The 72089-nt window shown below is 29.6% G+C and overlaps 7 protein-coding genes across 14 annotated transcripts in view; 6 read left to right on the forward strand and 1 right to left on the reverse strand.

Moving 5' to 3' along the window:
- Positions 1-3386: 3386 nt before the first annotated feature.
- LOC108916986 (transforming acidic coiled-coil-containing protein 2-like) lies at positions 3387-15324 on the forward strand. Of its 2 annotated transcripts, XM_018723379.2 has the most exons (9): positions 3387-3445; positions 3703-3776; positions 9248-9362; positions 10086-10170; positions 10226-12233; positions 12368-12705; positions 12758-12886; positions 12955-13104; positions 14691-15324. In XM_018723379.2, the coding sequence occupies exons 2-9, from the start codon at positions 3729-3731 to the stop codon at positions 14869-14871; spliced, it is 3054 nt and encodes a 1017-aa protein (XP_018578895.1). In that variant the 5' UTR covers positions 3387-3445; positions 3703-3728; the 3' UTR covers positions 14872-15324. The 2 variants fall into 2 exon arrangements, with proteins under 2 accessions (XP_018578895.1, XP_018578896.1); XM_018723380.1 differs by lacking the exons at positions 3387-3445; positions 3703-3776 and adding an exon at positions 5777-6031.
- A 2119-nt stretch (positions 15325-17443) lies between these two features.
- LOC108916892 (DE-cadherin) lies at positions 17444-40641 on the forward strand. The gene is made up of 12 exons (XM_018723211.1): positions 17444-18075; positions 32115-32266; positions 32323-32598; positions 32657-32848; positions 32901-33112; positions 33167-33476; positions 33739-35337; positions 35469-35666; positions 35720-36161; positions 37103-37248; positions 37304-37652; positions 37710-40641. The coding sequence occupies exons 1-12, from the start codon at positions 17994-17996 to the stop codon at positions 38180-38182; spliced, it is 4431 nt and encodes a 1476-aa protein (XP_018578727.1). The 5' UTR covers positions 17444-17993; the 3' UTR covers positions 38183-40641.
- Positions 40642-47488: 6847 nt separating this feature from the next.
- On the forward strand, positions 47489-48202 carry LOC108916895 (hypertrehalosaemic prohormone). Its single transcript, XM_018723213.1, has 2 exons — positions 47489-47721; positions 48080-48202. The coding sequence occupies exons 1-2, from the start codon at positions 47548-47550 to the stop codon at positions 48122-48124; spliced, it is 219 nt and encodes a 72-aa protein (XP_018578729.1). The 5' UTR covers positions 47489-47547; the 3' UTR covers positions 48125-48202.
- A 1460-nt stretch (positions 48203-49662) lies between these two features.
- On the forward strand, positions 49663-56799 carry LOC108916893 (SWI/SNF complex subunit SMARCC2). The gene is made up of 6 exons (XM_018723212.1): positions 49663-49858; positions 50075-50194; positions 50267-50380; positions 53319-53851; positions 53910-54398; positions 54457-56799. The coding sequence occupies exons 1-6, from the start codon at positions 49742-49744 to the stop codon at positions 55949-55951; spliced, it is 2868 nt and encodes a 955-aa protein (XP_018578728.1). The 5' UTR covers positions 49663-49741; the 3' UTR covers positions 55952-56799.
- A 1911-nt stretch (positions 56800-58710) lies between these two features.
- On the forward strand, positions 58711-60593 carry LOC108916730. The gene is made up of 5 exons (XM_018723026.1): positions 58711-58804; positions 58857-59064; positions 59186-59373; positions 60246-60296; positions 60350-60593. The coding sequence occupies exons 2-5, from the start codon at positions 58878-58880 to the stop codon at positions 60431-60433; spliced, it is 510 nt and encodes a 169-aa protein (XP_018578542.1). The 5' UTR covers positions 58711-58804; positions 58857-58877; the 3' UTR covers positions 60434-60593.
- Positions 60594-60772: 179 nt separating this feature from the next.
- Positions 60773-63037, reverse strand: LOC108916486 (adapter molecule Crk). Its single transcript, XM_018722756.1, has 6 exons — positions 62615-63037; positions 62440-62562; positions 62179-62383; positions 61989-62117; positions 61665-61769; positions 60773-61169 (listed from the first exon to the last, which is right to left on the reverse strand). The coding sequence occupies exons 1-6, from the start codon at positions 62650-62652 to the stop codon at positions 60966-60968; spliced, it is 804 nt and encodes a 267-aa protein (XP_018578272.1). The 5' UTR covers positions 62653-63037; the 3' UTR covers positions 60773-60965.
- Positions 63038-64534: 1497 nt separating this feature from the next.
- The window catches only part of LOC108917030 (tyrosine-protein phosphatase non-receptor type 13-like), an 11187-nt gene continuing 3632 nt past the window's right edge, over positions 64535-72089 (forward strand). The window contains exons 1-4 of one of the 7 annotated variants that reach the window (XM_018723451.1): positions 64535-64685; positions 70253-70400; positions 70503-71670; positions 71748-72089. The exon at positions 71748-72089 is cut by the window's right edge and continues 578 nt beyond it. In XM_018723451.1, the coding sequence (XP_018578967.1) occupies positions 64680-64685; positions 70253-70400; positions 70503-71670; positions 71748-72089 (1664 nt within the window). In that variant the 5' untranslated portion in view covers positions 64535-64679. Of the gene's footprint in view, positions 64686-66989; positions 67065-67606; positions 67695-69158; positions 69226-69993; positions 70077-70252; positions 70401-70502; positions 71671-71747 lie in introns of those variants that run through there. The other 6 variants (XM_018723454.1, XM_018723455.1, XM_018723457.1 and 3 more) reach the window with 6 other exon arrangements.

Below are 72089 nucleotides of genomic sequence, written 5' to 3' on the forward strand. Positions count from 1 at the left end.
GACCAACAATTTGTAATAAACGGTTATATACAAATATAGAACATTTATAATTACTTATTTAACAATATATATAAAATTATTGGTAATGCAATGATGTGTAATGACTGTAATGGTTAATACCCACTTTCCTTGTATGTAGAATACAAGAATTATATGTCAATGTCTTTAAAATAGAAAAATATGATATCTATTCTTAACTGAACAATTGTATCAACGTAAAGACTTATTACTTGATATGAGTATGGAGTAGGTATATTGGAATATTTTTAATTTATTTAAATAATCTTATAATTTAATCTCCACACTGACATTTACAATATGACCTTAAAATCGCTGAAGATATAAGCTAACGGTTTTTTCCGGTATAATTGTGGATGGTGTTTTGGAGTACCAGCTATAAGCAGGTTCTTTTTTCAATTTTATACGGACCACTTTCTTTATAACTTGCTAAATTCAGACCTAACTCTTGCACTTTTTAAATATCAATTTAAAACTTCGTCGTTTTACCAGAATATTTTAAAATTGCAGTTTAAGACATTTTTCTAGAATACTGTAACTTCAATTTTTTGCATCATATTTAATTGGTTTAAATGAATAGTGGAAACATATCTTCAAAATTTTACAAATTAACAGAAAGGAAAATCATACATATTTTCAGTTTTACCCGTATTTTATTATGTGTAAATAAATCTCTATTTTAATATTACCTCAAAATTTTTATTCTATGCGAAATCTTAGTAGGTACCAAAAATACAACCTCAAAACATTTTAAAATTGCGTATAATTATTTATTTCTGTTTTTTTTATTACTTTTTGTTTTTAATGTACCTAACCCGAATAATAAGAATACATACATATTTACTACCATATCAACCATGTAAATCCGTTTTGTAGAATATCTGACTAAACAAAGTACACCAACATGAGACATATATCAATAATGCAACGACATAGCACTTGTTAAAATCACGCACCAAACTAAAGTTTCACATGAAAATTTTTTTTACGAACCTATTTTAAATTTCTTCCGTTATGTATAGACAAATTATACACATTTATACGCTTATTAAAGCGTGAATAAACATTTTACTTCGTCGCACGAGTCTACTGTATGGTTTACAAATAATAAGATGGTTTAAAAAAATGATCACTCTGCTCCAGTTTTGTCTGTCAGTCAAAAGGAAAAAATAAGAAAGCTGTATTAAAAAATTGATTATTGTTGATTATTTAAAGTTTGACTTTACTTATAATTAAAAGTCCAATTTAAGAGATCAATTGGCCAAAACATGTTACATTTATTGTAACTAGATAAATAAAAAAGTTGAAAATATATTCCTATGTATATTAAGTACCGTAAAATTTTTATTCTAATTTAGTTAAAAGTCAACAAATTTAACTATATGTTATTATATAAGTTTTATGTTTTAATTAAATAAAAATAGTAGTAAGTATAGTAGTTTATTATTTGATAAATATATATTATTATTACAGTAATTAAACAATTATTATTAATGCTTGAGTATGTACTAAACACATATATATTTTAATAAGCAATATAAGTTAAAAATATCGTATACCTTTCCATGTTGTCGAAATAAATTCACACATTCATGTTCACATGTAGGTATACAGTCGTCACTTTTTAGCACGAGTGCTCGCGGAAGACTAAGAGTAAAATAAATTGCAGAGAAAGATGTACACGAAGAACCAGTATAAGAGCTAGGCAATACTTAATAAAAGAAGTTAGTCTTAAAGGAACAGAGCCTCGAGATATTTATCGGCCAACTTTTGCCATTTGTGATAAAAGTGGCAAACCAATTTTGTTTATTTTTTTTAGCTTTCCTTCTTTATGAATTGAAAACTCGTGTGCCACTTGAAAATGTGAATTTTATAATTCCACAGTTACAATTAGAAATTATATTTTTTCGTATAGAAAATTGTGAATATTTGTTTTAAAATTTAAAATTATTAATGCTGTCGAATTAATTGCCATGAAGTATTTATATTTTCTTTATAATAGACAACAAAAACGTGCCGGTACACAACAGAAATAGAAAAACATCTATAAACTAAAACTATTTATATAGGTAGATATTACAAAAAAATGCTATTGTAGAGACTACCAAAAATATTGAATTAAAATAATCAGTTTTGGACATATATATTATTTTTTAGAAAAATCAATAAATTCATATATGCTTTTATAAAACTCTTTTGGTATAATGTGGCTCTAAAGAGGCGCAAATATCTCATTTTGCATGTGATCTTTGTTAGGAAGTAAATATTTGAAAATTATATAAATTTGCGACACCATATTAATTTATGTTGTGTCGTAAAAAGCGTTGTACATATAATGCCATTATAAACCATAAATTAAAATATTCATGTTTATTTTATCACTTAACTTTTACCTATAGGAAAATTTAATGCAGTGCAGTAAGTGCTTAGTAAAACGCGCATAATTTAGCAAAATTGCAAAATATTCGAAGGTATCAAATCATCTCGGATAGGTAAGATAAAATTTGTATCTATATTCTACTAGTATTTTCCATTATTATAATACCTGTCACATTTTTAATAAATATCTAAAATATCTTCTGCTTTAATTAGCTATAGTCTATATTGCTCTATTGTATTTACAAACTTTATATTTTCATACATCTAATTTTTAGTAATAGTAACTCTATAGAAATCTTAGTAATTCACAATAATAAAAAGGAAAACACAAGTTTCTAGTGAAGGTTTCTAGACCCTCAAAGAAATATCATGATGACAAAATTTCGAAAGAATTTTTTCAAAACTTATTTTTCATAAAATTACGCCATTAAGTTTGCAAAATAAAACTTTAGTTTCAAGTAAAAATTTGATTAAATAATTAGAAAGAAAATTATCAATTGATTATGCAAAAAATATTTAATACAAATATGTGCAGAGATCTCTTTAATTTTTTAATTTGAAAATTCCGTTTGGACTTTTTTTACCATGAAAGTTCACTATGTAAGTATAGAAATTAGTTATCTCTCTTATCTATGATAGAAATCATCCCCTAAAAACGGTGTGGGTCTATGCTTCATGCTTCATTATTAAAATATGACCACTATAAAAGCTATAAATTCTGTAAAATAATCCATTTAACCTTTAATGTTGCCATCACGTTATCAGCTGGCATAACTACGGAGTATTTTAAATATGCCGCGACAAAATTACTACTTGGTAATAAACTTTCTTTAGTAAGTAACTAAATATTAAGTTGGAAACCTGCGAAGCTTGTTAGAATCTGACCCCCAGTCCCACTGTCCAAGTAAGCTAGGCGCAGTCGCAAAGTAGTTTTCAGTGTTTTCCGTTTGTTTTCAAATGTTTGATGTAACGTATATTTATCAAAAAGGTTATCCAAAAATTAAAAAGTGTTTAAATTGTAATTTGGACATATAATATTTACTTCAAGGTATGTTTTCAGTCTGTGGCATTGTATTTAATTCATGGTTTAATGTGTGTGTAATTTAGTAGATATGCACAAAAAGCAATGGTCGAAGTTTAGAATGTTGTTTTGTTTTTCATGTTTTCGTTTTTTCTTTAGTTAGGTATTTTATTATATATTAAAACATTATTAAGGTCAATAAGTCACTCTTTATATATTGTTTAGTTTCTGTTTAGAAACAATTACATTGTTTAAATTTTATTATTCTTTTATTTTTTATACAGGTGTTTACTGCTGTTACAAGTTAAAAATGGAGAGAAGAGATCCACTTAGAGAAGTTGCCAATACAAGCATCAATGTAAGTAGATTGTCATTATAAATATGGATATACAATTACATACAAATTACATCCTAACGCTATTCAAGTACTGTACCTACTACTGCAAATACTTTTAACAACTGCAATAATATTTCTTGTTATACATTAATCAATAGTAATGTCAAGTGCTTGTGTCTGGACTGTAAATGTATGGTGAATGAATGAAATAATAATTTTTATATACTTACTTATATCGTGTAAATTTTAGAACCCGTAAACTATTATATGTGACTGAAGTTTAACATATTTTCTTTTATGATATCCTTATTAGTATCTAGATAATCAATCACTGTTAATAGAATTTTTCTAGCGATGAAACTTAGTAACTGTTTACTTAACATTTTGGTCACCTGAATTCAAAACTAGATAAGTCCAAATAAATAGAAACGGATAATGAAAAAAAAAAAAGAAAAACTGCTGGTAGGCATCTATATTCAATAAACCAAGCAATTAACTTTGATGTAGGTCATCATTGATATTAATCGAGAGAAAAACCACTGCTGGTCCAAAATTTGTGCAGTAAAATAATAATTTATTATTAATTAAAAAATAGTAGAAAGCGAGGGGTGGCAGCTTCGAATGCAGTCACACATAATTATTTTTATACTTAAATATTATTGAACTACATATTCAAATAGTAATCAGTATAACTCAAATATTACTCAAACTTGTACACCAAATTACTCCTGCAGTTTTCCCTCGATATTAATAATTAACTCACTTTGAATCGGGGACATACTGAAATTTCTAAAATGTGCACAGAAACAATAACCAACAAATACACATTATAAGATTTATATTTACTTTAATAAAGTTAATTCTAATTAGTTCTAAAAATTTTCTTGAAACTCATCACATGAAGCCATATCTGATAACTGGGTAAGCTATAGAAATAACTATACAAAACTAGTAATATTCTTTGCAATTAGGATTTTAATTGTTACATTTTTTTTTATTTATTTTAGTTGGGTATTTGTACCATATATTGAGAGATATTTTGATTACGCCATAACAAATTTATAAAATTAACCCCTTAACCTAATCTAACGTCATTCAACTAAATAATTTAAAAATCAGGTTTGAGATAATTTCAATTAAGTATTCGATTAAAATTACAGTCATTGATTTTTATCAAATCATGATTTTTTAAATAAAAAATCATGATTTTCAAAGAAAATATTGTCAGAAACTAGATGATATAATTTAAAAATCAAATAGTAAATTCTTCATTTAATAGACATAAACTTTCAAAATAATCCATATTGTCCAATTCATAAAAATTATAAATAAATATTGACTGCTATATTGTTTTAGGTTATTTCATTACATTACAAGTTTAAAGCATTTTTTTCTTCACAGTTTCAAAATGTTTTAATATATATTTTCTTGTTCAATTTCTGATATCAGATATGAAACTGGTGATATGACGTATCTTTGTGGCTGGGGGTTTATTTACTTCTTTTTGTTGTTGAGAAATAAAACAATAATATTTATAATTTAAATATTGTCATATGTAATTTATAAAAGAAACGCCAGTTTAGTCTCGTTTTCACCTTTTATTGTTTCTAATTTTCGAATGTATCAAGTGACGATTTAATTTGATTCCATTATCAAAAATATGTGAATTATGCTTTTTTTTAATATTCAGGCGTTAATAAAAAACGACTAGATATTTGATCTTTTCAATAAAAAGTCAATTAAAACACTTCGTCCTATTAATTGCTGCTAAATGTTTGTAGTTTTTTACACTGAAAATATATATTTTTAAATTGTTTATAACTGAAAGGGTTAAATGACCCCTTGCAGGAATGCAGACAAAATTATATGGATTAGTTAAAATGTGCCTCGAACGGTTTTTAAAAAAAGATTGGCGGGGTAACTGAAACTCTCATTGAGTCCCTCGGTATTAATTTACGCCTTTAAGTTTTTATGTATATAAATAGATCAGTGTAGTTTTAAAATACAGTCAATAAGTTCGTTTCACCATGTTATGGTTGTAATTGGTGTTAATTTAAATACCCTGTGAGGATTTTTTGTACATAAAATTAATTTAATATCATATTAAATGAATGTGCGATTTTTAATATAATTACGCGCATTGTGTCAATTCAATGTTAAGATATATTTAGTTTGTTGTTTTGCCATATGCACGCCAAGAAAATTTTATATTATTTCAGTTTTTGTTGCTGACTAGAATGAATTTTGTTACTAGTGTGTTAAAAAAATATATTCAGGTGAGACGCTTTGTAGATTATTTTAGTAATAAATTTTCATATTTTAAAGGCTTAGAATCATTTCTCCGTTACCGATTTACTACACTATCGAATATCGAACTAATCATTCTATCTTACAAATTGTTGAATTTCTTAGTCAAATGTATGTCCTCAAATTGGACAAAAACAATGTTTAATAAGTCAGTTGGGAGGTTAATTTTTATGTAATTTAAAACTCATTGGATAGGTACATTATAAAATACTATCAAGTCTTATGTTGAAGAAGTAAATTTATTTAATTAAATTTATATTTTATTTGCTCGTTTGGATACCTATTTTCGTTTGTTTGGATCAGACACAAGTTTCTGAGTTCATAGATTAAATGTAATACTAGAAGTAAATAATTATATATTTTATAAATAAAAAATATCGAAAAATATCAAAACAAGAAAATATACAGTAACTTTGCCTTGCTAAATATAGTTTGTATTTACGTCTGTATTTAACTGTGGATGATAAGGTAATATGTAATTTTTCAATACTGGGAATATGATATCTATTGATTGTTGATAAAGTGTATAAAGTTTGAATATTTTTGTTTCACTTATTAGCAGGGCATACACACAGTTATACCTCCAAATTTAGAACTATCACGGTTAAAACTGTAATTAACTGTATATTCTTATGCCAGTCTGTAAATTTACAAATGCAGAAAACAGATAAATCGTAATCAACACGAGTCGTGTATTTCTGGTAAATAAAACACGGCTGTTATTTAGCAACTAATCTATATTTTCAGAGGCCAATTTCATGTCCATTTAAAATCAGTATAATAATTATTCAGGATTTTATAGCGATATATTCCTTGAGCAGAGGCGGCGATAAGAGTTTTGGGGTCACCCGCAAAATTCTTGCATTTTTATTACAGGGTGATCCAGAATTATGTGCAAAATATGTGAGGGTCAAATTATTTAAACGATTTTAATAGGGGTCATTCATATAAATTTTTTTTATTTAAGCCTCCCTAAAGGAGTTACGACCCCAAAAGGGGGTGAAAATGTAAAGTTTCATTTAATTTTTTCGAAACGGTTTGAAATTAAGAACAGAAAATTGACACGATATTTAGGCGGATAAAGCTTCTTCTAGACAAGTATTGTCCTCGTCCTATTATAAGACGTTGAAATGAACTACCCCTTGAACATTTTCCATTATATTGTTTTGGAGTAAATTCTTTCAATTCAAAAAAAAAATTTTTTTGAACGACTATTACATTTATAATTTTTTTGTCTCTGAATTTTTTGATAAGTATTACAGGTTTTGAGTAAAAAAATTATGTTCAGGATCATACGCGCATATAGTCTTTTCAATCTGATTTGATTTTGCACATCTAGTAGTTTCCCATAATTTTCTGCTTGATGACAAAAAATTTAAAGAGACAAGAACAATCCTAAATTTAAAAAGCGTTAAAAAAGTTTTTTTATCGGAAGAATCTACTTAAAAAAGAATATAATAAAAAATGTGCAGAAGGTAGTTCATTTCAACGTCTTATAACAGGACGAGTACTATAAAAAATACTCGTCTAGAAGCTTTTTCAGCCTAAATATCATGACAAATTTCTAAATTTCAAACTGTTTGGAAATAAATAAATAAAACTACATATTTCACCCCCTTTTAAGGGATCGGAAGTCCTGAAGGGGGCCTTAAATTAAAAAATTTTGTATGAAGGACCCTTATTAAAAGTGTTTAAAATAATTGGCTCTCAAATTTTTTGCACGTAATTCTGGATCACCCTGTACATATATGTAGGTTTTATACATATTCAAATTTAGCCAAATTTATAATTATTGCAAAAATATATTCGTAATACAAACTTCAACCTACAAACGAAATATTATGTTTTGCTTTAATTCTAAATTTATTTACACTCCAACCAGTACAATCACAAATAAAGTATAAAATATCTCCTTATCTCGTAAGAGAACAGGTCGTAAACTGTAAAAAAATTATTTTATTGGCATTGACCTGAACATCACTCATATTTTTTCGTGAATGAATAGAAATTAGAAATCCCTTATTTATGGTTGACATCTGACACACCTGTGGCGTCCTGCGTCTTTCTCATAAAGTAAGGTACCTATTGTAAACTAATAAATAAGACATTACAGGATCCATTGTGCCTACATGCATTGCGCTTTGCGAATACCTGCAGAATGAACAGAACCATTTTTTAAATTAAAAATAATGTATAAACAAAATATTTATCTTCCAGTTCTTGTTCTAGCTACAATATAATTTTTAACCCATTTTGATTTCTTATTGGAAACGACTATGGCCATGTTATTAACATAAATTGCAGCCATGCATAAATCACGTCTTTTTTTATGTTATGTTACTCTAAAATTGCACAAAATTTTGAAGGGTTCGAGAATGCTTACGAGTAAAAAACCATGGACAATATTTGAAGGAAAACATTTCAAACACTTTAAAACAAATTGATACTGTCACAAAACCTTTATTTCTAAGTATTTTGTAGTCTATTTTTTCCACCCTGTAATTGGTTTTGCTGGACGGTTATATCTTGTATCTAATTAAATAAATCAGGAAAAAAATAAATGAAGAACATTAGTAACAAATCGCTTAGCAAAGAAGCATGTCGCACTGAATTCAAATATGTTTAATTTATAAACAATTTTAGTTCTGAATTCAGAATAACACGCTTACTCTCTTAGTAATTTGTTGCTAATGTTTTAAATCTGTGATCACTTTAATTTGTTTTAAAGTATTTGAAATGTTGTTTTATAGCTAAAGAGGCGAGAAATAACTTATTTTTGATTGTATTTTGCAGTTCTACGCTTGGTATGCCTTGTCTATTTCCCTTTTTATGTTAGAAGTAGTTAAAAAGGCGCAACCCCTGTAAAACTGCCACACAATTATTTTTTCCTGTTCTCAAAAACATAATCCAATTTTGATTTATCGTAATCAAGAATCCACAATTTCAATTTTTACCATCAGCCTGCATAATTAATATCATCTTTGAATAATATATTTTTATTTTTGCAAATTGGTGGGCCTTTTTGTTTCTTAAATTCTCCTCCTATGTATGTCCGTATGTCTTGGAATTAAAGAGAGAAATTAATTAACAGCTTACTTAAATTAAATATGTACTTGATAAATATACTTGGTATAGTTCATGTAGTCGATTGTGATTGTAGTATACATAATAGTGATTATTTGTAGAATGAACCGCAAGAAGCGGTGGACGATGCTCCTAAACAGCGGGACCCTGTTGAAGGTAGTTCCTCTGATGACAAGGAAAATGGTTTTGCCTTAAACTCTGATACCGATAAACCAGGTAAAACCTAGATCAAATTCTTATTAAACTAGAAAATGTTCACGATTCTCCAAAGAAATATTATTTTTAAAGTAAAAATGGGTGTTACGGCTTCGCCAAAACCAATCTTATGTAAATAAAGCTACATCGTATTCATTGCTATTCTGAGGTTAGTGGACAATGAACGTATACGTATATACTTGCTACTCGCATGTACTTTTTCATGAATTCTTGATGACTAATTTATTGGTGACATTATTTGTGGGGTTGTCTACCGCCTACAGTTTAGTTTGCGCGGAGACAGTAGACATAGGAAATTCAACCTTATTTGTTTCAAGTTTAAGTCACAAGTCAAGTTGTGCAATAACAAGGTTACTTTATATCGAATTATGTATTTTTGAATTTAAAAATTCATCCTAACACTGGAAAACACTTTTCTAATGTTTGTAATATTTTTCTGTATAGTGATATATATTTTTTAATATTATTTTATTTGAGTACATCCAAGGAGATAGTATTTATAGTGATGACGCCTTTTTATTACTAACCTTGGTCTCACTGATATGTTGTGCAATGACGTTTTCACATTTTGGTGCAGTCTTGACGCCCAGTACACATGTTATTAGTAATGTAATTAATAATATAATAATACTATCTAGTTGTATATTACATTCCTTTAAAACTGTAGTTCAATAAAACTTTAATACCATCCAAGAAATGTATTAAAACAATAATTCCATTTAGATATAGGATGTGGTACTAATAAGCCAAAAGAAAGTAATTCAAGACGATCTATTTTAAAATCTTTTGATCCTCTATACAAAGAAAGGTAAGAAATATTAAACTTTTTTTTTAATAGAGTTAATAATATTTGATGTTTTTAGCCCTGAAAAATTTCAGACTGCGTCTACTAGTGAATCCTATGAGAGACCTCGTCGACAACTTATTATTAAGGAGTCAGATGAATCTGAAAGCGAACAAACTTCTTATTCGGCTGAAGTAAGTGATGATGAAACCAAATTTGTAGATGCTTGCACTGCCACTGATGCAGCTTGTAGTGAGTTCCATGTTCCTGAAATCGAAAATTTTCAGCAAGAGGAGTCTTTGTTAAAGTTTTATACACCAGAAAAGGTTTATGTTGCTCTAAAAGGCAGTGATAGTGAATCCGGGTCTACCTCTGATGTAGCTGAAAATCAGCCAGTATTAATAAATGTTGAAACATCTACCTCATCTAGTGACCAGTCCCATATTCAGAAGGAAACAATATGTTCAACTGTGCTTATTCCAACTGTAACAGAAAGCAAAATTGTTAGTGCAATTAATAGGAAAATAAGTAGTGATTCTGATATCATTCCAACACGATCCAAATTCACCATAAGTGAATCTGAACTTGAAAATTGTAACATCCTTAGAGAGACATTTTCTCCTGAAAATAGAGTAGAAACTTTCAGAGGTAGGCAAGAAAATGCTGCAGATGCTATTGAAGCTAATTCGTTAACTTCTGTTAGTGAAATAAGGAATATTTCTCCTGAGAGATCTGTTGTAACTTTAGAAAGTAGGATTAGAAATGATGAATCAACTTTAGCAGAGGAACCACAAAGCTTAGAAAATAGAACTTTAGGAGTTAGCGAAGTTATAGAAAAGGAAGGATCATCTGACAACAGTAAGGAATCAGAAATTACAGTGATTGACAACAAATCTATCTTGGAAGTTAATGTAGGAGAAAAAGACCATATTTTTTCTGATATTTCCGAAGCAAACACAGATTGTACCATCCCTGAAACTAAATTGCAGTCATCTGCAGAGGAATTCTCTGTATTAGAAGGTGCAGTAGAGGACTTTGACGAATATATAAAAGAGGGATCTAGTAAAATAAACAGACATCAGAAATATCAACTACCATTACAACCTGAATGTGAATCCAAATTAGAAGACAAGTTAACGGTGAATCAAGAATCTTTTAGGGAGGAACTCTCCAAAGAAACTTTTCAAAACTTCGAGAAGACTTTAGGATCTAATACTGATTTTGCATCTGGGCAGGACTCTAAGATCCCACAGGAACATGTAGTATCAGACTGTGGAGCAGATGCCGAGTCCAACCAACAACTTGAAATATCTCAAAAGAACTTGGATTCTAGTTGTGAAACAGAATTTGAAAGGTACCGTATCTCAGAACATCCTCAGAAACAGTTAACATCAGATAGTGAAGGTAAATCTGAATTTAGGAAGGAGACAGAGAAACCTCAGAAACATTTAGATTTAGATATTGAATTAAAATCTAAGAAGTTAGAAACATCTGAAGTTAATGAAGGAAACTTGGAATATACTGAATTAGATGTAACTTACAAAAAAGTTGAAGAAACAACTGCTGAAGTTGAGCGTAAACCTGAATCCTCTGAAGAAAAATTATCCGAGAAGAAAACTGAAGAATTGGATAATAACACATCTGAAACCCAAAAACCCTCTGACGTACATTTTGAAGCTGTAGCAGAATCTGATGATACCATATCTATTCATCATGATGAAGAACATCATTTAGATTCTGGACTTGATAGTATTGAAGAGTCTTATACTAAAAGCCCGAAAAGTCACGTAGGCGATTTTGAAGGTAGTGCCAAAGGAGAGGAGGAAAAGATTTCTCCCGATAAAAAAGACAGCTGTTCACCAGATGAAAAATTAAGTCATACCCATGACAAACTTAAAATAATACCTGTAGATGAAACAACTTCTGATGAAAATACTAAAATTGATGCAATTGACAGTACTCAAGACGAGCAGCCTCGGTTGCTAGATAAACAAGCAAAACCTAGAATAGAAGACGAGCCTAAATTGGCTGAACTTACTGAACCTGGACCAGACAGAACAATTATAAGTTTGACTGACCAGAAATCTGTAAGTTTTTACTGTAGTTTTTATTGTTGTTTTAAATCAATAGTATGATACTATTAGTCTTAGCTCACCCTTGCATTAGTAGTGTGAAAATCTTTTACTTTTGTGTTTTGTGAAATAAAAGAATCTGTTTTCAGAAAATGGCTGACCTCAGTGAAAAATTAAATCAACAACAGCAGGAAAATTCTGACTTGAAGCTGCAATTGAATGCAATTCAGCAAGCGAAAGCATCATTAGAACTTGAAATACGACAAAAAGAAGAGGTTATTATCAAGACACAAGCAGAAGCATTGAAAAACGAACAAACATATAAACAAGAAATTAAACAACTTAGGGAAAAACTAAAAGAAAATTCCAAGTTAATTGAAAAAGATGGAAGCAAAGAATTAGAGGATCAGTTGAAGGAGGCTAAGGCCAGAGAAGCAAAGGCTGTTGCTGAACTCAACCAAAGAACAAAAGACGACCTTAATTACCAGTAGGTATATTTCTTTAATAAAAAATCAATCTCATTTATTGATGATTTACAGAAAAATTATGGAGGAATATGAAAATACAATAGCTACCCGTTTTGCTGATTATCAGAAATTGAAGGAGGAGCATGAAACAGCCACACGCCATTTAGCAAACATTGAACTGGCATTTTCTGATGTACATCAGTAAGTAAAACAGTCCTCAAAAAACTAGTATGGAATGATATAGATACATATGTACATTTTTTATTTAGGAAATACGAGAGGACTAAAGCTTTGCTAGAAGGATTTAAGTCAAATGAAGAGACTTTGAATGGTGCTTTGCAGGTTTCTGAAAGGACTCTCAAGCAACATGAGGAAAGATATGAATCTTTGAAAGCACATGCAAAGGGACAAATAGAAAAGTAAGTAGAATATAAAAGTTATTTTTGTAAATGCATGGGGAGAGCCAGAAATGGATGTTTTCTTATGCAATGCTGATTTTTAATTTACCAAGATTAAAAAAAAAACTGTGCTGCGAATGAGTGATAGTGCTTGAGAGTGCCGAAGTACGGTAAAGGTTATTGCATGATAAATTTAATCGTTGTGTGGCTAAAACTAACTGTATAATCAATATAAATTCATATTTCCACTGTTTGTCGAGAGTACCAAATTGTATATTAATCATAAATATATTAAAGGGTTACACCACTGTAACGGCCTAAAAAGCGTGTTTTTGACAATTTTTTTTTAATAGAAGGAAAGGTAATAGAAAAACACTGTTTAAGTATGTTATTAGGCATGTATTTAAGTGTGCAGTAAAAATATTTTCATTAAAAAATATTTCAAAATGGTGGCACTGGAGCCGTTGTTCTGAAACATGTTGCCGTCGAGGCATTCCGCGGCACGCACTAGAACTAGTGCAAATTATAGCTAGAGAAACACGCATGGGATTGTAAAAATATTGTTTTTTTGTAAAATTGTCAAGTGTTTGAAAACGTTAAATTTTTGACGAAAAAAGGGCAGTTATTTGTTTATAACAATTGTTTAAATTAATTTATCAAAAAATCCGTAGGGTTTCTCTTCAAAATATTGTTTTAAATGTGTGGTTAAAATTTTAAAAGAAAATATTGAAAATTGTTGGAGTTACAGTGCATGTCATTTTGAAAAAGTGTGTTTCGAGAAAAACGCGTTTAAAGTTTTAAAATTAGTTTTAGACATGAAAAAATAAAAAATTAGACTCTTTTAAAGTTTGCTTGAATTGTACACGCATACTCCCTAACGACATCTATGAGTGTATTAGAGAAGTTGTAAATCAATAGGTAAGAAGGTATGTGGTATGAGACGCCCGACACGCTCCAGGAAAAGCGCAAAATAAAAAAAAAAAAAATTTTTTCATGTATAAAATATTTTGACTCGTATTCTTAGAAAGTTCAAACTACCTTTTAAGCAAAAAAAAGACGATTTTTTGAAAATTCTACAGTGGTAAAACTGAGAAGAATTGTGTTTATGAAAACCCCTGAAATCGTAGCAACTGTATTGATTTTGCATTTGTGAAAAAAGTTGCTTTAATGTTAAATGCAAAATTTGTTATTTAATGTTTATATTTGTTTTATTTATTTAAATGAATAATAATGTAATTTTTTTTTTAAGTATACGGTAGAATATAATACGGCACTTCATTACACCGGCACGTCCAGTAATTCGTAGTTATTTTTTTCGCGTTTGTCTACTACTCTTGAATAACGCAGTTTATAAGTTGAAAGATTGTTTTACAGAAAAGTAAAAACATTACAATATACATATATATGCACACACAAATGTAATATGTATGTATATATGTACCAATCTCTTTGTTAAACAATTAAAAGGAATGTGTTTTAATTTAATACTGTTTACATTACACATATTCTATTAATTCGAATTTTCAGGTACTCTGGCACTCTTAGGTTTTTAATCGTGCCGGATTAACGAGATTTTGCTGTATATACATTTATTTCTTTACTTCTAGATCTAACAAGGAAATTCTTATGCTGAGGGACAAATATGAAATGGATATTAACAAGCTCAAGGCTATTATTAAACGTTTAGAAATTAAGTGCAGTTCTTTAGAAGTTTCACTACAACAGAAAACTGAGGAATGTGCTGCCTTGTCGGCTCTCTGTGATGAGGTTACGGGAAAGAAAGTGTAATATAATGAGCCTTTAATTTTTTGTTTGGTAGCATTTTAAAAATGTGATTTGTTTTTTACTTGTTCTCTTCATATTTATTTATTTTTTTCAATAGTATTAGTGTTACATTTTTATATTTTAATACTTAATTTAAAACTGCTAATCATATGTCCATCCTTACATAGTTGTAAAGTATAGTAAAGTTATTTATATTTTTGGTAACGAGTTATGATTAGAGAATAAACGTATGTAAGGGAAAATAAATATACTATTGATCTATACTTTTATTTTTCTCAGCGAGTTTATGTAATGGTATAAAATGTGATCAATAGCTTGCTTAATATTTATTAGATGTACCTAGTACCTTTATTTATAGCAGTTGCAATGATATTTATATAGACTTGTAACAATAATATGTAAATATAACTTGCACTACTATATAATTCATAATTTAAATAAACTATGTAACTTACATTTTTTTATTTAAATATCACATTTCCAGATCTTAGATAACCCATTCTTCTAAAGTTTCAGCTTCTCTTCTCGTATACATTTGTGAAAAATATAAAGTAATCTAATATTCATTATGTTTGGGTTGTTTTCCAAGTTTTAATATTTTTTAAAATTGTAATTTTAACACCCTGTAGCAAAAATGGGGTGCCTAAATTAAAAATGGCATACGTAATGTCGAATTATTTTCACACAACGAATCTATAATTTGTGGATTGCTTTATTAATTTGTGACCGCCTGTATTTGCAAAAATTTTTTTTCATCAACTGATAGGTAACAAAGATGTTTTTTATTCTTCACAAAATTTTGATTTCTTTTGAAAGTTATGAATTGTGAAAATTGGAATTTAGGTATCAAATTAAAATTTAAATAGATATCAGCATCAAGAGAAATTAATTTTGCTAAAAAATAAAAAAAACATCGAATCTTTCAGTTGGTTATGAAAAAATATATATTTTGTAAATATATGTAAGTATAATTCTTTGAGATATTAAGATCAGCTACTTCTGTTTTTATTTATTATTTTGTATATTTCGTTCGAAATTTCTTCGTCAAAATTTCTCTACATGGACACCATGGGCGTAGGTACGATTTTTGTTTGGGATGGGCCTTGAGGGGCCAGCTGGTCAGACGGCCATTCAGACCAAAAAGATATTGTATCTTTTCTTTTTCTGGAATTTATTAAATATATAAATATGAAACTACTCTTAGCAAGGTTGTCAGTAATAGAGCAGTGTTTAATTATTAAGCTGTGGTGTATAGTCCACAACTTCACAAGGCGGAGTAACTTCGCAAGCACAGGTAAGAAGAAGAAGAAGAAATGTAGATCCATTGATAGATTTTGTAATCGTATTCAGTTTTCAGATTTAATTAAAACAAAAAAAAAACGAACAAATTAAAGCTTTTCAATTTTTTATTTATCCCATATATAAAAAACTTTTATCTAGTTAGAAATAAATCGTGCGATAAAGTCGAACTAAATAATTTTAATCATCTAAATCCATATTCAAGATTACTTAAAATGTGCATATTGAGAACAAAATGTGTATTGTATTTTATTTTTCTCAGGTTAGTTGTATTGTAATTCAAAGGTTCACAAGACAAAAAGTAGGACACCAATTGACTGGTATCGTGATTGAACGAACAAAGGTGGTAGAAGGAGACAAAGATTCTGTTAAGTTGACTGGAAAGTTATTGCATTGGAAAGTATTCGATATCATCAATAAGAACAGTTATTAGTATATCTCTCCTACACAGATTAATACCAACCAATATGATATTTATATTGACTTGATGCAATGCCTGTTTATTAATTATTATAAGATACAGTGACGTTGGTAGTAGGGTTGTAAGCAAAACGTGGTATGGAAACAATAATAATTGTACATATACAATACAAATATTTCTGATACCAAAGTACTATCTGCGACAAAAATAATATTAAACATAATTAAAAGCATAATTGGTTATTTACATTTCATAGAAAAATAGGTATAATAGAATGAAAAAGACGTATGGAAAATTGTGAAGGTTATGTTATAATTTAAAAAATATTGCTTCGCCACTGTTTTGACGGAATGCATGTAGAATTAGTCATCATGGTATCAATTCTGAAGCATATTTTAAATATCTTTTTTTTCCCCATACTTATATAGTTTTACTAGGTAGTAAAGTACTGATTTTTAAGACAACTTATACTAGTTAGATTGCGATAGGTTCTATAAATACTATTGTAATTTTAAAGATATACGTAAGAGATACGTAAATTATGAAATGAAAAATTGTTAAGATTTCACAAAATAATAAACTAACTGAATATGACTTGAAAAGTTTTATTAATTTATATCGAAGTAGGCAATCGTCGTATCTACGTAAAATATATATTGTTATGCTACAGGTACCGTGAATCAAAACCTACTGACGAAGTTTGAAGTTATATTAAATGTAAAGGTATTATAATGGAAGAAGGAGGAAGAACAAAATCAGTTCGTCATTTCTGAGATTTTATGAAATGAGTCATTCATTGATTCATAAATTTGTATTGCCGCCACTCTAAACAGTTACCTGTACGTTGCGCAGTGCCACTCCTTTGCCGTGTTGGTTAGGCGATTTTTAACGGTCTGAAATAGTTTAAACTGTGGACGGGATATTTTATTGGAAAATAAACTGTTATTGGGCAGTTTTAACTATTTTATTCAATAAAATACACTAGTATTTTGTGTAAAGGCAGCATAATTATTGTTTGAAAGATTTACGAAAAGTTCAATTGGTTGAAAATAAAGTTGGCAACTGTACTAAGCATCATCGAGGAAAATTGTGAGTCATTATACTCTCGGACTGTGCGTATGGCGTGAGTTCTTTGTGCCTTCGGTGTTTGTTAGGTGTAGTTTAAGTTATATTTAATGTAAATTAAAGTGTCTTGTACGTAAATACTAACTGAATCAAAATCAACTGTGATATGTTAAATTTGCACAGCCACGTGTATCAACGAAAACGACAATATCTTTAAAATCCAGGTTAAAGATGTAAACATTGATACAACGAAAACATTTATTGTAATGTTGCTGCAGCCTGCATTTCAAACGTTATTTTTTTGTAAATTGGGCGGTGTAATATAAAAGTGATAAGTAAAATGGAACGTTGGAGCTATATCTTATATTTATGTATGTGTTTTACATTAATACAGACTCAAGTTACTCCTATGTATAATAGAGGTAAGTGGCTACTAATTCTACAGGTAAAATACAGTTACTCTACTTATGCCTAGTATCTGTACCTATCACGTGTTATGGTGTTGTGCCCTATTGTTTCTAATCTGTTGCTTCCACTTGTTGCGTACCTGTAATGATTTTTGTCACAAAGCAGTTTTAGCAAGAAGGAAATAAGTTTCTTTTCTGTTTAAGTAATGTTGATTACTCACGTTCCTGGAATGATATTTGCGAAACTAGCTTACTCATCCCTGTTAAATGAGACAGTATGTATTTTCTTTAATAAACTAGCTAACTAACGCCCAATTTAATACAGAAATTATTACCATTAAATTCCAAGGACTTTTGCTATTTTTTAAACTACAAGACGTGTTTCAGTACATTGTTGTAGGCATGTCCTATATGAAAGTAACTGATACAATTTGATAAAGGTTTTACTTGCATTACAATGGCTGTATTGTTATTACCGATGTAATTTACTTCTAATTAGATGAATCATCCCAGGCATATAATTTTGTACATTCCCTATGTAATTTAGTTGAGGGTGTCATTTCGTCCTGAGATTAATATAAAAACCCACTTTATATAGCACATTCTATTCCCGTTTTTATACCCTCCAGTGCTAATGTTAGGTTTAACCTGAGGTTATACGTATTACTTATTCAGAATGTTTGGAAACATGAAAATCAACTTTATCAGTTAGGTAGATTTCAAAAGAAATGAAAAATGATTTCCTATCAACGGTTCCTTAAAAAAAATATTTCTTAAATTTCTAATTAAATAGTGCATATAAAATTCGTATGTTTTTCAAATAAATTTATGATCATTTGTTTGGGTAATTGTCCTTTTAATTTTTTGATGCATTCATATATCCTTAATTAATAGACTAAAATGTGAGGATGAAAACAAAGGATGAATTATCAAAGGAGTTGCTATTTAGGTCTCAAGAACCTAATTGTTTGTTAATTAAAATAGTTGTGCTGTAAGCACACCATTGTCTGTAGAAATTAGAAATCCTGGTTTATGCGTATAAAAAAATGTTAGGACGCAAATCCATGATTATTGATTACATTGAGGATTACATTGTAGGAACATCCCTTCAAAGATATACTTTGATTACTTCGTCCACCTTTATGCAACAAAAAATTACTTAGCTTAGATAGTGATTAATTTTTAAGCAAACGCATTTTTTTTTTTTAATACCTTATAGGCGCAACCTGAAATAAAGTTTAGAAGAGAGCCGAAACTTAATAAATGAAAACAAAAGAGGAAGCAGAATCATAAAAGTAGTTAAATGAATGGAATTTTTATATTGAAATGGGAATATATTTTCCTATTTTTAATGATGGATTGAAAACCTGCTTGAATTAATGTTTAACGAAATGTTTGCTGTTTAAGGTGTACATGCCATGTTTCCTAGTTTATCATTAAGTAAATAAGCTCTTATCAGTGAACCCTTTGTGATTGATAAATATGAATGTGCTAAAAATGAAAGTTATTGGAAAAACCTGTTTATTATTAACGAATTATTCTTGGTAGTTGATTCATTTTTGTGTTCATGAATATGCAATATCTGCGATACCCAGTACCATATTAACATTTTTTATTAATGTTCGTGCTCTCATTCATGTAAACAATTTCGTGTAATCGTTTTGCTTTAGAAATTACAAGTATGTACTGAAGTTTTTCAGATTTTCCCACTCATTGAAACGTTAACCCCTACTTACTACTTACTGCTATGTTGTGGATGAGGTTATAGATTGTTTATACTAATTATTCATTTTTAAATTTTTCGTATTTTTTTTTAGTTTCATGATATAAATATAACTTACATACCTATAATAAGAGTATTAAAATAAGGGCTGTTTTTTTTCAACTGTCAGTGAATGTTTATTTGTCAATTAAGTGAGTTTCTTATGCATATGTTCTTTATGAGACAGATATAGATTTAACTGACAAATAAATTTATCAGCAGGCCAAAAAACCGGCCTAAGTTTACTTTGACTTTCGTAAGAATTGGTTTGACAACTAAGATATTTCTAAGAATTTCTAGTCATAGCTAGGTTCTACAAAGTATTCCCACAAAAGTTTCCCAACTGTTTCCGACGTTGAGGTTATAGTGCATGCGTCCTCTTACATGTGACTGAAATAATTGTTTTAATACTCAAATATCAATCAAGCTTGTACACTAAATTACAGCGGTTTCTTCCTCTTATATACCTATATTTGTACATATTTAATAATCTTGGAAATGTGATTTAGGTGGATATTTATCTTAACACACTTTGGTTTTTACACATCGCTCATATGACAATTATCTATTTCTTTAAGATGTTATTGTTTCAAGTGGAAAGCGATTTTTTGTACAGAATTAATCTTAAAGACAAACTTAAAAAACGTCATTTAAGACATTACAATTTCCTGTTGGCTGGGTAGCTAATATATTCATATATGTATTATGTTTGTTTATACCCCTATGAGATCTGATTTAGTGATTTAGTGATTTGTTGAATTCCGTAATTATAGGGGCGTTCCTCACTTGAAAGATATTTTTATGTATGATTTAATGAAACTTCTGTATCATAGAAGCAACGAAAATCAATAAATGGTGAATAAATATAGATTGTTTGTGTAATTTGAGATAGGAAACAGTAGATGATAATAAATATTTCGAACTAAGTACTGTAATCGACACGTAGAATTACATTGTATGAGTCATCCGATTGTGTCATAGAACATCAAAATTTATAAATATGGTTCACCTATTTGTGATAAAGGTACCTATTAGAAAGAAGGCATGTTTCAAAGAAATGGAGCTTTATCGTAATTACACCGTTTTTCTAAGAATCGTTTATGTTATACAGACTTCAACTGAGAAGCATAGTCATAGTATGAATTAATTCCTGGTTTTAGGGCTATGGCCATGTCGACGGTAAGGTCACGCTAGAAATGTTGCCTCAGTACTCGAGTAAAATTTGCCCCAAATTTTTTATATGTTGCTATTTTCAAATTTAAACAGTAAAATTTGATAGATCCGAGTTTTCTATTAAAAATGGTAATGTTGTTTTATACGAAAAAGTAATCCGTTTTCGAGAAAAATCGGTTTAAATATGTTATAACACTTTCCAAAGTGTGCTTTTTTAAACCCATTCATTAATTAATTTTTCTTGGAAATGGAGCATTTTATAGAAAGAAATAGAGTACCTTTTTTGTTGAGGAAATGAGGGTCTATTATATGTTGGCATCTGAATTTGAAAATTTCGGCAAGCAAGAAAATTGGGGCAAATTTCAGCCGACGACACCCCCCCAATAGAGACGCCACTGATTAAATTTTTTGAAAAATTTCATGATCTATTTCGACTTAATGAGGGTTCATGGTGTCAAAATTCATAATTTTTCTTCAACCCATTTCGGAAATATTAAAAAAAAAAAAATCTTCTGTGGGCCCATTTAGTGGTAAATTATTGGACACTAATTATGAGACACCCTGTATAATAACAATGACAGTAATTAAAAAAAATAAATAAAACAGATTTTTCAAGATAATTAAAAAGGGGTAAGAGTAAGAAAAAAAAGTTATAAAAGTTGCATAGCATAAAATTTTACATAAAAATGATTTATTGACTATTCTTATACTATTAAAATTAACAGAGTTAGGGAGGCTAGAAGTTAAGCGATGATATGAGAAATTTAAAAAATCATAAGCAGAAAAATGAATGAATTTCAAGTTTTTTTTTCAATCTACTCTAGAAAAAATAAACTTTCTTTTCAAAAAAATTGATATTTTTTATAATGGTACTGATAGTTACTTATTTGTGAGTTACTAACAACTAATGACCACTAAATAAGTCCATCGCTTATTAGGTCTGTATGAATTAACTAAAATTTTGTGTAATTTTATGTGTACTAAAAGATTTTCACGCCCTTTATTCAAAATCTTTTAATTTTATGATGATTTTGCAAGAATAGCTTTTCGTTTAAAATCGACCTGTTTAATGTAACAAAATTACCATACATATTTTTATAAAAAAACATGTATTTAGTTGATTGTTTGTTTATATTTATGTTAAGTACCTATATAGGTAATCAGTATCTTTCCAATCAATAAATCATAAAGATGTGCCTGGGACTGAAGCATTTTTCGTAACAAATTATTTTAGATAGTATATTCAGTATTCACAATGCATGGAATTTTTCCCGGAATTTTTCTCGGAATTTTTATTCCTTCTTTCATGCCACACTGTACATACATTTTTATGCAAGTCGTCCGTATAGTTTTTAAATTATTTAAATATTCTGATCGTGTTATCAATCACATGTTGAAGGTGTAACTGTCTTCACAACCGATATAAACTACTCGATAATATGCTGTCGTAATATCGAGCTTAAAGCTTAAGGGATATTTACAATACGTATATTCACTTTAAGCCTGCTTAAAGTGATGCGGTCCTCGTCAAAGATTCTTCAAATATACATGGTTTTTTTACAAATGTGAAGAGAGTGAAAATGTATATTACTGATGTAGTCGTTACAGCAGATGCTGCGTACATTTTGCAACTGTTCCGTTTACATGGCTTTGGAGATTATTTGGCAAGTGAAGAGATGCTTTCGAATGTATCGATTTGCACCATCTACATCAGGGGTCGGCAAGTAATTTTAGGTGGGGTCCGGATACTTTTAAAAATTTTTAACGAGGTCCAGAAAAAAATTTATATTTCTTTCAAATTTTCATTTGAAATCAAATTTAATCTGCTTACTAACCATTAAGAACTCAAAACACTCACACAATTGTATAATACTAGAAAAAATGATAAGGTTGTCACTCAAACGTAAAAAAACATTTTTAAAATAATTTATTTGAGTAATTTATACTTTCAAAAAATTTTTGGCGGTCCAGTATTTTACCTTCCGCGGTCCGCCAGTTGCCGACCCTTGATCTACATGATATGACATTAGTTTACGTTTGATAAATACTTGACAACTGACTGCATCATTCGGAGCCTATTATTTTCCGTTACGGAAAACGTAATACACGTATAAAGTAACATTTATCTAATAAATAATAATAATAATAATAATAATAATAATAATAATAATAATAATAATAATAATAATAAAAAATTTATTTGCAGAAAAACAGTTTAACAATGAGAAAGTTAGATTTATACATATTAATTCACCACAATCTGCAAAATAGTATGAACAACAACATGGTAAGAAGAGTTACCTGCTGAACAAGCTTCAGCCTTACATATTCCAGTATTAACTAAGAACAAAACCAATTCTATAGAGAAACAACAAAAAAAAATTAAACAAATTCAATTAACTAATAATATTAAGTATTCAGCCGCATGAGAGAATAAGGAACATATTATGTTTAGAGTATGGGAGAATTGGGCAATGATTTAATATCAGCTGTCAAACTGTCATAAAGGTAATATATATTGTATAAAAATGATCTACAAAATATTCTTGTCCTATGAATTCCAAAGAATTAATTTCAATTCTTTGAACCTGTACATTTGGAGGATTAGGCATGGTCTAATGTATATCTAGTTTTATTTAAAAAAAACTTTTTCTTCTGGATCTTATCATTCCTATCGGATTTTAAATTTAGAATATGTGTATTGAAGTTAATATTTATCTAAATAGCGTATTGTTTATCTTTGAAAAGGCGACAGATTTACATACATTACACATTCCTGTAAATAGTGGGTGATAGCAGGTCACTAACTGACACCATAAATTTTATGGATTTGTATTGATAAAAATTCAATTATTTATCTAGTTTCCATTAAATACGTACGGTAATGTTAATAGCGGAAAATCCATACAAGCAAATAGGTTACATGTTTTAAAAGGTTAACAAATTGCAATATTTATGCTTACGTACACGATTTTTCTGGTACATGTTGTTAGTAAGTATCCAGTTAATTGTTTATTTATATCGTCATCGAACATTGTATCCAAATTGTGCGTGGCTATATAATTAGTAGTTCGTTTGTTATTTCTTTAAGGGGTTTAATAAAATAATGCAACAATGCGCGTTATTTCAAATTTTCCTCTAGTTGCTGTCCCAGATTTTAGGTAATAAAACTACTGAACCTTAATATACTTTAAGAAACATTATTCTTGAAACAGAATGTTCCATTATGATTAAATTTAAACACGAAATATAAATTGTTTAAGTAAAATTTGTAATCAGTATTAAAAAGTTCATTGACTACTATTATTATCTATTACATTTATGAAAATGTTAAGTAATTTGTTGTATTTGATAAAATAAAAAGCTTCTTGTGAAACTATTTTTAAAACGCTGTAAATAAATAAAAATGTATTGAATTTCCCAAAATAGAAAAAAATATTCCAAAGTTAGATTTCATGTAGGTATTCCTTTTTATGCAAATAGAAAGCTTGCTCACAGCGTCTGCAGTTAGGGATGAAAATATACATATATTTATTTTATATTGGATTGTGTCAGGTCAATAATATTTGTACTTATGAGTGCTAGACATTCCTTTGTGTGGATCAATAATTTTATTGGTTCAGATTGTAGAAGAAGATACTGTTATTATTATTTATTTAAATTGCATTGAACTCTTTAATTAGATTTGTAATTAATCATGAATGATATTGTTCTTAATAGCTCTACTAATTAAATGTGCTTTACGCAAATACCATTGTTAATTATGACTGCCTCTCTGTTGTAACTTTTCGCACATTTTTATTCAGTTAATCTAGTAACAATAGGTGTGGATAATGTTCAGTTAAAATAGTTAAATAAATATTTCCAATTGAACTTACAGTTCTGGGAAATTTTGTAATAAACCGCCTGTTATCTTGAAACGTCAAATAAATTATTATTTTATCACATTTAATTATAACACAGAGAGTAGATAAGAAATGTGTATATTGGCTAACAATAAGTTGAAAATGAAATCTAACGAATTTTCCTCGGAATTTTCTTTTATTTGTTCTTTTCTTATCTGAAAATAAGTTAATTATTGTTAAGGGTAGGGCTTTTTTAAACTGAAAGTAGAATAATATGCTTTTCATATCTAATATTTTCAGTTTATAATCGAATAATACTTTTAATATAATGTTAATACATTTTTATATACAAGTCCTCCATTTAAAACTCCCTAAGCCAAACAATGGAGGTATCAATACATAGATTTTTTCAAGGTCTTTTAATTGTTCTATTAAAAAAGTGAGCTTAAGGAAATGGCGACTGTTGAAAATGTATTTTTCCTGGTAGACTCTTTATTTAACGCAGCGTATAAAAGTGTATAATGCAATTGATTAGATCATGAATAGAGCTTTAATTTGATATAAGTCACATTCTATAACTTTGGTTGCTATACAGGGCGTTTAATATTATTTATGAATGATGTGAGGACATTGTTACCTCGAAAACTATTAGATATAGTTAAATTGAAACAATATTACCTAATTTAGTATGAATTAATTTCTAGAAAAGATATTGAATCTTTTAAGATTTTTGAAGAATGCTGAAAATAATTTTCGATTTTAGTGACTGTATATGTAGATTCAAGTTGTGTATATTATACCGTAGCTGTTATGCGTGTATATTGTAACTGGAAGTTAACAATTATATTATAATTGGACGTTAGCAACTATGTCGCACGTTATAATTAAGAAAGGAGAAATAGACCTTTGGTACAGTATAAATATTCACAGACGTTTAAACCTTTATGTGACGTAGCAATCGACAAAGTAACATGTATTATGTATGTCTATGAGTAAACATTTAAAGTATTGTTTTCTTTACAAATAAAAATAACATTAAATGTAAATGTAAAGGCGGGAGACATCACTTGTAATTAACATTAACTAAGGTTTGATCTGTCTGATCAGTTTAAGTTTATGTGTACTAATCATTTCTGATATTCATTAAATACTAGACAACCATTATTTTATCGAATTATCATGTCAAAAGGAAGAATTTATTATAGTAATACTTCCTTAACAGCTACTATGATTGAAAAATACCATGTGAACCAAGTCAGCTGAACATTTCGGGCTATTTTAGTGACATACCTATTTACTTAATTCTTAGGCAGTTATTTGAGGAAAATAGTTTTATGTAATTTAATGTTTTATGACATTTTAATGTAGACGTAAATCGAAGCACTAAGTTAAATATTTATACGTAGTAGATGTTATTGGGAACGCTTTAGTATTAATTATGATAGTTTTCTCTATTTAGTTTGATACTTTAAAACGAGCTTTAAAACCAAAGCAACAAATATATTTTCTGAAACTTGCCCCATTTAATGTTGATTGGGTAATGTCAATCTTAGATTCTTGCTAATGGTACCAGTCTCAACTCTGTACATAATATCAAGGTTAGTGTTATTGATTTTACTTATAGGTACTTTAGATAAGATTACATTTTATAATAGAATCCAAATAGCTGATGTTGCTAAATTATGTTTCACTCTTGTACCTCTAATATTCAGATGCTGAAAATTTAGCTATTCTATTCTATATAGCTATTATAATCAACATTCTGCCAAACTGATAATAATGTAGTAAGGTAATGCATATAGACTAAGAGCCGGATAGGAACATTTTTCTAAACATTTTAGGCACCGTAAGAGTCTATGACTTAAATACTACAACCTAAAAGAAAACATTTGAGCATTATGCCGTCAATTCTCCGTGGCACATGGAGCCACTCCGTGGTCAGCGGAAAATCAAACCAATTTTAGGCCGAGTAAATTAATTAGATAGAAATTGACAGCATTTCGACCCCAGACAGATATTAGAAAAATAAGACATAAAAACGTTATACCGTACAAAAATAACGGTTCTGGAAGATAAATAATTTTCATTTTCCAAATATTTTCACTAATGTAAAAATTATAGAAAACTGTACGGCGTGCCTGATTTTAAATAAAGATATTTATTTGAAAGTTATATTTTACTATGCGGTACGAATGCACTGGCTCTAAGAGCTTTTACCCTTACTCAAATTTTCTCATTTCAAACCCTAGGTAGGTATTCCAAAAAATTATTGAGAAATGTACGGCACCGATTTCAGAGTTTTATTTATGCTCTAAAATAATAAAAAATATAAGTGCCGTACAAAATATTTGGCTAAAAAAAAATTATTACATAATTATGGGTGCTCAGAAGTTAACGCCATTTTTCTTTGGGTAAAAATCATTATTTCCTGAACGGCATAAACGGAGGCAAGTTATTCCACTGTATAGTCTTTATACAAAAGTGCCATATAAAATTATTGGCACCAGAAAAAATCAATTGGCTGTGAATAAAAAAAATTGTTTATCATTTTTGCAATTTGGAAAATCCATTTGACAGTTACTATAGTACTATATATTTTCAATTTTTTTTACTACTTTTTTACGGTTTTAAATTATTGAAGGGTTAATATTAACAAATTTTAATTTCAGGGTTTTCCATAATTAGTAGGATTTTCTAAGGCGTATTCACTACATTATGAAATTATATATTCCTGTACGGCATTTACCCCATACATTAACACCATCAAATGATAATAAAAAATTATATCGCCGTACACTTTTGATGTAACATTCATCGAATGCTATAAAAAATATTTAAATAATTTAAAATCTCAATTTTACTATACTCAATAATTATACGGCATTCATTGCAGATATGAAGGGAGTTAAATATGGAATATACAAATAATATACATATATGCATAAATTGTTTAAACAATAAAATGAAAAGAGATAGTGTTTTGTAAATTCCAAGTACCAATAAAGTACCAATAAAAATGTAAAACTAAATTATGTTAATCAATATATGTTTTAGAATTTATCAGAAGAATCAATGCAAAAAATTTATAATTACCAAAAAATTCAATTTCAATTCAAATTCAATTTTAAGTATTAATTTAGAACCTTTACAGAATGCATCATTTTCATGTTTGATTAATTACACAGGCCAACAAGGAAAAAATTCCAGAGATCAGACACTGCGTTTCCGAAGGCATTTGGCGCGCTGAATCCGAATCTGGCCTCAGAATTGATCCATCACCCTAGGTTTCCGAGATATTCTAACCTAAAAGTGCAAAAAACACGTATTTTTGCTATTTTCAAGGTTATGTAACTTGGCGAAAAAATTTTTTTTCTCAAAACTGAAAATATCATTGGAAACTACTATCTTTCCCCTTCAAAACGCATTTTTTTATTTGTAAAAAGCTTTATTTTTCGCGGAGATATCGTCGATTAAAGATGATCAGTATAGCTTCCTTATTAAACCATGGCTATAACACAATATCACTAAGCGCTACGAGCCTTAGAGGGCTCGCAGCGCTTAGTGTTATTGGGTAATAGGGCTTGAAGTTAACCTTCCTGACGATTAGGGCTCACAGCGCTTAGTGTTGTGGGGTTATAGGGCTTGGGATTAACCTTCCAGACATATAGGGCTTGGGGTTAACCTTCCTGACGATTAGGGCTCGCAGCGCTTAGTGTTATTGGGTTATAGGGCTTGAAGTTAACCTTCCTGACGATGAGGGCTCGCTCCGCTTAGTGTTGTGGGGTTATAGGGCTTGGGGTTAACGTTCCTAACAATTAGGGCTAGCAGCGCTCAGTGTTATGGGGTTAGCCATGATGTAATAATATAGCCATACTGGTCATCTTAAATTGACGATATCTCCGCGAAAAATAGAGCTTTTTCCAAATAAAAAAATGCGTTTTGAAGGGGAAAGATAGTCGTTTCCAATGATGTTTTCAGTTTTGAGAAAAAAATTTTTTTCGCCAAGTTACATAACCTTGAATATAGCAAAAGTACGTGTTTTTTGCACTTTTAGGTTAGAATATCTCGGAAACCTAGGGTGATGGATCAATTCTGAGGCCAGATTCGGATTCAGCGCGCCAAATGCCTTCGGAAGCGTAGTGTCTGATCTCTGGAATTTTTTTTTTAAATTTTGTCGGCCTGTGTTATTTTTCAAACAAAATTATCATAAAAATTATTATTGATTTTACAATTTTATATTATTTTACATCAAACAATTTTATTTTATTTGTTGTATTGGATACAAAATATATATACGTCATAATTGAAAAATAAAAAATAAATTTTGTCAAAACAAACAAATTGAATTGGAGATGTGCGTACACATCCTAAAAATTTTGCATGGAAAAAAAATTGCATTTATGCAAACGTTTTTTTCGAACTTTGAGTTTTTTCCCCTTTAGTGCCACGATATTTATACGTTAATATTTTTTTAATACTTAATTTTTAATGAATTCGAAAAGGGCACAAATGTCGTACAGGAACTTTTCACTAAAATATCCACCCCTTGAGCGGAAAATTCATTTCCTTACTGTGCCATAAAAAATGTACGGCATAATGTCTTGAGGTATAGTTTTACATAGCGCTTTCTAATTTTTTTTAATTTTAGTGTGCCTGTAATAATTTTCCTTATTCTACGTAAAAGGTAAGGGTTGAGCAAGGGTTAAAAGCCCTTACAGCCAGTGCATTCGTACGGCATAGCAAAATATATCTTTCAAATAAATATCTTTATTTAAAATCAGGCACGCCGCGCCGTACAGTTTTCTATAATCTTTACTTTAGTGAAAATATTTGGAAAATTAAAATTTTTTATTCTTTCCAGAACTGTTATTTTTGTACGGCATAAGGTTTTTATGTCTTATATTTCTAATATCTGTCTCAAATGTATTCTTTTAGGTTGTAGTATTTAAGTCATAGACTCTTAAGATGCCTAAAATGATTAGAAAAATTTTCCTATCCGGCTCTTAAGTCTATTACAAAAATGTTTATTTCCATATAATTTTTCACTTACGTTTTCTGCTTATTAATAATTAGCGGTAAGGAGTACATTATTTATTATTAGGGTTACGGACATTGTTAGTTACTATAACAGCCTTCGAAAATGGGCGACCTGTATAAAACGGGTTTAATGATTCACTCATAAATGTAAAATATGCTACGTACGGAAATAGCTATGTGTTTTAATGATTCAGCTCGCATGTCGACCATTCCAAGAAGACAGCGGATACAGTGCATTTGTTGGCGTTTTTTAAAAAAGTCTGCTCAAATACATCATGGGAAGGTCCTGATAAGACACATTGAAATAGGTTAATATTCTTTAACAAAAGATGATGCACCATTAATAAGTTTAATTTATTTTTTATCAGATATACCAAATAACTGATAGTTTTTATTTACAATACATTATTTATCTTAAATTTTGTTAAATACATAATTATTTTTTATAAGAATTTTCAAGATTTTTAATTAACTTACAAATTTGATAAAGCATGTTAACAGAAATACGAAACAAAGGATCGTGATCAATACTGCTACTGCACAACAATGTTTTACATAGAGATGAACAATGCAATTAATAACTGAAATACGTATGTATATGCTGTACTTCTATGTTGGCTTTATTTGAGCATGTATTGAAAAATGAAGAAATTGGTTAAACCTATTACAAATATTCCGTTTGTCATTTTAAATTACTGGGACCCATGCTTTCGTTAATGAAACCATTTTTGTAGTGTTTATATTTAATTTACTTGTACTGTAAATAAGTTCAGAGAGTTTTTTTACTACTGTCCTCATTAAATACCTATTTCGTAAACGCCGTGAAACGTATATTGTACCAGAACATTAAAGTCCACTGTATTTTTTCATTCAATATACGATTATTCCTCGCTGTTTTATAAATAACATTTGTTTATGCATTGGAATGCTAATAAATAGTTAATTGCTTTGATAGTCTGACGTCTGAGGTTATTGATACGCTGCTTTCAATCAATTGTTTTAAATGTATTATATTTGAGAAATTTGCAAGAATGGGATATATATTTATTTCATGCACATACGTGTATTTCAATACCGGAAGTCAGACTGGATAATTAAGATGCAGTCATGATAAGGAGGAAAAATGTTACGTGAATAGATCCCATATAAGTCTTAGTTTCTGATTTCGATATTTATTCAAGACAAGTATGATTGACGACATCTAGTAACAATTTCTATGTATATTTGTTCAATGAATTTCGGTACTTATACGATTGCTGTTACATAAATGGGTAAATGAATGATTTAAAACGAAATATATATTTGTACAAGGTATATTTTTTATTTATTTTATTTATTTATTTATTTATTTAAAATACACATCCAACAGGCGATGCTCAATAACAGGATATGTTAAGTCTAGTAATAAAATATAAAAAAAAATAAAAGAGAAAAATTAACTATGAAAAAATAGAGGAAAAAAAATAGTACAAAAAATAACACAAATATAAAGAACAAAATAAAAAGGCAACAAGCTGTAAAAGACCGATATGACTACATAAGTAAAGCATCTTTTATATCATTAGCCAAACAACAAAAAAGATCGACATTATTTTCTATCTCACTGTACTTGGAAACAATTTAATACAATGGTGATGACTGATGCTACTAGGATGTTACTACGTGCTGCGGGTAGACTAAAAACATTATTACTTCTAGCTGATAGTCGTGGTACTTCGATATTAATATTACTTAAAACGCCTGGACAGTTCAAAATGTTATGTAGAACTTTATACAAAAACATTACTTCAAAAACAGATCTTCTTTTAGCAAGGACATGAATATTGAAAGGCTCAAGTAATGGATCATGCGAAAAACCCTGAGGGGGATATGTACCATCCAGTAAATACACAGCTGATTTCATAAACCTACGCTGTACTCTTTCCAAAGTTGCAATTTGTTTAGCATAAATTAGGTTCCAGAGTATTGATGCATATTCTAATTTAGAATTTAAAATTTAGAACGAATAAAGGTAGTGTAGAGCAATCGTAGTGTAGAAATACTGATAAAGCCTTTGGAATTCCTTATCATGAACCCCATATTCTTGAATGTCTATATGTTTTGTAAAAGATTGTAAAAGAAAGTATATTATGAAATATATTGATGAAAACCAGTTAGGCTTTTGTAAATCTAACTAAGCATAAGTAGAGTTATAGATTAAACATATTTTATAAATTTAATTTTTTTGTTTTTATTAGGTGTAAGTGATAATTCAGTAGATTCTACTTCTACAAAAGATAAAATTGCAAAGATAACTACAGGATTCAATAGGAAGCCGATATTTGTTGATTGCAAATTTTACACACCTTCCGTTAAAGAGGAACAGCCAAGTGGGACACCTGTTATAGCGGTAAGATCATGTGAATAAAAAAATCCTTTTCCTGATTTAATAATAAAATTTTGCAGGTTCATGCAGAAGATAATGATCCAAAAGATGCCGGAGGCATGGTCACTTATAAAATTATAAAACGGGAAGGCGAACGGGCCTATTTTCAAATAAATAATATCACAGGTGAAATTTTTACATCGATGTCATTCGATCGTGATGAGCCTACCCGTCAAAAAGAACTCTATGTAACGGTACAAGCAACTGATAATGGTAGGCCTCCACTTGCTGACATTTGTTCTTTTAAAGTTACTGTGACAGATATCAACGACAACGCACCAAGCTTCGATTCATTTGTAAGAACCAGTCCCTTTGACAATTGTAACTTTGTTAATTTAATGATATACATTTCAGGACTATAAAGCAAACGTAAATGAAGACACAAAACCAAACAGTGAAGTTATGAGAGTATTTGCTTACGACCTGGATGATGGAAAAAATTCAGAGTTGACATATAATTTTGAAAGAAATGAAATATTTTTGAAATACTTTAGAATCGATAGTGGTACAGGACTGGTTTATCTTAACGAAGTGTTGGGGAAAGGAGTAAGTTAATTAGACGTTTTTAATTATTTTTTAACTTATTCATTTATTGTAGAAAAAAGATACGAAATTTACTAACACAGTTATTGTAAGTGATAACGGTAATGATAATAACGAAGGCCCCAAGTCTTCAAAAGCGGAAGTCTCTATAATTGTTGTGGGTTCTGATAAACAACCACCAAAAATTGTCAGCATAGAACCCTCACAGTTAAAGCTACCCGAGAGTTTTATTAATTATTCTCAGAAACTAGTGACAATTGAAGCAGAGTAAGTTATGAATATTATTTGTAGATTTTTTTGTAATAACGTATTTTTTGTTAGATCAAGCATGCCCGAAAAAGAAATTGCGTTTGAGTTGGTAAAGGGTAAAACTGCTCAAACAAATAAAGATCAAACCTTTTTGTTAGTTCCTGAAAATGAGGTGGCTTATATTAAATTAGGTCGACCATTGGATTATGAAATGGTAACTGAATATACGTTAACGGTTCGTATGAGGAACAAAAATCTTATGGACACTTCAATTAATATACATATTGAAATTGAAGATGTAAATGATGAAATACCCAATTTTCTAGAATTTCTTAGAGGCAGTGTTGTTGAAAATGATAACCCAGGAGCACAAGCTATACAGGTACTATATTTCACAAATTAATTGTCACTTTCCACTTAAACTGATATTGAAATAGATATTTTATAGAGCATTTTGCTTAAGTTTAGTCCCTAATGTGTTTCTTTTCTTAAATAATATCAGTTCTTAAAGTAGAATAGTTCTGACTTATAGATGTTGCAAAATAGTAAAAACTCTGTATTTGTATATTATATTTATACGAGGAAAACTAAATTGAACTGCATTATATCAAAGAGAAATCATATCTAAAGATTTTTTATTTCAGGTGAGAGCTATCGATAAAGATGGAACTTCGGCACATAATCAAGTGAGCTATGAACTTGTGGATAACAAAGACATATTTTCAATAGATAAAACAACTGGTATAATAACATCTAAGGTTGTTTTTGACCGTGAGCGTATTCCTCTCTACCATGTCATGGTTAAAGCCTACGATAACTCTCCATCAGCGTTAATACAAAATTCAAGTGAACCCAACATAGTCATGCAAGCATTTCAAATTAGTATTGAGGATCAGAATGATAACAAACCACAGTTTACACGGCCTCTTTATCAATTTAATGATATATCTGAAAGTGCTGATAGAGCTAGTACTGTTGGAGAAGTAACAGCCACTGATAATGACACAGCATCTCTCATTACTTACAGTATAGTGGAAGGCAACATAAATGATGCTTTTTCTATGGAAAATACGACGGGAAGAATTAGAGTGCACGGACAGCTTGATTTTGAACAGATTGAACAATATGAGTTGAAAGTAAAGGCGTTTGATGGCAAATTTGAGGATACTGCCAGAGTCATAATATCTATACTAAATGAAAATGATGAACGACCAGTTTTTGAAAATTATACCAAAGAGGTTAGATTTGAAGAAGAGACACTCATAGAGGGGTGTATTAAAACTATGATTGCTTATGATCCAGATATTAAAAATCGAAGCGCTGACCAACACATCGTTTTTGAAGTTGATAGGCAACAAAGAGATTTTCTAACAGTGACCAATGAAGGTTGTGTTAAATTAATAAAACCCCTTGATAGAGACCCACCATATGGTACCCCTACCAGACAAGTTTTTATTTATGCTTTAGATAGTGACGGAGGTACTAATTCTTTAAGAAGTTTTGCGGAAATTGAAATTGTGCTTGATGATATTAATGACAATGCTCCATATTTGAATGTTACCGAAATTGTGTGGTATGAAAATCAACCACCGGGGTTAATAGGAACATTAAGTGCTAATGATATTGATAGTCCTGAAAATGGTCCTCCATTTACATTTAGACTTGACGAGTCTAATACTCGTGAAATTACAGACAAATTTTCCATTAGCGGTGATCAATTGTTTGCCCGTGTAACCTTTGATAGAGAGGAGAAAAAATATTATGACATATCTATCTCCATAACAGACAGTGGTACGCCTCGACAAACTGGGGTAAGTACTTTAAGGGTTATAATTGGAGATGTAAATGATAATGCAGCCAAAGATGGAGAAAGTAACATATTTGTTTATAAATATGTCAATGGACCAGATAGGGATATTGAAATCGGAAGAGTTTTTGTCGATGATCCCGATGACTGGGATTTACCCGATAAAGTTTTTGTTCAACAAAATCTATTCGACGAATTTTCTTTAAGTAGAACTAATAATGGAATGATTTTAATGAAGCCTACTACTTCGGCTGGAACTTATGTCGTCAATTATGAAGTGACGGAAAGTCATGAACCAGACATTCCGACGCATACAGTTAAGGCTGTTGTCACAATAACTATTAAGGAAATTATTGAAGAAGCTGTTAGAAAATCTGGATCCATTCGCATGCAAGGATCAACTATAGAAGAATTTGTTGGGGAACCTATGGGAGAGGTAAATTAAATAATTATTAAATATATCTACAAAATGTAGAAACATTTTAAATTTTAAAATTATGTAATCTGATAGTGTACATTAAGACGAGACAGTATTTTATGTCATAGGTTAACAATATTTTTTTTTAGAATGGATTTAGCAAAAAAGACCTTCTTCAGCAACGTGTCTCTCAAATTTTAAATACGTCCCTTGAAAATGTCGATGTGTTTACTGTAATACGATCCCCCAACAAAAATGATATGATTGATGTTCGATTCTCAGCACATGGATCGCCATATTATGCACCAGAAAAGCTAAATAACAAAGTTACAGAACATCAAGATAACGTAGGTATTATTCATAACTAACTGATGATGTAATTAAATAAAATTTGTTTTAGCTTGAAAATAAATTAGATGTCGAGTTTGTGATGGTTGGTATAAGCGAATGTATAAACGAAACAGTCTGTCCAGAGTTTTGTTCTTGTACAAATGTCCTTACTATATCAGAAGAACCAGCTGTTGTTTTTACAAATAGGACATCTTTTGTTGGAGTCGGTGCAGTAGTTGAACCAGTGTGTGAAATTATTCCAAGAGAGGTGCCCAATTGCTTAAACGGCGGAATTTCTGGTGAGAATGGCACGTGTAGCTGCCCAGAAGGATTTCAGGGACCTCATTGTGAACTATTAGCTATTGGTTTTGCTGGTGATGGCTGGGCGATGTATCCTACTTTTGATGCATGGAACAATACTGAAATTACAATAGCGATAATGCCTCAAACTGAAACAGGATTAGTGTTCTATGCTGGACCAATGACTACGAGACATGCAGTACTTTCGAAAGGTAAGTGAAATAAATATAAAATTGTTGTAGATGAATTAATTAATAATACACGTAATTACAGTTTATTTATGTCCAAATGTGATAGTTTCCTTTAGTTTTTTTTTCAATAAATGAACTAAACCATGTTTATATATTACAGTTAAAGTAATTAATAATAATAATAATAATTCAATAATGCATTGCATTTAGTATCACCAGTAATATTCTCGAAGTCGATATATAAACTACATCTACGAGTATTTTTATACTAGGGGCACACTATCGGTCAAACGGCATTTTTTTATGTCAAAATCAAATATCTCGAAGAAGAATTAACTAATTGTTTTACATTTTTTTTTAAATTAAAGCTTATTTGATGCAGATTTAGGGAAAATTATTGTGAATGTTATCATCCCCTATTTTGGGGGTGGAAATGAAGGGTGAATAGGCGAAAAAAGTAAAAATTGATTTTCTTCATTCAAAAATCTTATATCTTCAATAAATACAGTGAAATTAAGACACATTTTGGTGGAATCAATGCTCAATTGAAACAAGTTAAGGAAAAATTAATGAAAATATTTTCATTAATTTTACCTATATATGTAATATGTGGACTTAGTCGATAATGTACAAAATCATCACTCTTAACAATTCTGATGATTTGCTAACAGAATGGTGTAAAACTTGAAATGGAATTTTAAAGAAGATTCTTTGAAATTGGAAAACAATCCAAAATAGCAAATAATTTATAAAATAAAAATTTTAAAATTGTGCACATTATGTAACTTATTGCATTTCAATAAATAATTGTTGATATACAATATGTAGGTATTGGCAGTACATATTCATTTTATATTTTCTTGATTTTGTTACCCCTGAAATTAGTGTCGAGCCGGATATAATATCTATATTTTATAACCATTATTATATAAAAAATTTATTTATTTATCTTTTTGTTGTAGATTTTATATCTTTGGAATTGAAGAACGGATTTCCTTTACTAAGACTAAATTTTGGTAATGGAACTAAAGAAATCTATGCTAATAAGAATATTAAAAAATTAAATGATGGTGCTACTCATAAACTCAGGATTACATATACCTCATATGTAAGTTAATTAAATTAAATAAAATTGAGATATTTTAAATAAAATAAAATCGTAGGATGTACAAATTGAAATAGACGATTGTAAAAGCCAGTGCACTACTTGGGAACAAATGGAGGAGAAAGGATTATTAAACGTTAACGGACCTTTGCAGTTAGGAGGGACGAAGTTCAGATTTACTGAGGAAGAATCTAAACAAATTTGGAATCACCTTCCACCTACTCACCTTGGATTTTCTGGTTGTATCAGAAATTTAACATATAATGGATTTTATTACAATCTTGGAGCACCCTCCGATGAGTACAAGTCTTACCCGGGTTGTAACTATGGGGTAATGCAAGCTGTTACTTTTGGAATTGATTCAAACTTCTTAGTTGCAATTTTGGTGTGTGTTGCCATTTTAATAAGTGAGTAATTTATTTTAGCAAGTTGAATTTTATACTACACATATATTTTTGTTTCAGTATTGCTGTTGGCCGTAGTTGTTCACAGACGTAAACAAGATAACTTAAATGAAAAAGATATAGATGACACTCGTGAGAACATAATAGATTATGAAGATGAAGGTGGTGGAGAATGTGATGCTAATTACGACTTATCGGTGTTCCGAGCAAATAATATGATTGATGAAAAACCAATTATGAGAGAAAATCCAGATGTGCCAGCTGACATAAGTAGTTTCTTAGACACAAAGAAAGATGTGTGTGATAAAGATCCTGACAATTTACCATATGACGATGTTCGCCATTATGCATATGAAGGTGACGGAAACAGCACTGGTTCTTTATCTTCCCTGGCATCCTGCACTGATGAAGGAGATTTGAAGTTTAATTATTTGTCTAATTTCGGTCCGAGATTCCGTAAGTTAGCCGATATGTATGGGGAAGATCCCAGTGACGAAGACTCTCATGATGGAGGTGAGGAATCCTGGTGCTAGATTGTTGCATGTTCATAGAAAACAATTATTTTCTATTGTACTTAATCAATTACTGTGTTTGACCAAAGATAAATAATATTTTTGGATAGAACTGACAAGTCTTGTAAATATATATTTTTGATTTCAATTTAATGTAGACTGAGACATAGCAAATGCTATTAGCATTTTTGTGACCACAGACGGTGTAGAGTGTAGGTTTTTCTATATATAGTATTTATTATTAAGGTGAAAGCGATATTTCCACCTAATAAGCTCGTGATAAACACTGTTTCGATCATTTGAATGAAAACCAGGCCCTCGGGCACCAGAAATAAAAAAAATGAACACTTCCAAGATGGTGTCTAGATGGCAATTTCACTGTGATTTTAATATGTAAGGTAGAGTAGGTATCACGTTATTTATAATTTGTTTTTACGTAATAATTAGAAATGCAATTTTTTCAAAAAAGACTATAAAAACCACGTATAATAGTTACAAAATATTTTGAACTAATTTTCTGGAAGTGTACATTTTTTTTTAGGAAAAATAAATATTTTTGCTTTTAATGTAACCCTGATTTTCATACAAAAGTATGAATTCCTTAACAGTGATATTTGAGCTATAAAAGGAAGTGCAAGTAGGTTTCACATGGCCTTAATACTGTGTTTGAATAAGCCTTGTCAAAAAAGGCATATATAAATATATCACCTAATTTTTGTATTATAAAGAATGTGTATGTAAATTATTGACATCTACAATATTATATAAATATTTGAAATGTCTTGACTTAATAACCTTTTATGCTATTATTCTGTGACATGGTGTTTTTCTATAATTTATTTTCTACTATTTGTTAATTTTTTTTTAATATAAAATAGGTTAGGTGTATGTAATCAATATATTTTTCATATACAGTGAAAATAATACGTATAATCAAAATTAAATTAGGTTTAACATAAGTAAAGGAAACGGTTTGTATCAGATCTACAACATCATATTGCATGAAACCTTTTTCATCCGATTATAAAATATAATAATACTTGTATTAATGCTTATGTTGGATAATTTTACCGGACATGTCAAAAATTGGACATTAAAATATATTTATTAAGAGTGGAATATACAAATTTAGTTTTTGGTTTATGGATTGCATTTGGGCTTTTTCTTTATTATTTTCTAAAATCATTTGGTCTAATAGAATTTTTCTTTCCCATAAGCGTGGATATTAACATTAGCGGAAACTATAATTAAAAAAAAACTAGTGTGCAACGAAAATTAAGTTATTCAATTCGACAGTCACATTACTAGTTAATTTAATGATATATGTGGTTTAAGAACTACCGGTTGTCATGCTACTTGCCAATATGTATGTATTCGAGAAATAGCTTTCAATGCTTCTTAAAGCGTTATAGGATAAAGGGAAGTACTCCTGTATATAGATACTAAATTTATTTTACGTGTTTTAAAGATCTTTCATATATCTAGTTCAACATAAGTAGAACCATGACAAATTATAATATTTCATAATCAACAGCTCATTTCATCCTGTTCGATGAAAATAACAGAGCAATATTCATTTGTGACTAATTTTTGTGACAATATTAGTGCTCAAAGTGACTGAATTTAAAAAATGCATTTCAGAGGTCTTAATTTTTATAAAATATGTCATAAGTAACTATTAGAGCTGTTAACACAGGATGCAAAATAGTTTTGGCACAAACTTTACAGACAAAATTAAAAGATCATAAAGTGCAGTCAATGAGACTAGTACCTATATTTATTTTTTACTTTTTGCCTTTTTGGCAATTACTAATTCAGTTATCTATAAATTTAGTTAATTAATAATATTTAGTGTGCTTTATATCCTCATTGAAAGTATTTTATGATGCATTTAACAATATTTAGTTTCTTTCAATCTTAGATAAGTCAATTAGTTTATTGGTTATACTGAAATGCCAATTATTTTTATATAAATCATTGTGTATGTTAAGAACAATTAGTATTTTAATTTTATACAGAGTACAGCATTTATATTTTTAAGTTAGATTATGAACATTCCTTTATTACTTTTGTGATTTTTGGCAGCCATTGATAATTTTTTGTTTTATATATTTTGATCTCATTTGGAGAAATTGTAGTTAAATTTTCATATATTGTTTATAATCTTCATTCCATTGTTAAATAAAATATCATGTTTTTAAAGAATTTGAAAATCTGAAAACTTTACAACTGGATTTTCAAATTTTTTGAGTTGTGCAGTAAATAATCACTTTTATAATTGTATTTTAATAAACAAGTATTACTATATTGATGTTCAAGTGAATTATGTTTTTATTTTCGTATGATACTTCCGTAGCAGTAATGTTTATTTTAAAATGTGCCTTTACTAAGCAAGCTTAGTACTATAGAGTTAGAAATTTGCTCACTGCCATTTATAAAAATGTATAACCTCTATTTTACAATAAAATATATAATGCGTATACTGTTTTTTCAACCTACAATAAATTTATAAGTTCAATGCAAAAATGTACATGGACTAAGTTAAATTAAGGGCAATACAAAAACAGTAACTTATATCTTGTATTATAACTAATAAACACCTGTATTTTGTATCTTCATCAATTTTTTTTACAGCCTTTTTTAACTAGAAAATAATTAACAAGATATTTTTAACATAGAAATCAGTTTGTAATGAAAAAAAAAAAATGGTTTCAATTTTCACCTTGCATTAAAAAAAAATCAGGCAAAACCTATCGATATTTTATACAATATACAAACAATCTCGGTCTCAAAAAATATAGTATAGTCATACAATAATTTTAAACCAGGTCATAGAAGTCTAAAGTTGCGTGCTAGATGTTGAGCAATTAAGCCTTTGAGACGAACAAATCCTATTTGATGAAATTCAGAAATAATGAAAACGGTGAAATAAGACGATCTAGTGTTTACTTGAACAAATATTTCTTAAAAGTAAAGTTTCTGCGGATTCTCTCAAAACAAATAAATATGTAATCTATATACTCGTATCTTAAAAAAATATAGGTATACATGATAAAAACAATATTTTACTATTATTTGTAATACATTCAGACTATACATTGCATAATAGTTGTCACAAAAAAAGTATTTCATTCAAGTAGTTCATTTTCGAATTATATATGTAGTTTATTCTATTGCTTTTAGTCTGCACAAAATATGTACCCACAATTATACTTTTTAATTTGGTTAATAATGTGATAATATATAAAATAATATGGGTTTGTCAATGTTCCGTTCGAAAATAGTTACACTTATAAGGTACTTCCTTAAAATCGGAAGACAGCTGTTAGTAATCCATCTGATCTCAGATCGTTTCCGATCTGCAGTGTAGACAAAGAGTGAAGAAATGAAGACACCGTGTTAAAAAAAGTGAGCCTTTTCTTGGATCACATAAACGTGGAGCTGATGGCTGATGTCAGTAAGAGTAAGTAGAGTATGAAAAAGACGCGCGACGTTGTAAGAACTGCGCGGTCGAAATTATAGAGTGTGACTCATCGCTAGCTTTTGGACTAATAAGGAGGATGAAGCGTGCGGGGAACGAAAAGATATAGAGAATATGGAAAAAAGATAATAAAACAAGATCTAATATTTTTTATGGTTTGCTACAACCGGCACTTTGATTCATTTTAATTATTACAGCGTTTTAAAACGTTCCGGTTGTGTTTTTTTAAATTTATAAATTTATTATAGCCATGGAATTAGACCCCTCGTCTACGCTTATGCTATGACGTTTCTCAGGTCGGGCAAATCAAGTCCGTTTACACTCACTAAAAAAGCATTTCCCTATTCCCTACCAAGTGCAAAAGACAGAGATAAAATATAGATCGACGTTCAGTGTAACTCAGTCTATACACGATTATAGATTCTACCGATGTGCATGGCGAGTGGCACAAAGATAAATAATATTGAACCGTATAGAAATCATTTTATATTTTATACGCATTATGGTAATAGTGTTTTTATATTATGTATTAGTCACTCTTTATAATTTCGGCTGCCGAGTATAGTTTCATTTTTTATCTCGCTTTAACTGACTGTGCAGAGATCACGCGTAAGTAGGGGAACCTCAAAAGCTGAAAGCTAAGCTGGGCTTGTTGGTGGACTAGGGGCTGGGCTGGTTATTGCGCATAGATCACGCGTCTCTTTACTAGACTTTTAGAGCAGTGGGGATGCGGTCCACAAAAGAGGGGGAATGATTTTACTGTTTTCTATACTATGGTCAAGAGCTTGGATTATATAATCAAAATATAGTAGAAAAGAAACAAAATTCATTCAATTTCCATGGTTCTAAAACCTGATTTTGAGTAATGTTGAGCGAGTTGCAAGGATATAAACATCAACCTTGAACGTCAATCAACAATGTTTACTATCTAAAAGGGTCATACCAAAAGAATACCTACTTGTTTGCTTATGTTTGTCCATGGTTTCGTGGTGTATTTCCACCTTTACAAAATTGTATCACGGTATCACAAAAGCAAAACAGGAAAGTATAAGGATATACACTTTTTGATGCAAAAGATTTATGATGATGTACAAAATTGTGAGAGTTTCCAGATGCGAGAGTCAGTTTCTTGAACAAAGGGTATGGTATGTACCTATGTGAAAACATGGTTTCAGAAATACCAAGAATATATGGCCAAAAGCAAACAGTGGCCTAAAGTGATTCAATCAGACTGTCTTACACTAAACGCCTCAATTATCTAAATTAATAAATAATATACTTATTTTTGTTTAAATTTGTATACTTATTAAAACTGTAAAAACTAAGAACGAATGACCAGTAATAATAATGTAATTTTTTAAAATTGCATAATGCAGCAAGAATTAGGGGTGGCCGTGGTTGCCACAACGCCTATGTCCATATTGTCATAAAAAAAAAAACGTTAATTTTTCTAATAGCAATATCTATATGGAAATACATCAAAACTAATGATAGTTTTATATTCCTCACTGACTTATTGTTGGTTTTCAAAATATTTATTTACCATATACTTTTTTATGTATAGGTATCTCCAAAATTGATTAAAATATGTAGGTATGTATTAGAAACGTTTTTCAGAAAAAAGGAGGCAACAATGTTATAAATTTAGTAAACATGATTTCCCCACTCCTATATATGTTAAAATCTTGAAGATAATATTTGTTCATACAGTTACATATGGCGTGTTCTGAAAAGTAAAAAAAAAATTTAAATTACTATATAAACGGTCATTATTTTATGCTAGTTTTATTACATCATATATTATATAGAGCAGGAAGGGTAGTTTTGACTGACTAGTTAAGAAAAAAACCATTGATGTATTTGGGATTGCAGTCAATAGTGCTAAGAGCTAGTACAATAAGAACACTTTGTGTTGTTGTCAAACTTTCGGAAATGTTTATTTCTTTTCTCAAGACATAAACGTGAAATTAAATCCATCAAAAAAGAGAAATACAGAACCATTGTTAAAATTTACACACATAGGTACAATTAATTTTAAAAAACAATTGTAACTACCTACCGTACATTTTTAAAAACAAATTTTCGAGTCAATATACTGAAAAGGACTTTTCACAGGCAATGCTCGTGTCACAGCTCGTGTTGACTGCAATCCCAAATACATCATTGATCATTGGTTTTATATATATCTATATATACCTATATATGAAATATTGTTCTATTTCAAATTAAAAAATTAATTTCATCTCACAAATAACGTTTGTGTTGATATTCCTGTGTCCATGCTACTCATAATAAATATATTACTTCTCTAAATATAAAAATCTGATTCGTTCTTGTATTCTTTACAAATCGTTCTTCATTAGATTTTCTCTGTAAACACAAAATCAATTTATATTAGGGCAAATAATTCTACGTCTACCTACAACATTTGTTCATTACTTAGATATCTTTCCAACTCGATGAACTCATCTTATATTTATGTACTAAACCCAAAACTTTCTAACAACGAAACTTTGTATTTAAAATGTATGTAAATTTGTTTGCTGGTTTAAACTCAATAGTTACTTAATACCTACAGTTTTATTAAAAAGTATATCGACATTAAACTCTACACTTTGCTAATTAGAATCAGTGAAATGTAGAATAATTTATCGACTTGAGTCCCATATGGGAATATGCATGGATATTATGATTCATCCATACTAATACAGAATAAACAGATTATTAAATACGTAAATTTTGTTTGTTTTCAGACTTCACGCAGTCACTGTTCAAATGATGGCATTCAGTATTAGCATATTGCATATTTCAGTTTATTTCGGAAATGGATAGGTAACCATTGAAGTTTCTGATCATGAGTTTTATTCGCAAATCAAGAAATCTTTATAAATCAGTTAATAAACCTTTTATAAGTTAAATGTTAATACCTAATTTTTACTAAGGCATTTTTAGTCATCTTTATGATTCTTATTCTGCCGAATTTAAATGAAGTTACTCAGAGTATACTCCTATTAGACTACTAAACTTTTACACGGTATTGGTTAAAATTAATACAAATTGTCCAAATGACCTAGGACCTAATTCTGGATTCTTTTCAGTTTGCAGATGACTGACCACATTTTTTTGATATCTTCTAAATTAGTTGGAGTGGAGTGTCAGTACCCCTTGGCATTAACAAGGCACAGGTGATTCAAATTTATATAGGATCACAAAAAAATACTTGTCCCACTTTTTCATAGTAATATACATTTCCATATTTTAAAAATTTAGCTCTGGAATTTTAAATTACCTATAATTCCCCCCCTCTAGCCCATTGGCTGCCGACACCCTTGTAAGGTGGTAGTGGTTATTAAAATATTTTTCTAAAAATGGCGAATGAAAATGGGAATTCAAGTAGAGTGGTTCTACTCGTATGTAATTTGCTAAAATGTATGTATTATGATTTTACACATTTAAGTAGGAGAAAATTTGCGAAACGAAAAAAATTAAAAATAAATGTCAGCTCATTAAAATGATAATAAGGAAACATAGATTTTACATATTAAGGACCGACTCGTGAATTTTTGCAGTATAGCTTAGTCCTTTTTTTTGGGGGTGCGCCACTGAATTAATAGATGTTATTAATAACTTAAGAAACAGTAATTCCACTAGGCACGATAATGTTTCGGTAAAAATAGTAAAAAAAAGTGCGTATCTAATTGGTGACGTTTTATGTGAAATTATTAATGAATGTTTGAAAAATGGTATTTTTCCAGATATGTTAAAAGATTTCAAAAATAATATGTCTATATAAAAAAGGTGATCCTAAGTAAATTTCAAATTATAGACCTATTCGTTATTGTCCATTTTTTCTAAATTATTGAAAAATTACTGCCGCATAGAATAACAAGAGTTTCTAGAACAAAACAAGCTTTTCTCTCCAAATCAACAGGGTTTTAAGAAAAATCATTCAACTACAACTGCCTTATTAAGTTTTCTGAATTATGTTTATAATCAGTTAGATAAAGGACAAAAAATAATTGCGTTATTCATGGACCTTTCAAAGGCGTTCGATTATGTGAATCACGAATTGCTTTTAACTAAACTAAGTTATGGTTTACGAGGAAAATGTAATAATTTACTAAGATCATATCTTAGCATGAGAAAACAATATGTAGATTTTTATGATTAACTTGAAACTGATATAGGAGTACCACAAGGAAGCGTTTTGGGCCCTTTATTGTATATTAATAAGATAGAAAGATCATTAAATATTTTCCACTGTGCCTTTGATGACGATATTACAATCGTATCAAGTGCTGAATGCTTGACGGATACCATAGGTAAGTTAAACTCTAATATATCATCTGTTTTGTATTATTTTGAGAAAAATAATTTGGTTATAAATGCTGATAAAACCTTTTTTATACAGTTTTATACAGTTGAACGTGATTATATATCTAGTCCACTCTTAAAAATTAAAAATCAATCTGTTAAACAGGTAACTGAATTTAAACTGTTAGGTGTATTTGTTGATCACGCCCTAAAGTGGCAAGCTCATGTAAATAAGGTTTGCGGTAAATGTGCATCTAGTTGTTATGCTTTAAATCACTTAAATAATACTGTTAAAACTTTATATTTTTCAAATTTTGAAAGTCACCTCAGATATGGTCTAGTCTTTTGGGGAAATTCTTATCTTGCAAGTAGAGTTTTCATTCTTCAAAAAGAGCTATTTTTGGACTAAAATATAGAGCATCTTGTAAACCAACATTTATAAACGAAAATATATTAATGCTACCATGCCTTTATATTTTCGAAACTTTAATGTTTGTTAAAAGAAATTTGTCTGAATTTGTTTTTCAAAATTTTTATCATGAATATCCTACACGACATGGGTTTCATTTGAGACACCCAGTGCATAAGCTCGAATTATATAAATCGAATCCTTATTATATGAGCACCGTTATATACAATAAACTTAATTTCTCTATAAAAAATATCGTTAGTTTCGAAGCTTTTTCTAAGGCAGTAAAGGAGTTCTCAATTAAACAGGGTTTTTATTCTATTTTACTCTATTGATGAATATTTGAACTATGATTAACATGTTTTGTTTGTCTTTTCTTTTTTCTATGTAAATTTTATATGTTCTTTTTGACTTGTCCTATATATGATCTTTTGGATTAATAAATACTTAATTACTGGTACTTACTGAAGCCAACAAATATTTTTCTAATTGTAATTAGATTTATTTATATTTTTGAGCAACCGCTGTTATCTAGTTCTCACACAAAGGTGAGCACCCATCTGTAGTCTTAATGTGTAAGAAAGATATATACTTCTTTTATGTTGATTTTTATTGTTCCTTTCTCAGGATTATTTGATTATTGCCACCCTTTCCCTTTGCATCCCTACAGTTTCAAGTATCGCGAAATTTTCTAAAAATATAAAGTTTTAATGTAGGCTTTTCGCAGACTATAAAAACAGAAAAGTTTCTTTAAGGACCTTTAAATAGGTACTTTTAGAAACTCTCTTACAACAATAATTTTTCCCTAATTAAGAATTGATCAATAATGCTGAAATACGTAAGTAAGATTTAATTAAAGCAAGTAGCATAAATTAAAAGGCTTCACCAAACACGTTAATGGACACTTGTTATGGTAAACGATTGACTTTAAGGAAATAAGAAGTTTTTAGTGTTTCCTTAAGCGGAAATGGTCAATCTTAAAGTTTGCTGTATGCTACGAACTTAACATTGTTGCTATATTTACCGAAGGGTTTCTTCAATCAAACTGATTGGAGGGGGTTGGAAGTTCGTACAATTATCCCCAACCACCCCAGAGTATAAAAGTTACGCCAGATTTCTGAAGAGTACATTCGATCAAACAACTTGCAGTGAAACAGTTAACCAGAAATTTTCATCTGAATCATGTACCGTGTCATTTTAATCATAGTTTTTATTTCTTTTATTGGATTTTGCACTGCTCAAGTTAATTTTTCTCCTAATTGGGGGAAAAGGGCTCTTAATCCAGGCTCCGAAGAAAATGAAAATAACTGCAGAGAAAATGTGGATACACTAATGCTGATTTACAAAATTATACAGGTATTTATATTTTATTTTTGTGGAAGTTAATTTTTATATTTCGCAGTTTTATCATCAATTAGGAGCTAAATAATTCAGTGTATAAATGTATTTTAATCTTTTATTGAATATTGTTATTCTTTACTAAAGTAATTGATGATTTAGGTACCTACATAGTTTGTTAAATAAAATGTACAGATACTTCTCTATATATTTTAGATAGATATTTTAATATTTTCTGTTATTATGTACATACATCCAGTATTAAAATTATTTTACCAGTTTTAGAACCAGCTTTAGAACCAGCTTTATTTAAATATTGTATACCTAGTGTTAATTTTTTCGTTCCATAATTTTTAACATATTTTTTTGTTTTCAGAATGAAGCTCAGAAACTCATGGATTGTGAAAAGTTTTCAAACTAATTATTAATACTATATATAGTTATTTTGTGCCCAATGTGAAGATTTATTTGCAAGAAAAAATAAACGATTCTAATTAAGTTTATTGCGTTTTTCTCAAAAAAGGCTAATTTAACTCCTAAAATACTAAAATATAAATATAAATATATTGAAATTAATATGTGACGTTTTTAAAATACACTTGAAACTATTGTCAGCTTATAAAAATCAGATGACGGTTATAGAAATTATTTAATTGTTCAATTAATAAACAAGCGGAATTTATTATTATATTAAATTTATTATTCAAAGCTAGCCCCAAACATTTATTATTTATTTTTATATATTCATTTATCATTATTTTGTTAAAGTAGATATAATGACTTTACAAACAAAAATGAATGTTATTCATAGCTTATATTTCGTGGACCCTTAAGGTGATCTTTCGCCATTAGTAGTTCAATGTTACTAATGTTTTATTCATGAAATCTTAGTAGGCTCATTATTTTCTAACTTTAAAATAAATTATTTCAGTTTGCCCTAGCCAATTTCAGTGTCTAACAATATACCATCTACATATATATATATATATAACCAAATTTCTTTCTTAGACGGGGATGCAGCCAAGGATAAAAAAAGTTACACTCTTTTAAATTTTCAAGCTTTCGAAACTATATTTTGTTTCTTCATCAGGAAAAAATATGCGAGAATTACACTGAAGTTACCAACATAATAGGTACACCTACAGCGGACATAGGTCGTCAATACAAATAATTAAAAACATCACAGGTTTAAAAACGGAAAATTGTACAAATATCAAAATTTTTAAAATTCATAACTACGGTAGACTAGAGCCGAAATCAAACAAAATGAAACAATGTCGCCTGTCTTTTAGGTGACCGTCTAAGAAAGAAATTTGGTTTTTAACTTAGACAGACGTCTAATTTTTTGGCTATATATATATATATATATATACAGGGTGTCCCNAGCAACTACTACTGGGGGCAGCGTCCCAGTGGCCGAGAGTGTAGCGGAGGTTGTAGAGAAAGAGAGGTATAGAAAGGTATATGCTATCTCTCTCTAGCAGCAAGCGATTGGCTGCCGTCCTCAACCCCTGAAAACGACAGAACCAATAGCATGCTGCTAGAGAGATATAGCATATACCCTCCTATATCCTCTCTCTCTACAACCTCCGGCCACTGGGATGCTGCTTCCAGTAGTACTAGTATATGCTTTAAGATACTGACCGGTCAGTTAAAGGGTAAATACATAGTACTATTTGTTCATTTTTTCATTCCTGTGTATACTAATTTTTAACATTCTAATACAGAAGAAGAGTACAATTAAGCAAATTCTAGTAATGCAGTGGTTGGTCTTTATTTTGCACATAATAGTAAAACTATTTTCGAAAATGTTTATTTACCTTTTATTTACCAACTTGGGTAAAACAACCAACCTTAACCAGTTGGTTGATTTGGTTGTTCGCGTAAAATAGACCGTTTAATTTTGACGGATGTACGCATGAGGGCGAAGGACGGACGCCGCAAGCCGCAAGCCGCAAATAACTTGGTTCATATCAACTTGTAAATCATGGGTACACGAGTGACTTTTTTGTAATAACGTACATATTAAATAACCAAAATGCTCTCTATAGGGCCAAAAATGGACGGGGGCCCAAATGTGAAATACTTTGAGGCCCCCGAAACACTAACAGCCCTAGAAGGTGTTAAACAGTGGCTTCAGAAAAATGGAAAAAAGGTGAGCAACAGTGTGGTTTCTAAGTAGTGTTCGTGTTGTGAAAATATTTTTTACTATGAACGAGATGCATTTTAAAAATATTGAGTGAAAAGTATCAAACCACGAAAGAAGTTTTCATAAGCATTGTCCTATAACCATAATGTGCATAATTATATATTTGTCATTTCTTGGTGGGATTTACTTTTGAGCTTTATCATAATGATTATACTGTTTCAGTATGTACAGAATGAACCATTAACAAATAAAACGATATCTGCTACCACCATACAGTTAATGCAATTTCAAGAGGATTTTTTGGGTAAAAATGCTCAGAAACCGCCTATGACAAGGATACCCGTAAGTAAGCAGAAATGCATTTTTAAAATAAAATTAGATTCTATTGTCATCAACATAACATACTTATTATAGGTTAAGTATTTTTTGGATTTTAAACCAGGAGGAGGATTATGTCACATATTATTAGCTGCTTACCGTTTTAAGAGTGAACACGGCTGGAGAAGGTTTGAATTGCCATCTGGAAAGGTAAAAACAAAAGCTTTAAAAATTATAATCTACTAAACAGTAACAAGTAACAACTTCATGAAGGGCCAAACTAATAAGATATTTTAAGGTTTGTAGGAAAGTACAAAAAGGTTTTAAGGGTTTTTTGACAACTCAAAGCACATTGAGCATGGTTGGCATGAGTCTTTTTGTATTGGGAGTTAGAGTTTGGCATTTGACAGATCTTGTAAAAATTCATTTGGTTTGGGTTTAGCTGTCTTTAGCTATGTTTAAATTAAATAGTTATGGTCATATGTACAGCCACACTTATTTAAATATCAGTATCAATTAATATTCCTTATTTAAAAAGCGGAATTGTTCAAATCGGCAGACTAACGAGTGAGACATAAAATGATTAGCCAATGACAGAGATATTAATTCAATTCAAACTTGTCTCACAAGTACAGTTCGCTGGTTTGGCAAACTCTGCCAAACTGGATTAACTTCATTTCTAGCGAAAATGTTATACTGCAGTTAACTGTAGTTAACTGTGTTATTGGTTTTCTTCCCAAATACTCGACAAAGTAAACTTGTTAAAAAAATATACATATTTGTAAGATATTCAATTGAATAAATTTAGTAAACATTTGTTGAGATTAATTATTCAAATTGTGATATGAACGTGATTTAATTTTACAGTAAATGTATAAAACGAATTCTTTACAAATATCAAAATATGCATCAAAATATATATTTAATATGAAGATTGCCTTTTATATTTCGGGAATAGATGTCGCCCATAAACTTTTTTATCTTTAACGTTTTTCGGCACCTGAAGCGGTTGATGTGTTCAAAATGCATGTTTTGGAGGTACTTTAATTAGAATGGAAAAAGTGCTTTGAAAATTGGTTCAAGCGCATGCAATAATGTTTTCATGGAGAATATTTTGAAAACAAAGCCATACGTGATGATTAATTTCTTTTTTTTGTTCTTTAATCCTGAAATATAAAAGGCAACCAGAGGCGGCCTTAGAGGGTGGCGAGCAGGGCAATCGCCCGGAGCCTCGTTCTTGCAGGGGCTTCGCACGACAACCCAAGAAAAATTTTTATTTAAAACTATTTTATCCTTAGCTATTAGTTATAGAGGTATATATGACAATAAAATAAAGTTGGTTAATTCATAGTAAATATATTAATACTGAATGAGTAGGTAATAATAGGTGCCTAAATAAAATTTCTCATTTAGATTTATTTAATGATCGATATCAAAATTGATTAATTTATCGTGGATAATAATATTTTTTGTAATTTGACTGTAAACATAATTGAAAAATATGTTTGAATCTCGTACCTTATTTTTATCATTATTAAAAATTTGCCGTCTTTGTATTTGTTAACTTTTAAAAATATCGTAATATAATATTTGAAAACTCAAAATTTATAACTTTTGTATTTCTCTTAAATCATCGGAAATATCTACATTTGAGTTACGTACATTTCACAAAGAGCAAGGGCCTCGCAAAGATCTGTATAGACTCTTTAATCCGAACTAATTAAGACATGGGCTTAAAGAGATACGTTCGAATTACCGATATTTTCGGATTACTAGATAGTAAATATGTTTATGTATATACATACAATATGAATTAGATTTTATGTGTTACTGGGAAGGCAAAAAATAACAATAAAACCAAACATTATCGTAAAATATGGATATACATTTATTAAAAATAAAAAGGAAGACAAACAAAAACAATTTATTTAGAATATCTACTTTTTGCAAAAGGGTTAATGTGTGATGCTTTCATTTTTGCGACATATTTGCATAACAATAATATTTCAACTAGTGATGGGCACTATCGAATGAATTCTACTATCGAATAATTACTAAACGAATGGTATTGACTATCGAATAAAATCATTCATTACTAGTTTTAACCGCCGTTGCTTAGACAACTACGAATGCGTGCTTTCTGACTCCGACTGATATCGAGCGTTATCGATCGCTGCCCAAAGATAAATGCAGCGCTATTATACCATCTTCGCTGTCCCTAATGAAATTAAATATTATAATTAAATATTCAAGTTTTGTTGTTTTTATGTATTATCTATTTATATTAATGTTGAATTATAAAATTTATTTTGAATCGTAAATATTTTTTTCATTCTCAGACGAACGGCCGATAACGATTGTTATGAGTCGGAATATATTAATTCGTTTGTAATTTTGTCTATCGGATGAAATTAGTAATGAATGATATTATTCAAACGATGAACGAATTCATTCAAATTTTAGTTCAATTAAACAAATGTCGGGTTTTAAAATATTAAAGAAACGATATATATCGTTACTGTTTTCATTCTGCTGAATAATACAGTTTGTTTTTATTTGTAATAATATTTATTAAAAAGTAGCAGTGAACGGAGAATTCAGTCTATATCGGTAAACAACGACAGACACGACTACACCACTTCCGCGCATGCCATAAACGTAACTACGATTCATTCGTTCGATTTTTATTTAAATAGTGTGTCGTTAGTCGCTATCGAATAATTTGAATTATCTGCAACTATCGAATAATTCAATAGTTTTTATTCGATATCGCCCATCACTAATTTTAACTAAAAAGATCTAATCGAGAAAGATTCCGAGTCGCATAAAAGGATTTCCTTGAGACTGCCGGGGAATTACGTTTTTAGCGGTTACTTTTTATTATGTAGTCTGACTCTATAATCCGAACTATATAGGTTAAACCGAAATTTGTTCGAATTAAAGAGTTTTGTTCGGACCAGCGAAACGGGCATTCGTTGGGCCGGATTAGTGGATATTCGGATTAAGGCGAGTTCGGATTAAACAGTCTATACTCTATTTTATGTTTTATTGTTTTACAATGTACACTGAAATTCTTCTCATCACTAATTTAATCCAAATATTTCTAGATAAACTTTAAAACTGTTTTCCACATATAAAATGTTTTTAGAATGCATCATCAAAATTAGAAAGAGTGTTTGAAATGTATCAAAGCATGGAGAAAGCTCTCATCAGTGTGAAAATGTACACCCTCCCCATAGTTTATATCAGACCTGATATAGATAAAGTAGTTGTACAAAAATTGAAAGATATAATACGAAGGAGAAATGGTCAAGTTGTTGACACGGAAGAAACGGCAACCCATATAATTTATGGATCAGTAGATCCATTAAAAGAAGAATATGGTAGACCTGTTATTAAAAGAGATAAGATGGTAATGATGCATTGGTATTATTTTCCTAATTCATTTGATACCTGGGTTAATTTAGAAACTGCCGGTTTGGATGGATTGTCAATTGATAGCAATCCAAGCCCTCATTCAGGACCTTGGAGAGTTACGTATACATGGTTATATGATACTGATCAATATAATGAGTGGATGTCTGAAGAAGATTATGAAGTCGATGAAAGTGGAAATAAAAAAGTACATCCTAAACTTATGTCTGTTGAGGACTTGATGAATCCATCAGAGGATAGAAATAAGTAAGTGCTAATATATTTTTTTTTTATTTCAGTAGGTTACCTAAATATTTACTTGCAGAAAAAATAAGAGTGGCAAACGAAAAAGATCACCATCTCCTCCTTCTAAGGTAGGAAAAAGGAAAAGTGGGAGAAGTCCAGCTGTTGGGAAGAAAACCAAACCAGATGATCCAGAATCTGAAGATTTAACAAAAGATATGGAGGAACCCACTCCAGAACCAAATGTCGTAGAGGTAAATCCAACAGCTCCAAATCAGCAACTAACTAAAAAAGACCATGAACTACAACCTTTAAAAGGAGGTTCAATAACAGATTTGGAAGAAGCTGAAGAAAGGGGAGAAGATTCCCAAACTGGTAAAAATAGTGACAGTAATACACAGGATGATGGCCAGGAAGATAATGTAACAGAGCAAACACATCATATTATAATCCCATCTTATTCTGCTTGGTTTGATTATAATTCTATCCATGAGGTAGAAAAACGAGCGCTGCCAGAATTTTTCAACGGTCGAAACAAATCTAAAACACCAGAAATATATTTAGCCTATAGGTAAAGTACTTTGTAAATTTATCTTATTGTTATTTTTCAGAGTATGTTTTGTTTTTAGAAATTTTATGGTAGACACGTACAGGTTAAACCCCACAGAATATATTACAAGTACAGCTTGTAGACGAAATTTAGCTGGTGATGTGTGTGCTATTATGAGGGTACATGCTTTTTTGGAACAGTGGGGTTTAATAAATTATCAAGTAGATACAGATTCAAGGCCAACAGCAATGGGTCCTCCTCCAACGTCGCATTTCCATATCTTGTCTGACACCCCATCTGGTTTGCAACCAGTAAATCCACCAAAAACACCACAACCGAGTGCAGCAAAGACATTACTTGATTTAGATAAGGCACAAGAGACCAAAAAAGTTGAAAGTGGTTCTACGGAAATATCAAGTTTTGGATTAAAACTTGACCAATATGCTAAAAAACCTGCTGTTTTAAGAAATAAAAGTGCAGCTTCTCTGACTAGAGATTGGACGGAGCAAGAAACATTACTTCTACTGGAAGGATTGGAGATGTATAAAGATGATTGGAACAAAGTGTGTGAACATGTTGGTTCACGGACTCAAGATGAATGTATATTACATTTCCTTAGGTTGCCAATAGAAGATCCTTATTTAGAAGATCCAGAAGCAGGCGGTGCTCTAGGACCATTGGCTTACCAACCAATACCATTTAGTAAAGCTGGAAATCCGATAATGTCTACTGTAGCATTTTTAGCATCCATCGTAGATCCAAGAGTGGCAGCAGCAGCAGCGAAGTCTGCAATGAATGAATTTGCTAGTATTAAAGATGAAGTTCCAGCGGCAGTTATGGATGCTCATCTGAAGAATGTGGAAGCTTCATCAGCTGAAGGTAAATATGATCCAGCAGCAAACCTTGCTTTGACAGGAATTGCAGGAACTGTACCTGATAAGGAAGAAGAAGATAAGGTTAAAAAAGAAGATGTTAAAGAAGATGAAAAGGCTCCCGAAGAACATAAGAAAAATGGAGAAGGCCAAGAAGAAAAATTAAATGAAAAAGTAAAATCTGAAGCTTCCGATAGTGAAAAAGATGAAAAAATGGACACTGAAGTGAAAATAGAGAAAGTGGTCAAAGATAGTGAAATGCAAAGTGCTGCAGCTGCAGCGTTAGCAGCTGCTGCTGTCAAGGCTAAGCATTTGGCTGCAGTTGAAGAAAGAAAAATTAAATCATTGGTTGCACTTTTAGTAGAAACGCAAATGAAGAAACTTGAAATTAAATTACGTCATTTTGAAGAACTTGAAACCACAATGGAAAGAGAACGTGAGGGTCTTGAATATCAGCGTCAGCAACTTATTACTGAAAGACAACAATTTCATTTAGAGCAATTGAAAGCGGCAGAATTTAGAGCCAGACAACAAGCACATCAACGATTGCAAGCCGAACAGGGACAGTGGTCCACACAGCAGACACCTATATCTCATTCTGCACCTTCTACAGACACTGGCCCCAGCACTACTCCCACACCTCCTTCACCACAAGCCGCGGCAGTTGCATCACCGCAGGCACCTCCACATCATCATATTTAAAGAAATTTAAAAAACATGGTCCATCCACAAATTGACTCGATTACTTTGAATTAGATCATATAATTATTACTCTTCCTATTTTCCACACTAAATTTATTTTGAATCACTTTTTAGTATATTATAGTATATACTAAAATTTTTTGGAGAATGATTACAGGACTCACTCTAAATATTCATAAAATTTGATTACAGTTCTATATATTTTACTCTTCTTAAAAAATTGTGATTATGGGATTTGATGAAAATGAGGTTGTTCTAGAATTACAAATTTTCTAGAAAAAATTGATTTAACTATTCTGCACATTGGGTATGATTAGAAGTATATTAAGAAAAATAAACTGATAAATTGACACTGCAACATAATTGTGTAAGAAACATATAATTTTTTTAACTGTTATTTGCTTTATATTTATAACTTATATTATGGTTTTAATTTTATATAATGGACACTGAATATTTTGCTAGGTATCAAATTTATTATTATTATTTTTTGTATCTTTGGATTTGAATGGTATGAGAGCATTCTAAGGATTATTTGAATTATATAGATATTCCAGTATTTGTTCTCATTTTTTTCTTTACAACTCTCATAATCATGATTACCGAAAAAATAATTTTGTATAATGTAATTTTGTATTTTTTTATTGTATTTTTTTCAGAAGTTTATGTATATAATTCTATTGTGTTTTATATTTACATTAATTCTTTAATTGCAGAAATATTGTCTTTATTTAATCATTTTGCTATTAATTTACCGTATCTGTTCCAATATAGAACAGGGTCGGAAAGTCCCCATGGTTCATCGGCCGTTACGTGAGAGCGATAAAGAAAGTCATAGAAATTCGTGCGATAGAGAAAGATGGCTATAATGAAGGCGTCTAATAGTCAGTGCCCATTTCGCCCTTCCACAAATAAGATCCACTTCTTATTTGTGGAAAGGCGAAATGGGCGGTGACTATTAGACGCCTTCATTATAGCCATCTTTCTCTATCGCACGGATTTCTATGACTTAGTTTATCGCTCTCACGTAACGGCCGATGAACCATGGGGACTTTCCGACCCTGTATAAACACTTGGTTCTACTACAGATAGTTGAAGAGTGTATACTTAATTAAGTTTTAGTGGAAATTTATCTTTAGTCTTCAATTAAATGCCACTGTAAATTTTAGTCGTAGCATTTTATCATGTAGGTATTTAATTATGAAGGAAGCAGTATCAAAATATAAATTATTTTATATTATAATTGTCATATTAAATATATTTATTATTTATAGTTCTTGATTTAGATTCAATAACCAATACAGATGCTTACGGTGCAGATGATTTCTGTAGAATAAAAATTTTCTATAAGTAATACTATTAAGTAAAGTGGTGTTCTAATACTGTAGAAATAAAAAATTTTATAGTACACAGTTTTTCATTTATAGTATGTTTGATGCAGCTATTAATTTTTTTATTTTAATTTAATTTTAAATATTTTAAGTAGCTCAAGGAAAAATATTCTACTGTATTTAACAGAAAAATGAAATTAGAATTGTAGTGTAACATCAGGTGCTAGGTATATCGTAGTGAAATTAAATTTGAATTATGCTATTTATATTACTACTTCTGTCTACATAAGTCACGGGTTTTATAAAATCTAGATCGCCAATTTGTAATATAATTTTGTCCACTTCTAGGAGGCCGCCTTTCTGTGGTAAAATTCTATTGGTTACCTTTGATCCAATAATATGAGTATATTGCAAGGAATTTTAAAACAAATTACTAATAGTTGTAATTGGAACTAAATGTTTTTAATATGCCTCTAAAATAATTTATTGAACACTAAAATGTGTTGTTTGTATATTAGCAGGAATTTTAGTTCAATATGTGGACCACTTTTTATATTTGTAAAAGATAACAAGGTACAAAACAGTATGAGTGACACAAGTAGCGATATATACGTGCTGCATGTTTTGCACATAAATAAACAATAATCAACTATAATTATGGTTTTGTGCGATATTTTTGTTAATTTTAACAGGTAGGTATACACCACGTCTAAGATACCTAGAACTGCGCACAGTATAATGGCAATGAGAAGAAATTTGTCCTAACAAGTTTGCCCCGAAGCAATATAAATTTTTTCGTGATGAAGGGATTATTGTGAATGATTTTGGGATTTAGTGATGAACCTGCGGGAAATAAATGTTGTCGTTTAGGAACGGACTTGTTTAAGACAAATTTCTTCCGTCCATCAATATCTATTACCTGTCCGGTTTAATTTAATAAATACATGACTTAAGAACTTATGGTGTACATTTTTTTATTAGGAGAATTGAGGAATTATAAATTAGATTTTATCATTTAAATAGTAATGTCATAGAGTAAAGTTTTCGAATGTGCATTAAAGCCTTACGTTAGTGGGCTAGTAATTTGATGACCTCATGTTACCATGCCCTAATAATATGCTTAGTTAATAAAATACAGCTTTAGTAGTATTTTGGCCATATTCATTTAGCTCTTGATTATAAGAAAAGCTACATGCCTATTGTACTTTGTCTAGAGACTAGGGGCATATTTATTAGGATGCTAAATGCATATAATTAAAAAAAAATACAGCTTAAAAATCGTTTGATTTAAGTTTTTTATTGATTTGAACATATTTGCCTTCGTAAGATGATACAGGAACGTACTGATGATACTAGAACGTACTCTTGTACACAGAAGACGATCTTAGATCAAAAATATACGAAGAAGAAGAAGCAGCATAATTATGATTATGTGATGTGTTTAGGTTGTTGTTTACTTTCAATGTTTAGTGGTATTTGTCATTTCAATTCAAATTAAAGTTGGGCGTGCCGTTGTAAACAGGTAACGAAAAATGAGGGTTCTATTTTATTTTGCTTATTTTAATTAATTTCAGAATTACAGAATTAATCTAATCATGGTTTTATTAAATTCATGCTGGTCTCCATGTATTTGGACAGACAAGTTAAAAACTGGCTGTGTAGCTATTGCTTATTACACAGTAGCTATGAGTATTGTATTAATGACATTTATTGTATTTGACATGAGAGGAGGTGATTCTACACAACTATATAATCCTTTATTTGAAGCAGATGTAAGATACTGTAAGTATTAGTATATTATTGTGTCACTGTTTGTTTGGTTATATTTTTACTGTAATCTCATTAAATTTGAATATTAAAAGTTTTGGCTATGCTTTTGTAATGTATGTATTGTTTTTCATAGCGATGCAAGTTGTTGGAGTGTTGCTTATTGTGTATTTCATTGCCTTAATCTGTTCAGCGATATGGTTAGTTGTGGGCATAAATAAGTTTATTAGAGGCTTTATGGTCCCATGGATGGTATTCTTTGGAATAGCCATAATGTTTCAGTTATGTTTTGGACTGTGGCTTCTTGGTGGCTATTATATTTATGTAAGTAATATAAAAAATGTCAAAGATTTTAATTGTGCAGTTGCTCCCATTTATTGAAAACTCCACATATCTAATTAATTTTATTTTCCCATAAATTAGGGGGCTAGTAAAATTAATAAATTAATCGTAATCAGTTAGTACTAAATTATTGTTTTCTAGCCATCAGATAGTTATACATAATTTCAGTCATTAAATTTTTCAGCTTCATGTGAAAACATACATCATACAGATTTAGCTTATTGCCACTCAGAAAAAAAGAATTTTATAAAGTACAAGTGTCTATAAGCCATCTGCGTCTATGTATAGGGTTGCCATATATCATATATAAAAAGTCTGAAAAAGTAAAATGAAAATATAATGGGAAACATTGCCAAGTAATAACGTGAAAAATATACATACTTATGACTAAAGTGCATCTTTTAATACTAAGAGCAAAGTTTTGATCAAGGGATTAAAACTTTGGTCCCGAGATATATACCTACACTATTTTGTGTACTGTGTGTCCAGAAATAATCAGAATTAATTGTTAATGTCAAAAAAAGATGTCATGACAATGTTTTTTTACAATTGTCAGATTACTTTGGCAAATAGGTAAAAATGATACTTTATTTTCTGAGATTGTGGACTGAAAAGGTACGTTCAATCAACGAAGTGCAACATTTCAAAAATTATTGATACGACGCACTATTTTATAAATATATGGTTTAATATTTTATTTTTCCTCCCAATTTTAAGTGAATTGTAGGTTGTATATCGATATTTATGAGTTTTGTTTTAAATATCTAACCTGCACTGTCCCATATCTCTGTTTAAAAATTATAGCTACTCTATACAAGATTATTTACCAACAGTTATTTTAATTTTTTTTATAGCTTGAATCCGTCTTGTACACTTTTGTGATATGGTGTTGGATGGCATATAATGTGAGTATTTCATATTAATGAATCAACAAATATTAATAAATATATGGTTACAGATTTACCTGTGGTTGGTAGTTTACTCCCAGTATAAAGTGATTGAAGATATGCAATCCCCTAATATTGAACTGCTGTGGCCTTAACTGTGAATTTTACTTTTTAACTTGTTTATAGTCCGTCCATTTTTACATTTTTTTCATGAATGTAACATAAAAGCATGTTACTTGTATTTTATTAGTTATATTTTGTATTTTTTTATTATACTCTTTGACATTGTTTTTTATGATAAATAAAAATATTTTTAACACATCCTTTTCTTATATAATAGTTTACTGGTTTATATAGGTTTAGTTCATTTACACATACAATATGATAAAGAAAGAAGGTAAGGCTTTGTGTGGAATATTGTTATTAGGAAAGGGAAGTTTTCTTAAAATACTTTATTTATATGAAAGCTGCTTATGGTACAATAAAACAAAATAACCGAAATATTGATATGTAATTAATAAAAATACAAATTGACAATAACAGCGCAATTGTATACTTGTTCATAAATAAATGATTATAATATATAGTATATTAGTGTTACTGCCAAATAAAATTAATAATAAATATACAATAATTTCGAGCTCTATACAACATTAGCAAAATATTTTAAAATTTAAAACTGGATGACTAACTCCCATTCTCATCATCTAAAAACTCAACATGCGTAAAGGGAAAATATCCCACTTTACCATTCAGTTCACCTTCCCACTGTCCATTTATATTAGTTTTTGTTACAGTTATTATATCTCCAATTTCTAATTTTAAAGCTGTATCATCATAAGCATTTGGAACTCGAACTTGTTTCACTCTAGCTTTAGCTGGCAATTTTCGCTAAAAGTGAAAAAAATAAGTAATAATTTTACACGAAGAACTAAAAACATAAATCATAAATATCTTTCAAGAGATGATTGTTTACAAGACAAGTATTGTATTTTTTTTAAGATTCTTATTTATTTTAACATATACAGTAAGAAATGTCTTGATAATCCAAATTTTAGTTAATTGGTTCAATGCAATACATTATCATATTCTGTGTAAAGAAAAATGGATTAATTTTGATTTATGTTCCTTGATTTAATGGTTTTTACAAATAAACAACTATGTATATGTATATAAATACATATATAATTAAAGTAAAGTAAGGTAATCTGGATTTTTCACAAATCTAGATCATCATTGTCTTAATTTATCTGATTTATTCATGTGTTACTGTAATAAAATGTATATGTAGTAAATTACTAGTAGTTTGCAACATTGAACAACAAAATTTCAACTATAATTATTACTTATTGGGTTAGGTATTTTTTTATTTATTATTGTACAAACCTGCATTTGATTTCGTTTAGCGGCTTCGGCTTGTAAAACTGTATTACTGACAGGACCACCCGAACCTGGACGAGGAAGATCTATAGGAGAATGGTCTTCTTCTATCTACAAAAGTAGAATATGTACAATTAAAATCTTTACATATATAGCCGATCTAATTCTTAATTAGTTAATTTTCAATGAAATAATTTTATCAAGGTTCAAGTGATAATACTAGAGAGAAAAAAAATGTGTTAGGAATAGATAAACATATATGTAAAAAATTAACTACTGCAACAACTTGCAAATACATATCTGATATAGTCGAGCGATTTTAAGACTTACTTTTTGCACATAGGGTACTGGTATGGAACCTTTTTTCCCATCTCTATTTTTTGCAGTCCACCACTGTTCCTCATCTTTAAATATTATTGTTAAAATATCACCTTTTTTAAAGCACAAATCATCTTTTTCCTACAATGAAATGAAATTTTTTACAAGGCTTAAATATTTTTATAAATATTAAAATACTTACTTTGCCTTCAAAATCAAATTTTGCAATAACTTTTTCAATCTTCTTGCTAGCAGGCCTAATGAGAGGTGTAGTATCTAAGTAATGTAATTTATAAAATGAAAGAACATCTTCCACACGTTTAAAAACTTGATCTCCAATTTTATAATGTTTTTGATCATTCTGTTGAATTGTTTTAATTATATAATGACTCACTTTACTATCTTCCCTGAAATTACAAAGTTGCATCTGTGATTTGATAAAAAAATATAATTTCAAACATACTTAACACATAAAACATAATCTCCACTGCTAGTTTTACTTTCCCTAACTAGAAAAACACCACCTTCTCGTTCAGCCATAAGCAAATCGGTAGCTTCCTGTCGGCTAATAGCCCCAAAAAACCAACTAAAACATAAAAAAATTAATATATGTAAAATATTATTTATAATTAACATACACGTTCCAATCCTCATGATCAAAGGAACTAGCCATCATATTTTATTAAGTATTAAACACTGCTTTTGCTTATGCAAAAAATTTTATCAAGATTGACATTTTCACTCACAATATGAATTAAGTTATAGAATACATTATATTACAAGACTATTCACAAATAAACACTAATTAGACTACACATGAAGTATTCCTGTTAAAAGTAATAATTGTTTTTAATTAATAATTCTTTGGTTAAGTTCTTTTAACCTTCCTCATTTTGTGCTACTCTATAATGAATAAAATAATTTATAATGCAACAATTTAAAGAACTATATGTATTTCACAATGTTTTTCGTTAAAATAAAATTTTGATAGATTTTTTTCGTAAATCTTAATGGAAAAACCTTCCAGAACCACTAATATGGCGACTACCAAAACCCCAGAACTGTCACTGCTGTTATCTGTCACTCAATAGCTTACTTATCAGTGGTTCTCAATAGTTTCACTATAGGAATCTTTGTATAATGGTAGTGAACTTAGCTACAAAATATTGATAAGCAATTTCGTAATAACAACGTATTCCCATTTTAAAATTATAGCTGTGAAAACTACAACTAATTACAATGTTACATGCTGTATGTACTCTGATTTTTTCTAATTTATATATAATCTTTTAAAATTAAATAACCAAGGCAACTACATAATTTTATCTGATAAGGTACTTATTTAGATGTACCTACCTACAGTAGTAATCTTCGAGCATATACCTACACTAGGCAAGTTCGGTATTAACGTCTAGACGCTCCAGATGTGTTTTGTTCTTTTCTAATTGTATGAGATGAAAAGACAAAGAGATACATCTAGAGCATCTAGATGTTAATACCGAACTTGCCTACTATATGCTCGATAATACAGTAATAGTTCGAAATATTTAATTACGTGTACATTATAATCACATCTCTTACAAATAAATACACAATGAATCAAGTTTCAATTTTGATGGAAATTTGCGGATAAACGAAAATGTTCACAATTATTTGAAAATTATTTGAATTTTTTAGTAAGTAGAAGAATGAGTAATTATTATTTTTTAAACTTTTCTAAAATTACGAAAAGTAGGTAATGTACCTAATATATAAATATGTCGACAGCCAAGAATAATATGGTAAAAATTAGATATAAAACTATGTAAACTGCCACTGTGTCGTAACTCTTGTAACTTCGTGGAGTTAGATCGAGTTAAATTTAGTTTTAACTCCATATTATTTAACACAGAGTATACTTACCTTCCGGTTTGTTTGATAGTTACTGATTTTTAATTTTGTAATATTATATTCAACATTTTAAAAAGTACCCAACATCACAAGGGGAACAGGAAATCAATCAGTGTAAAATGTCAAAATGAAGACGATGTGTACCTAAGTTGTTAATAAGTAAATAGGAAAATAGGTATTTAGTGACAAAATGTGAAAAATATATTGAGAGAAAACTTCTTACTTATATATATATATATATTATAGATCAAGATAAAATTAAACATAAAATATTAATTATAATTACTTATTAATAGTTAATATATCGGCAGTTCTCACCTATACCTACTACTACTGTAAGATCGATATCTTTTAAATTGTTTTAGAATTAAAGTTATAGTTGTTACAATTATTGTAGTTAGAGTGGAATATAAATATATATTTGTTATGAATGCGCTATTCTATGTTATTTTCGAATTTCTTGTCATAAATACCGAAAATGCTTTTCGGTTAATAAGAGGTGCATCAGAAATATTTTCCCTTATTAATGAGTAATAAAGTTGTTATCACACTCAGTCACCGCATCCTAGTAAAAAAGTAGTGAAAACTTAGAGTCGGCGGGGCGGTCGATTCTTGCGTCTTCCTTCTCAATGACTATTTTCTTATAGCAAATTGTAGTGAGCAGTGTATCAGTGTTTTCGCGATATCGCAGTGCACGTTATGATTTGAACCGGTCTTATAGTTTTGCAATAATCAATGTGATTATTACTTACTGGATTTGCAAGAGGTTTGAAGGTATTTCATGTACACAGTCAGCAAAGCCTTTACACTTATATGCAAGTAATATATTTTTGTTTCATACTAGAATTACTATTAAGTGTGTATCTGCATATTGAAAACAAAATGTGAACTTATCCAGTTGTTTAAACTTCTTTAGTTGCATATATTATGTATCGACACATTTTATTTATATCTAGAAATATTGACAATATTATATTATATCTTATAACATGCTGATCAAAAACAAGCAATATAAAAACAAATACGTTTTTTGTGGAATCACAAAAGATCGAGGTAAAAAAGGAAGAACAGTCAATATTTTAAGCGAACGAACTAAAAACTGTTTAAATTTGTTATATATATTTGTTTAATTTTCTATAATTGTAAATATGTTATTAGTTTAATTTTTAGTAATGCCTTTATAATTTTTTTTATTTTACTATACATTTTTTAAAGTACTTTTTGATATAGATTATCTTTCTATATAGAAAAAAGTTTCTGTAAAAATATGAGCTGCCGTCCACATCCCCACACGACATAATTATACTATCATAATCATGTCACTAAATACAAGCCACTGTAGTATATTTTTTTAGATCAGCTATCCAGTTTGTTGGGTGAAATGCACAGAATTTAATTTTATTGTAAAATACAGTCCTCAAATAAGAAAAAAAAGAGTTCCCATGAACACAGGTCGGAAAATGCTTAGTTTCCAAGATATAGGGTGTTCAAACATTTGAAAATTTGCACATGCACATTTTATTTTTTAAAGATAAAATGATAACTATGAGCTAAAACTCAAGGAAGAGTAAAACTGGGAGACCTAGGTAAAATTTTACCCAATCATTCGCGGTGTGGCATTTTTTTCATTTATTTAAGACCCGAACTTTAACAACTGAAAATTTTTATAGAAAAAAAATTTCATGTAATCAAATTTTATTCTGTTTAACAAAACGACTAACAAAGCTTAAATAATTTGTTCTTGAAAATGTGTAATTTTAAATAATATAATAATTTTTAATTTAATAATAATTTTTAAAAAACGCAACAATGTTCGTCACACGAAGAAAACGGAGCAACATTTTACCCAAGCTCCTGAGATTCTAATTCGTATTTATCGTTTTGTCTTATAAAGGATAATGAACAAATAATAAAAAACATAATATATCTTTGTAAGTTTTGTGTTTTGAATATACTAAAAAAAATGTAATGCCATTCTCACGATGTTCTGGCTTTTCGTTCTTGTTAGGATTTGCTATTAATTAGAATTAATTCGAAATTTAAAATCCTAAACTCCGAATGGATAAAATTAAATGAACAAATATTTCATTTCAAGGCATTGTTATAATAATCATAAAGCTACTTTTTCAATTCATAATTTTTTGTTGTTGCATGTCTGTTTAAATATTTTACAGGTATTAATCCATTCAGTTTCGCTCTCGATTTCGCTTCTAAATACAAATTTTTAATTGGTGCCAAAAATTTTTTTTAATATAATTGTAGTTTCTGAAATCATTTGTGGCATATTTTAATTTACTTTCTGTATTCGAATATTGAACTTACTTTGAAAGTAATAAAAATGAGAAGGCCCTAGCGAGATATAATATTATGAGAAAATTCTTTATCATTTGAAGCAAGTAAAATAAAAGTAGATAAATAAATTTATTTTTAAATTTTTTCATGTATTTGTGTTAGAGCTTAAAGTTTTTCAGGGAGATCTTAAGTCGGCTTCAAATGACGTGGTCATATGTCAAATATTTGTGAAATGTAAACAAATGCCATATCGTGTTGATGTTGCATGTCGGTACGTTCAAAAGCATGTCTATGGAGACATGCTTTTTGAACTAGAAATATTCGTCAAAGCTGTTTATATTTATATTTAAGGAAATATTTGTCATGTTTTCGTATTTCACGTCGCATCGCTGTGAATTTTGAACAAATAACCTGCAATTAATCTGCAATTATTGGATACATTTATTACTGACAAACATTGGTGAGTGACTGCATCGTCTGTGACATCGCCTGGTTACGGCCCCGACCTGTATTGGCATAAAAACAGTTCATGTGTTTTTTATATAATTTTTATTGTTTTGTTAATACGAGATTTTTAGTTTACGTAAAGATTAAGAAAAACAAAATGAAATAATTTAAACAAAATTATAGTAAAATCGTATTAAGATTTTCACGAGCATCTGTTGAAAAATTGTATTCAAATGAAATGTAAAATAGTTTTAAAATACCTGTGCTTATCATTCTATATCAAATATATTACAAAGTTGTAGGGAAATGTAAATATTCCATATATTTTGGTTAATAAAGTTAAGAACTTAACATACTTTCGTTTTTATTCTCTTGTATGTACTACTTGTAAACAGATGTGCAATATGTAATATCAATAATAATGTATCTTAATGGTGTTGTCAAGAGGTGACTTTCTAGGTGGGTTGATGATCTATTACATCTTGCCCACAGGTTTATTATCTGTCAATTGATTTAAAATTCATTAAAGAAAAATTAAAAATTGTTCGGGAGCCATTACAGACATTCCCTAAGTGTGGTTCGTTATTTTATTATTATTATACTTATTTACAAGTCATAATAGTTTTAAACATTAAACTGGAAATTGGTATAGTCTAGATAAAAAAGTCTTAAGTTACGATTAAATCAGGCCAATACGTTTCTATAAACAAAACTGGTAGGTAGCATAGATCGCCTAGAAGCTGTCGATATAATTTGTTGTAGGTGTCGGCTGTGTTGACAAATTGTTAATATTTTAATAACTTTTCCATATTTATTTGAATAGATAAATTATATGAACTCAAGCAATTGCTTAATTGGATTTTATTACTAATTAATTTAAATAGAGCAACCACGCATATTCACACTAACGCGTTATGAACTAGGATTGGATTGTATGGCCTTGTGGTATTTGTTTTGTTGTTTGTAAAGCATTTCATTTAATAATATATTGTAGTCTTAAAGGTATAGTAAGTAATCTGGTATCATTCACGTTTACTATCTACACACAAGTTTTGTCTCTCTCTTCGTGCAACGAACTAACAGTGAAAGGTAATTACTATTAACTGACGGGGAGATATTATTCGCGGATGTATATAAATTATTTTTTATATCTTAAGGTAAAAACGTCCTGACTAAGCCACATTGTTATTAGTAGGTCCTTATTTTATTAAAATTACCTGTATTATCATATTAAAAATGTTAACTAAATCTAACTTCCATTTTACGATATTTTAAATACTTCTGTTTTTCTCATTATTCTCTTAAGTTGGACTCCTTACGTGTATAGAGTAACCCGGTAGGAATTTTGTAAAAAATTATATTTTGCAGCTCGATTTGCAGCAAGTAGTTTTTTAACGCATATGTATCCAGTAATTATTATGCTGATGTAATAAAAACATTTGACAGCTCAAGATATTTTAATCAATAGGCCCTGTATATTCAAATTACATAAGCAATTAGGCGACAGGTCTAGGCGACTGCTAACAAACGTGGGTTGTTAAGAAGATATCAAGCATATTAGAACAAACAGTTAGACACAAGCCTTGATAGTACTTGTGTTATTAAAACAGCGCATCGTGGGATGGTACCATACCCGTGTTGGATACCCTGAATTCTATGCTTAACTGTTTCACAGACCTGTCAAGTGTGTAGGTCACTAGAAATAAATTGATACCGATCATAATAGGTCCATAAATATTACAACTTTGTTTACAGTAAAGTGTAAAAGAACGCTTCTACAATTTCCGAAAGAGAGGATAGTACCTACAACTTTCCTGTTTATTTATAAAATGTGTCGAAAAATAAAAGAGTTAGTTCATCTAAGAGTTGTTGAAATTTTATGTCCACAGGACTCATAGTTTCCTTTTTTTTTACCATCTATATGGGTATAAACTTAATTTTCTACTAACCTTTTTTCTTTAAAAGAGGCATGTTTTTGAAATAGTATCAGCTTTCTGACTGATGTTAAGAATTGCTACCGTAGTGTAGTTCAAGTCAAGTCAACGTTATTGTCATTATAATACCGATGATTCTGATGTATAGTGTTCTATATTGGTTTAATCAACAGCTATGAAAATTTCTGAGTAATACAAAATTTCATAATTTTCTCTTAATACTACCAACAAACCGATTTGATTTTACAAGTACGCATAGTAAATTTGTGGTTTTTCAAGAGAAATATCGTTTTTGATCCGCTTCTAATGATTAAATCAGTTCGTATTCGCTAAAAATGCTGCAAAATGTAAATTATGCGTATTATAGACTAACATTATTGTGAACGTGTAACAATAATTATTTTATTAATAGTGCCTACCTTCAACCGATAAATGAACTTGTCTGAAAGTTGTTTATTATTATATTTCCTAATCCGATAAAGCTTGCATGGGAAAAATTGTATATCCTGTATATAATTACCTTTTTTATAAATATTTTTCATAAGGATAGAATAATTGAATTAATAAATGTCTTAATGATATTTCACATTTCAAAAATATATCAGTACTTTCTTATACACAGAGCTGAGATGATATAAAGCACTAAAGTTAAAATATGCTATATGTGCATAACTTTTAAAGAACAGGTAAAATAATAGGAATTGTATATTTCAACGAAAATAATTCAGTGAAAAGATATTTGCCTGAAAGGACCTTGGCTACTTTGCCGTTACACACATTTCAAATATATAATGAAACTTATAGTAGGTACTTGGGCTCCCGAAAACAACAATTTGACTCATTATTCTAGGGAAATTTATAAATAAAAATTTATAGCCATAGGCATGCCACATGTGCGGGTAAATAGCTATGAAATTTGAGAGGAAATATGTACCAGGCAAATACAAATAGGGCGACCTTCAAAGATTCAATTCACGAAACTTATTTTTCTTATAGAAAATTATAACTTATATAAAATTATGGCCGCATGTTTATATGCGTTGTAACTAGGTTTCACGAATTAATACAATATAATCATATATACTGTGTATTTTTAATGCAATACGCATCAGGAAAACGTGTAATAGTTTTATTTCAGGTTGAAAATTACGTACATATTAGCTTTTCATTTCTTTTGAACGATTTGGAGGTTACTTAGAAATGTTTTATGAGGGAAGGTTTGCTTGAATCACCTAATACTATCGATAATAAAAAGAAAAACTGCAATAAAGTTTCACATTTCATATCATGAACTTCTTCCTTAGGTTTATTTATTATTATATAGCTATCTTTACGTAGGTAGTCGAAGTGGGCTGCGAGAAGCAGGCTATTTTTGTGTATAGTAAGCAAAGCAACCTTCTAAACAGCTTTTTTAAAATGCGAAAATATTAACGTAGGCTTTAATCTGGACGCAAATGAGCACGAAAACAAATATTATGAATGAGATGAAAACACATTTAATAAACACGCATCGCACCTTGAAGTTTGCTGTTTGATGGTATTATTTTTATAATATTTAAAAACAATAAAGATTGCTGTCTGTCTGTGTAATTTTGAGAGAAATGACACATTGAAAAGCGAATTATTTAAACAAAATTTAATTCCTTGTATATCAACTATAATTTCATAATTTTTAATTTATTTGCACGTACTAATTATTATTTTTTTTTTCAGAAAACGAAAATGAGAATTTTTAAACGACGATGTTCCGATCCGAACCCTCAATTAGAAAGTTTATCCACGCTTTCAGAAATTGATGGTAACCTGACAATAACCTCTCGTGTTCCAAGTTCTGAAAACTTTCTAGAAGCTAAAAAATCAAGTATGTAATTATGCTTTACTTTAGTTTTTGTTTTCCATACAATGTTTTAAATGTCATTTTGTTTCTATGTAGAATGTCGTGAATTTTTTGTTCTATTTTCAGATCTTTCCGGTTGGGGAAAAACTTGGGAAAAGCTGAAACGTGGTGACTCTTCAGAACAGTTACGAACAGATAAAAGTAAAAAGCGAAGTTGGGCCTCTTTAAAGAAAGAAAATGAAGATACAAAAAGTGTCCATAAGGATGCATATAAATCAGATCTACAGTTGTCTCAAACTGATTTAAGAAAAATTTATGATATGTATAGAAGTATGAATGATAGTTGTAGTAGACCCGATAAAACATTGAAGACTGGAAGAAAAGCTAAGTGTACATCAGAAAATTTGGAATTAAGTCAACAACAGCTGTTAGACTATTTAATAATGATGAAGCCGAATAACCAAGAACTTGATAAAATTTTCAGTGAAATATCAAATGATTCAAAAGATAATTCTGGAAGATTGAGTATTTTAACGGAAGAGAAAAAAAGCAAATCTAAATTTAGGTCATTATTTTCTCGATCGAGTAAATCAGATGATGAGTCAGACCTTAGATTACATCCTAAAAATTCGTCAACCGATAGTCTAACAAGTCTAATCAATTTTATAATGCCCAGAAGGTCTACTTCCAATATTTCACCCAATTTGCCACATAAATTTAAATCTGACGAAAGTGGATATGGAAGCGATTCAACTAAAGCGACTAGTATTGATTCTCCAATTGGATCCATTAAGTCACAAATAAGTAACGTATCAAACGATGAAACAAATGCTCAACATAAAGAAAACGTAACTACTAGCGATTTTTATAACGACGATACAGACACAGCCGAAGAAGGAGACAATGACAGAACTCTTACAAATTGGTGTCGAGGTACTTCTAAAAAACGTTCCAGATCTCGCAGCGATGATAACGACTCATTTTCGAAGAAGAAAAGTTTAAAATTGAAAAGGTCACCCTCAAAAAAAGAACAATTTAGGGCGCCCGCTGAAGACTTAAGTCAAAATTGTTGCCATAAATTAGACGGACTGAAATTAAACGAAGAGAAAATAGAAGAAAAGAAAAGTAAAATTAAAAATCAAACTTCAAAGATTCCTGAAAAAGAATTTAAATGCGTGAAATTGAAAATATCAAAAGGTGAATTCGTTGGTATTAAAATTGGACCGAATTACGGATGGGGCTCGACAATTAATTATATTATTACAGACATAATACCGCATTCAGCTGCATATAGGTAAAATATGTTTTTATAAATTAAATTATAAATATTTTGTTAATAGGCAGTCTTTTCAAACAGATTATCTGTTTCAGGACCGGCAATTTCAAAGTGGGTGACGAAGTGGTGAGTCTAAATGGAACCAGGATTAAGGGTTGTCCACTAAGTATAGCCAAAAGTTATTTGGAACCAGAAAATGGAGAACTGAAAGTTATGATAGCACGAATACCATCAGAATCTCCTACTAAACCAACTAAAAGACGAAATTCGTTTCTGCGAGATAACACATCGACTTTAAAACTTCCTCTGTTTAGTCCGAGGAAAGAAATATTTAGTCCTAGAAAAGAAATAAATTGCCCCAAAAAAGAAGAATTTAATCCGAAAAAGGATACATTTAGCTTGAAGAGGAATTTACTTAGCCCCAAAAAGGACGCACC

This window comes from Anoplophora glabripennis, unplaced genomic scaffold (genome assembly GCF_000390285.2).
Source record: "Anoplophora glabripennis isolate ALB-LARVAE unplaced genomic scaffold, Agla_2.0 scaffold2, whole genome shotgun sequence".
Lineage (NCBI taxonomy): Eukaryota > Metazoa > Arthropoda > Insecta > Coleoptera > Cerambycidae > Anoplophora > Anoplophora glabripennis.

Excerpts from the sequence above, each read along its gene's own strand:
- LOC108916986 (XM_018723379.2), top strand. The coding sequence starts at position 3,729 with ATGGAGAGAAGAGATCCACTTAGAGAAGTTGCCAATACAAGCATCAAT. Across the intron at positions 12,887-12,954 it reads GCATTTTCTGATGTACATCA|GAAATACGAGAGGACTAAAG; the intron begins GTAAGTAAAACA and ends TTTTTTATTTAG. Across the intron at positions 13,105-14,690 it reads GCAAAGGGACAAATAGAAAA|ATCTAACAAGGAAATTCTTA; the intron begins GTAAGTAGAATA and ends CTTTACTTCTAG.
- LOC108916892 (XM_018723211.1), top strand. The coding sequence starts at position 17,994 with ATGGAACGTTGGAGCTATATCTTATATTTATGTATGTGTTTTACATTA. Across the intron at positions 32,849-32,900 it reads ACGAAGTGTTGGGGAAAGGA|AAAAAAGATACGAAATTTAC; the intron begins GTAAGTTAATTA and ends CATTTATTGTAG. Across the intron at positions 35,667-35,719 it reads TTACAGAACATCAAGATAAC|CTTGAAAATAAATTAGATGT; the intron begins GTAGGTATTATT and ends AATTTGTTTTAG.
- LOC108916895 (XM_018723213.1), top strand. The coding sequence starts at position 47,548 with ATGTACCGTGTCATTTTAATCATAGTTTTTATTTCTTTTATTGGATTT. Across the intron at positions 47,722-48,079 it reads TGATTTACAAAATTATACAG|AATGAAGCTCAGAAACTCAT; the intron begins GTATTTATATTT and ends TTTTGTTTTCAG.
- LOC108916893 (XM_018723212.1), top strand. The coding sequence starts at position 49,742 with ATGCTCTCTATAGGGCCAAAAATGGACGGGGGCCCAAATGTGAAATAC. Across the intron at positions 49,859-50,074 it reads TTCAGAAAAATGGAAAAAAG|TATGTACAGAATGAACCATT; the intron begins GTGAGCAACAGT and ends ATACTGTTTCAG. Across the intron at positions 54,399-54,456 it reads GAAATATATTTAGCCTATAG|AAATTTTATGGTAGACACGT; the intron begins GTAAAGTACTTT and ends TTTTGTTTTTAG.
- LOC108916730 (XM_018723026.1), top strand. The coding sequence starts at position 58,878 with ATGGTTTTATTAAATTCATGCTGGTCTCCATGTATTTGGACAGACAAG. Across the intron at positions 59,065-59,185 it reads TGAAGCAGATGTAAGATACT|CGATGCAAGTTGTTGGAGTG; the intron begins GTAAGTATTAGT and ends TGTTTTTCATAG. Across the intron at positions 60,297-60,349 it reads GGTGTTGGATGGCATATAAT|ATTTACCTGTGGTTGGTAGT; the intron begins GTGAGTATTTCA and ends ATATGGTTACAG.
- LOC108916486 (XM_018722756.1), bottom strand. The coding sequence starts at position 62,652 with ATGATGGCTAGTTCCTTTGATCATGAGGATTGGAACGT. Across the intron at positions 62,118-62,178 it reads AATTTGATTTTGAAGGCAAA|GAAAAAGATGATTTGTGCTT; the intron begins GTAAGTATTTTA and ends ATTTCATTGTAG. Across the intron at positions 61,770-61,988 it reads CAGTACCCTATGTGCAAAAA|ATAGAAGAAGACCATTCTCC; the intron begins GTAAGTCTTAAA and ends CTACTTTTGTAG.